The 72,089-nt window shown below is 36.0% G+C and overlaps 5 protein-coding genes, 1 long non-coding RNA gene and 1 other non-coding gene across 9 annotated transcripts; 1 reads left to right on the plus strand and 6 right to left on the minus strand.

Annotated features, from left to right (window-relative positions):
• Positions 1-5,630: 5,630 nt before the first annotated feature.
• LOC126708212 (uncharacterized) lies at positions 5,631-6,281 on the minus strand. Its single transcript, XM_050408013.1, has one exon. The coding sequence runs from the start codon at positions 6,279-6,281 to the stop codon at positions 5,631-5,633; it is 651 nt and encodes a 216-aa protein (XP_050263970.1).
• Positions 6,282-8,625: 2,344 nt separating this feature from the next.
• On the plus strand, positions 8,626-9,450 carry LOC126708213 (fasciclin-like arabinogalactan protein 3). The gene has a single exon (XM_050408014.1). It carries the CDS (start codon positions 8,626-8,628, stop codon positions 9,199-9,201), a length of 576 nt encoding a protein of 191 aa, XP_050263971.1. The 3' UTR covers positions 9,202-9,450.
• Positions 9,451-12,043: 2,593 nt separating this feature from the next.
• LOC126709145 (uncharacterized) lies at positions 12,044-16,595 on the minus strand. The gene is made up of 4 exons (XM_050409256.1): positions 16,221-16,595; positions 14,446-14,542; positions 13,592-13,651; positions 12,044-12,462 (listed from the first exon to the last, which is right to left on the minus strand). Exons 1-4 carry the CDS (start codon positions 16,469-16,471, stop codon positions 12,382-12,384), a joined length of 489 nt encoding a protein of 162 aa, XP_050265213.1. The 5' UTR covers positions 16,472-16,595; the 3' UTR covers positions 12,044-12,381.
• Positions 15,647-16,214, minus strand: LOC126709146 (uncharacterized). Its single transcript, XR_007649324.1, has 2 exons — positions 16,093-16,214; positions 15,647-15,976 (listed from the first exon to the last, which is right to left on the minus strand). It is a non-coding gene; the product is annotated as an uncharacterized LOC126709146 (long non-coding RNA).
• An 8,173-nt stretch (positions 16,596-24,768) lies between the features above and the next one.
• LOC126710428 (glycosyltransferase BC10-like) lies at positions 24,769-34,913 on the minus strand. 3 transcript variants are annotated; one of them, XM_050410879.1, is made up of 12 exons: positions 34,637-34,913; positions 33,573-33,604; positions 32,939-33,454; positions 31,792-31,890; positions 29,904-30,004; positions 29,728-29,799; positions 29,498-29,588; positions 28,363-28,443; positions 25,878-25,937; positions 25,678-25,800; positions 25,551-25,589; positions 24,769-25,272 (listed from the first exon to the last, which is right to left on the minus strand). In XM_050410879.1, exons 3-12 carry the CDS (start codon positions 33,317-33,319, stop codon positions 25,144-25,146), a joined length of 1,176 nt encoding a protein of 391 aa, XP_050266836.1. In that variant the 5' UTR covers positions 33,320-33,454; positions 33,573-33,604; positions 34,637-34,913; the 3' UTR covers positions 24,769-25,143. The 3 variants fall into 3 exon arrangements, with proteins under 3 accessions (XP_050266836.1, XP_050266835.1, XP_050266834.1); XM_050410878.1 differs by having other exon boundaries at positions 33,573-33,648; positions 34,637-34,912; XM_050410877.1 differs by lacking the exon at positions 34,637-34,913 and having other exon boundaries at positions 33,573-34,616.
• Positions 30,816-30,934, minus strand: LOC126710638 (5S ribosomal RNA). Its single transcript, XR_007649703.1, has one exon. It is a non-coding gene; the product is annotated as a 5S ribosomal RNA (ribosomal RNA).
• Positions 34,914-39,145: 4,232 nt separating the features above from the next.
• Positions 39,146-42,059, minus strand: LOC126710427 (pentatricopeptide repeat-containing protein At2g01390). The gene is made up of 2 exons (XM_050410876.1): positions 41,170-42,059; positions 39,146-40,259 (listed from the first exon to the last, which is right to left on the minus strand). Exons 1-2 carry the CDS (start codon positions 41,945-41,947, stop codon positions 39,259-39,261), a joined length of 1,779 nt encoding a protein of 592 aa, XP_050266833.1. The 5' UTR covers positions 41,948-42,059; the 3' UTR covers positions 39,146-39,258.
• Positions 42,060-72,089: the final 30,030 nt, after the last annotated feature.

Raw genomic sequence — 72,089 nt, forward strand, 5'->3', positions numbered from 1 at the left:
GCTACTAATTCCAAGAAAGACCCTCTCCAAAACAAGGCCTAAACTCCCAGATGTAGGATTTTCTTTCGTAGCCCTTTTTTTTTTAACTTTTGTAATGGTATTATGCCCTCAGATAATGTATTCCGTTTTTGTTGAATGAAAAGTGTTTTTCTTTTTATCTTTCGTACCTTTATTGTTGTATGTTTCGAAGCTTATTACTGTCATAAATAGTATTGAATTGTTGCTACTCTAACTTTAATAAAAACTGGAAACAATTATGTATCAGTAAGAAAGAGATTTACCCCATGCTTGCACTATGAAATGACTCATTCAAAGTCATCAGTCTGAGGAGTTGTGCATAATCCTGGATCTATTCTAACGTTTAGTAAGAGATGCCAATGAGTGTTAATTTCACCTAAGATTGTGTTCCGAGAGACCTGGCATGCCTTGGGATCTGTTTAACACTTATAAAGATGCCAATGAAAGTTAATTTCACCCAAGTATGTGGTCCGAGAGACCTGATATGCCTTGGGATCTGTTTAACACTCATAAAGACTGAATAATAGGAAGTATAATGCCTTTAATAAACGAACATGTTGACAAAAAGGGACTTTCATTAATAATAATACATTTTCAGGTTGTTTACATTCCACGGGCGTGGTATTACATGTTCATCTAGATTTTCAAGAAAGTCTGCTCTTATACCAGCCACCGAGGTGATGCGATATGGTCCTTCCCAATTGAGCCCTAGCTTTCCCCATGCTGGGTTCTTTGCAGTGCCTAGAACTTTCCTCAATACCAAGTCACCAGGCACTAATGGCCTCAGCTTAACATTTAACCTTACTTGAGTTTGTGTTGGTAGTATGCCAATTGGACCATTGCACTTTCTCTTCTTTCTTCAATATAGTCTACGCTCTTTTCTAGCAACTCATTGTTACTGCTCGGACTGAGAGCTGGTCTTTAATGTTGGGAAGTCTGTTTCTAAAGGAATAATAGCCTCGGCTCCATAAGTCATTGAAAAGGGAGTTTCCCCTATTGATCTGCGAGGTGTGGTTCAATACGTCCATAGGACATGTGGCAGTTCTTCCACCCACTTTCCCTTCGCATCATCAATCTCTTCTTGAGTCCATTCACTATGACCTTGTTAATAACCTCAGCTTGTTTATTCCCCTGAGGACAAGCTAGAGTAGAATATCTATTCGTAATTCCCAATTCACGGCAGTAACTCTTAAAGGATTTACTATCAAACTGAAGGCCATTGTCCGAAATGAGGGTATGAAGGACCCTGAACCAGGTGACAATATTTTTCCAAACAAACTTCTTGGCGTCCACATCTCTGATGTTTGCCAAGGGCTCAGCTTCAACCCATTTAGTAAAGTAGTCAGTGCCGACTAGCAAATACCTCTTGTTCCCTATTACTTTGGGGAAAATGCCAACTATATCTAAGCCCCATTGAGCAAATGGCCAAGGGCTGGATACGGGGTTAAGAACTCCTCCTAGTTGGTGTATGTTTGGTGCAAATTTCTGGCATTTATCACACTTCTTCACATACTCTTGTGCTTCTTTCTGCATATTTGGCCACCAGTAGCCCTGAGTGATGGCTCTTTGAGACAAAGATCTGCCTCCTATGTGGCTTCCACAAATCCCTTCATATAACTCCTTGAGGAGTAGTTTTGATACCTCTGGGTGGATGCAGAGTAGATATGGCCCAGAAAAAGAGCATTTGTACAATTTTTGGTCCTTGGACAGCTAGAAACAAAGCGCCTTTCTCCTTACCTTATTAGCTTCTAATTTATCTTCCGACAAGATGTCCTCTCTCAGGTATAGTACTATGGGATCCATCCAATTGGGCCCTACTCTGACTTGGTGAACATGAACCACTTTTCCTTTTACCTCTGTGGGTTTGCACAAGTCTTCTATAAGGATAACCCGAGGTAAGCTCTGCGCCGAGGAGGTTGCAATCGTGGCTAGGGAATTAGCGTGTGTGTTTCCACTCCTGGGTACATGCGATAGGCTGAAGGATTCAAATCCTAATTGCAAATGCCTAACCTAACTTAAATACCCTTGCATTCTCCCATCTCTTACTTCTAGTTCGCTCTTCACCTGGCCGATGACTAGCCTCGAGTCCAAGAACATCTTTACTGCCTTTCCTCCCATTCTTTGAACCATGGACATTCCCTCCAACAAAGTTTCATATTCAGTTTCATTATTTGTGGCCGAAAAGCCTAATCTTAATGATTTCTTGATGATGAGCTTTTCAGGTGAGACCAGAACTAGTCCCACTCCAGAACCCCTTTGATTTGCCACACCATCAACGTATACCTTCCAGAATAAAGGTTCTTGCAGGGAGATTGTGCCAACCGATTTTCCATCCATGTTCTGTGTCGTTGCTACTTCTTCTAATGGGGGTTCAGCGAACTCGGCCACTAGGTCTACAAGGACTTGGCCCTTGACCGAGGTACGAGGCATGTATTTGATGTCAAAAGCCCCTAAAACTGTGCCCCATTTAGCAATCCTCCCTGTGTAATCAGCACTTATAAGTATGGCCTTGAGTGGAAGTTGAGTTAAGACGACAACTGTATATGCTTGGAAGTAATGGGGAAGCTTTTGCGTACCATGCACTACTGCCAGGATGGCTTTCTCCAGTGGTAGGTAACGAACCTCGACCTCGTGTAGTGACTTGCTCACGTAGTAAACTGGCCGTTGTATGCCATTGTCAACTCGTATCAACACTAAACTCACGGCATGAGGGGCCACAGCAATGTAAGCAAATAGAATTTCATTAACCTTAGGGCTGGACATGATAGGTGGATGAGAGAGATATTCCTTAAGTTGTTGGAAAGCTAAAGCGCATTCCTAGGTTCACTCAAATCCCTTCCATTTATTCATCAACAGGAAGAAGGGTCTGCATCTATCCGCGGACCGGGAGATAATCCGATTCAAGGCAGCAGTCATTCAGGTCAGTTTCTGAACTTCCTTTAGATTCCGAGGTGGTTGTAGATTGTTTATTACCTTAATCTAGTCGGAATTAACCTCAATCCCCTGGTGAGTCACCATATAGCCTAGAAACTTGCCTGATCACACACTAAAAGAGCACTTGGAAGCGTTAAGGTGTAGCTTGTGTTTCCTCAAAATTTCAAAAATGTTTCCGAGGTCTCCCACGTGCTCAGACACCACCTTGCTTTTCACCACAATGTCATTTATATAGACCTCAATACTCTTGCCCAACTGTGGCTCAAACATCTTAGTCATCATCCTTTGATAGGTAGATCCCACATTTTCCAAGCCAAAGGGCATTACTTTGTAATGGTAGTTTCCAGTGGGAGTAACAAAGGCTGTCTTCTCCTGATCATCCAGGACTAGTGGTATTTGATGGTATCCTTGGAAGGCATTTAAGAAACTCATCTGAGGATGGCCAATAGTGGCATCCACCAGCTGGTCTATTCGCGGCATAGAGAAGGGATCTTTTGGGCAAGCCTTGTTTAAATTCGTGAAATCCACACATACTCTCCATTTCCCATTCTTTTTCTTCACTACCACAGTATTGGCCAGCCATTTAGGGTAGAAAACTTCCTTGATAGCCCCTACCTACTTAAGCTTTGTCGCCTCATCTTTGACAGCATCAAAATGATCTCTAAATGAGTGCCGAGGAGGTTGTTTTTTGGGGGTAATAGATGGATTGACATTCAAATGGTGGCAAATGAAATTTGGGTCCACCTCTGGAGCTTCATAAGCACTCCACGCGAATACATCCACATTTTTTCTAAGGAACTCAATTAGCTCTTCTTTCTCTTGGGGAGGTAATTGGGAGCTGACCTGGAAGAACTTCTCCAGATCATCGCCAACAATGACCTTTTCTAAATTTTCGCACTTCGCTTCCTCGGTTGATCCATTATTGGGCAATACCGGAGTTTTTGATTGCTTTAAGTCCCTCTCAGCAGAGGCCGAGGACTCAGCATTGGGCCTATGTAAGATGGCAGCCACCTGTGAGAGACCGTGCCCCCAACCCGTTTTACAGGATGTTGGGCCAAACCCACGTGAATGGGTGGAGTTGCGTTATTGCCTCTCAAAATGAAGGTTCGACTAGTTATATTTTCCCCTTTAGTGCTTTAAATGTGGAGATTGATGAGAGTGGGGAGCAAGCAAAGTTCGGTTTTCCCGTAGCTGTTGTAACAACCTGTAAAGCCAACTTCGAAAAATCATATCTGACTCAATTTTAATCGAAATTGTCTCATTCTTATGCTCAAATTGAAGCCCCGGATATCTAGTTTCTAGGAAAATTAACCTCATTTACAGATTCAAAATATTCTGAGAGATATTGATGAAATAGTGAGCAGAGGTCATTTGTTAGAAAATGGTTTCAGCATAATTAACATTAATAGGTCCCAAATTAGCTCCCAATTAACATTAAATGGCTCCAATCACTCCCATTTCAGACTTAACTGGTTTCAAATTTACTCTAATTAAAAGATAATTACACAAATTACTGATTAAATAATTAATGTTTAACTATCTAGTTAATTAGGTGTGTGCAACCCTACCATATAATGTAGTCCTAACCAATCAAATTATGACACATCATTGATCTCAAATTGATTATACTTATAACCAATTAAATCAATTATTCATAATCACATATAGTCGGACTCAATTTGTGATGGTGCATTTCAGCCATTAAAACTTGATTTGATGATAACTTTCAATCTGGTGGTTTGATTTGGGCTTATGACCAGTCGATTTAATCGTTACAACATCAAGATTATTTTGGTGAAATGAGATTAAGGATCTAATAACTAGAATCAAGATGCATATTTTCAAGGTAAAATTACCCTTTTACCCTCCATGTGAGGTTAAATGTGGATTGCAAAATAGGGTGTCAACACCATCATGCACTGCCTAGCCATGGACTGGTTCCCCACAATCTCTTTAACCTAGCCATCGGATGGATACTTCACCTTTTGGTGTAGGGTAGAAGAGACGGCTTCTAAGGCATGAAGCCAAGGTCTAGCCACAATAGTCGTGTAAGGTGAATAAGCGTCCACCACAATGAAGTCCACTTCCACCACGTCCGAACCAGTCTGTATGGGCAGTCTAATCTGACCTCTTGGAGTAACAGTCTTCCTCTCGAAACTTACTAGAGGGGAATCGTACGCCGTTAGGTTCTCGGATTTCAAATTCAGCCCCCTACACAAGTCGGGGTACATTATCTCGACAGCACTTCCCTGGTCTACCAACACTCTCTTCACATCATACGCCCCTATCCTGAGTGTGACCACCAAAGCATCATCATAGGGTTGGATAGTTCTGATCTTATTGTCGGCCGAAAAGCCCAGAACTAGCAGGGCCTCTATTCTAGCTCTTTTTGGCTCTGAATTGCTATCTTCAATGGATAGTCGAGCCACAGACATCACTCTGGAAGGACAAGAACCGGTCCTACCAGGGGCAATGAAGATGACATTGATCGTTCCCAGAGGAGGCCTTAAAGAAGCATCTCTTCGAGGATCTGAACCTGCCTGCCCCGCTTGGCCACTGGAATGGTGCAGCAGCTGCTTCAACTTCCCTTCTCGGACCAATTGGTCCAGATGGTCCCACAAATTTCTGTAGTCTTCTATATTGTGCCCCTAGTCTTGATGATATTGGCAATAAAGGCTCTAGTTGCGTCTCATAGGGTTTCCAGCCATCTTGTTCGGCCATTTGAAGAATGGCTCATTATTAATCTTCTCTAGATCCTGATGCACCGATTCTCGAAATACTGCATTAACAGTCTGGGTGTTGGTAGATCCCGATTGTCCAGCAAAATCTCTCCGAGGTCGGTTGTTATTGAATCGGTCCGACCTGAAATCCCTCCTCTCTTGAGGGATAACCTTAGTCTTTCCTTTACCCAATTGTTGGTCTTCCTCAACCATTTTATACTTGTCAATACGGTCTATGAGTTGGCGTAGGCTGGTGACAGGCTTTCCTATTAGGGACTTCCTTAAACCATGTTCGGTTGGGAGGCCACTCTTGAAGGTACTGATGGTGACGTCATCAAATTCACCATCTATCTCATTATACGTCTCCCAGTACCTGTCCGAATATGCTTTTAGGGTCTTCCCTTCTCGCATGGACAAAGACAGTAAGGAGTCCAAGGGCCAAGGGACCCTAGTACATGTAATAAAATGAGAGCCAAATGCCTGAGTAAGTTCCTTGAAGGAACCTATGGAATCTGTCCTCAGGTCGTTGAACCATCTCATCGCCATGGGTCCTAAACTAGATGGGAATACCTTGCACATCAGGGTTTCGTCCTTAGAATAGACAGCCATTCTCTGACTGAAATGGCTCACATGCTCCACCGGGTCTGTTCGCCCATTGTAGATGGTGAATGTTGGCTAATGGAAACACCGAGCAAGAGTTTCCCTTTCAATCCTTTACGTGAAGGGCGACTTGGAAATCTGGTTCAAGGCTTTGCTCATCGCATCATTTCCCAGCCCTCTGTGAGTTGGGCTCTTGCATCTGCATTCATGGTGGTGCTCCTCTTCATATGAGAAGGATTCACTAGGAGGAGTCCTTGATCTACGTCGATAACCGCTATCCTTCTCATCGTCGGAAAAGGAATCAAACGGGGTGGGAGTTTGTCTTCGTTGCGCATGGCGTAACTTCTTCTTTAGATGGTCGATTTCCCTTTGCATGACTTTATTATGTTGCTCTTAAGAGTGTGACTCCCAACTCGAGAGTGGTTTTTGCTGCGTAGCATGCACGCTGCCCTTTTGATTTCTCCTACGCTCAAGGTTGGCGAAAGGATTTTCACGTTAAGATGCTATGGATTCTGCCTAGTGTGGACATGAACCTACCATAGTTGGCCGTTATTTTTCACTATCACACAAGTTCTCCCCACAGACAGCGCCAATTGTAGGGACATGGTTTACAACCCAAGCCCAAAATGTTTGGGATCTTGGCCCAATAAGCCCAATACAATAAATTTGATGAGAGTGGGTCGAAGAACTAAGCCCTAATGAATTTGACAACGGCTAGTATGGATTTGGAAGATGATCAAGCGAAAACAAAGAAGGTAAAGCTGAACGACTTCACCGTCCGAAGAGATAAAACTTATATAAATTGGTTACAATTGAATACAAGAACAATTTAGATGGATATATTGTTTTCTCTATCTCTTTCTTGATCCATTCCTCATGGAGGGTCTTTCACATTATATATCTCCCTTTGGACCATCTTCATCCTACACTTGTTGATCATCCGAGCCCTTACTTAAGTACATGTCCCATCAAACACCCTCTCTGGTTTTCTGTGAGTTGTGGTAGCCAAGGAAGTACTGTTCAAAGGTTTTCTCCACATAAATGCGGTCAGAAAAGTAGCTGCAGTACATTTAATGTGGTGGTGGCAGCTTTTCCTTAGATATTTTTGGGTTTCCTTCCTTCTCGTATGTTCATGAGGTATGTCCCTATCATTGGAGTTTCCTGGAGGGTCACTCTAATTGCTGGAGTACATACTTGAACTGCATTCATCATATCCGAGGAGGAGTCCCTCTTCAGACCACCTTCCATTTGTTCCTTAATCATGAGATTTTAAATTGGAATTTCTAATAACTATTTGTTCCTCTTCAGATCATCCAATGTCCTCGAACAAAGCCCAAGACCCAATGCTTGATTTTGGGCCCTTAACCCTACAATATATATCTCTGGTTACTTCATAAGGGGTAAAAATAATTAGACACGTGATAATGATTTTCTTAAAGAAATAGAGAACACTATGATTTCCTTATAAATTGGAGCACTTAATGGCATTAAAATTACAAAACTTTTAACAAAAGTTTAACAATTTATTTTTTCTAGGTAAATAGAGGGAAGAGGGCTTTGAAATCTTAAAGCAATGCCATGATATATTGCAAATTATGGTCGACACCTATTTTTCAAGAAACATGGTCAACACACTTGATAATTAAGATCACTCTCAAATTGTCTAAATTTAATCCAACAAACCATATTAGTGAAGGAAAATTATTTGTCTCACTCTAGATGCTCCACTAAATACTCTACCATTAATAAATAAAAAAAAATCTCTAGTTACTTCATAAGGGGGCAAAAATAATTAGACGCATGATAATGATTTCCTTAAAGAAATAGAGAACACTATAATTTCCTTATAAATTGGAGCACTTAATGGCATTAAAATTACAAAACTTTTAACAAAAGTTTAACAAATTATTTTTACTAAATAGAGGGAAGAGGGCTTTGAAATCTTAAAGCAATGCCATGATGTATTGCAAATTATGGTCAACACTTTTTTTTTTTTTAGACACATGGTCAACACACTTGACAATTAAGATCGTTCTCAAATTGTCTAAATTTAATCCAACAAACCATATTAGTGAAGGAAAATTATTTGTCTTACTCTAGATGCTCCACTAAATGCTTCACCAATAATAAAAAAAATCTCTAGTTACTTCATTAGGGAACAAAAATAATTAAACGCGTAATGATGATTGGTAAAATATAAAGTGAATCAGTCAAAACAACAATTTTTTTGGCCAAGAAAATAGCTTTTCAGTTGAATCTGATGGTCCAAATTTAGAGAAATGCTCTTAATATTATGTAGGCCCCATCAAACCTAACTCCTCTAAGCAAGAATTTGGTTGCAAGTAAAGCAAAAATGATGAGTTCCAGAACCACTTCCCTCCTCATTTTTGCTTTCTTCTTCCTCATATCCTCCTCAGTTACCACAGCCTTCCACATTACCAGAATCCTACGAAAATACCCTGAGTTCAGCGCATACAGTCACTACCTCATTAAGACCAATCTCCAAAGCCAAATCGACCGACAACCGAACATCACAATCCTCGCAGTTGACAACCAGGCCATTTCCTCTATATCTAAAAAACCAATGAAAGTGATCAAAAATATATTGAGCTTGCATGTGTTGCATGACTACTATGACGTTGAAAAGCTGGTGAGGATATTGACATCCAAGCCTGCTATCTTTACCACATTGTATCAGACCAATAATAATGAATCTGTCAGCCTAAAAGGGTTCTTGGAGGCAAGCATGGTGAATGAGGGAGAGATTGCCTTTGGCTCCGCCGCACTGGATTCCGGTCTAACTGTTAAACTCGTTAAGCCGGTTTTGTCTCATCTCGATATTATTTCAGTGCTTCAAATCACTGCTCCTATTATAGCCCCAGGCATTGGTGCAAGCTCGCCTGTTAAGGTTCCAGCCTCAGATAATTAAGGTAAAATGCATGAGGAAACAGGGAAAGCTTTATGTATGTGATGGGCAATAAATAAATTAATGGAAAATTTATTTATGATCTCTGGTCACATTGAAGTCTGATTCCTGTAAACCTTGTATGAAATTGGTCTTACCAGCCAATTAATTAGACAGTTGTAATTTTGCGTCCTTTTTTACTGTTTTACATAACAATAAGCAATGGCTCCTATGACAGAAACTGTAGGCACGGAGCAAATGGTTATTGATTAACTTATACGGAAGTTAGCAAAACAAGATACAATTTTGTTTCCTTTTGTTTTCCTTCATGAGGAGGCATACTGTGATTGATCTATAATGGAAATAGTGTTAGCAGCAGACATATATGAAAGCGATATTCTAAATTTTTAATGACAATTTGTCACAATTACAAGTTGTGAAAAATGAACGATATAAAAAGATTATATCTCTTAGTCTCTACCAATTCTAATCCTCTTGAATAAAAATAATGTGCATTTTATTTTATATTCCATCAATTATAATGCCTTGTCTATAAAATGAAACACAAAGTCAGACAATATTATTATGCTACTACATAGTACAAACATGTCTATCTTTCTTTTCTTTTTTCTCTAATCCTAGAATATTGTAGAATTTTAAAAAATAATTAGGGATTTTTCTTCATGATAGAGTTACCTTGAATTGAAAACTCTAGAAAATCTTGTATGTCTATGTGATAATTTTGTTGATTCAGTTCAAAAACAAGAGAATTATTAAAAATTTAAAACCCTAAAGGATTGGTCTAGTGATTCTCAAAATCTCATGAGATCCGTAAGTCGTAGATTCAAAATGCCTAACCACCATCTTGGGACCACATCCAACGAATTCTTCCCGGTAATTACTTGGTTGTTTGCGTAGAAAATGAGTGCTCTAGATCCAAGGAATAATCAGGTGCTCAAAAGCTCAGAACACACAAGTTCGCCAGTACGTGTTTTGCAGTTTCATATGAATAAACATTACCTTTTCCAATTTGGGCCAAGCCCAATATTATCAGTGATGACACCAGTCATAACCCATACCTAGCGATTTGAACATGCATTTTGAGCTTTTGGTGTAGTCCAAATGTCCAATACCCAAAACCTAGCCTTTTATTCAACTAATATTTATTCTGGTTCCAGATGTGACACTTGAAACGGAAATCATTTCTTTTTCTTTTTCTTTTTTTTCTTTATTTTAATGAGAAAAAAGGGGGGGGGGGGGGGACCATGTGTGACTCATCTCCTTGGGTGTGACCATAAGAGCACCCCTGTTAGAGAATGTTGGATTGAGCCATAATTAAGGGTGACAATTTTTATCCAAATCCATGAATCCACCCATTACCCACTTTATTTGGATAAGTCTTAACCCAGCACATTTAATATTTGGGTTAAACGGGCAAAGACCCATTAGGTTATTTAATTATATGGGTCTTAATGGATAAACCCACTAAATCCCATCTAAAATTTAAATAAACAACAAAAAGTCTAAAATTCTAGAAAAGCTAAACTAAAGATTACAAAATTACTTTCACCAACAACAAAAAAGTCCAAATCTCTCTCTCTGTTTGGTTACTAAGAAAGTAGCGAAAAACAATAGAAATAGGAATTTTGAATCTAATAAGATTGTTCAAACAAAATCGGAAACTTTACCACTCAACTAAGCCCAAAAATAACTGATTTTTCATTTTTCTGATAATATAAGCAAAGAAAAAGAAAGGATCCCAAAAAAGCATCACTTTATTTTCTTTTCCTCCATTTTTCGAGCAACCAAACAAAAATTTCACTTCCTTATTTTCCCTTAAATTAAAATTGGAAAAGTAGAACAAGAATGCAAGAAAGTACCTCAAAGAGAGAGCTAGAGAGATAGAGAGTTCGAATTTTGAGAGCGATCGGTTTTCAGTGAAGCTTTCTTTCTCCACTAGACCTCCAAAAATTTGAGCTAAGCTAGAGAGAAAGAAAGAGAGAGGCTAAATTGGAGCTGAGTATTAGAGATTGGGATCTAATCCAACGATTAGGATCTTCTCTCTATCGCTTTGTAACTCTCTCTCTTTTCTCTTCGTGTCCTTTTTGTGTGTTGTACTATACGAACTTTCTTCAACAACAATAGCAAACCATTAATTTTTGACACCACAACACAGAGCTCTCTCTCTCTTAACTCAGTCTCTCTTTTAACTTGATCTCAACCAACTTAGATCTCTCTCTCTCTCTCTTGTAATTTTTCTTCCACCCATTGGATTAAATAGGTGGGTTACTAATTAAATGGGTTAAGTTAGTAATGGATAATTTATTTATAATATAAACGGGTCATAAATAGATAAATGAGTAATTACACACCCAACCCATTTATGACCCAACTTGCCCATTTGCCACCCCTAGCCATAACTACTATGACTAGGGTGCCACTGACTTCACCCTAGCACCCCAAGGGAGCTAGCAGTAAGGCACAACGCATGAGTGCTCTCACCTCCCATTCCCAGTACTCGCTAGGGTTCGAACGAGGGATCATTACGCATGCGCGCAAGATCCTTACAACTAGGCCACCCCTCCTAGGGCGAAATCATTTCTTAGTAACACTGATCTCTATCAACCAGATACAGATTAATTTTAATTAGAAATTATTAAAAAATTATATCAAAGGTTGAGTAACAAATATACAATTTAACCGAATCAAAATTATGTGATTATTCATTGTTGCCTGCCATATCATCTTTATTTGAGTGAAAAGGGAGTGTACACAACTGAAAGACAAAGCAGCAAGAAAAAAATCATCCATAGAACAAAGCTGTAAACAATGACTATCAAACCAATCAGGAGAGAATACACAAAAGTTATGGAAGATTTCAATTTTTTTTTTTTTTTTTTATATAAACTAACAATGAAACCTTGCCTCTTTAAACAGGGGGAAAAGGCTGCTACAACAGTAACCTAAATGCATCTGTATTCATCAACTCGTCCTATCAACAATATCTAGAATGACTGTTCAATGTCAAGTACCCCAATCTTAAACAGTATTAGTACTGACAATTCAAAAGCAACAGATACCAGAGCAGAATATCCAGACATTAGAAGTTTCTACCATGAAAGAAAGTTAGCAAGGCCAACTTCATGCACTACGACAAAATGACTTTCACGGTATATCCAAAATCCACTTGCAAGCAGTTGGTCTTCATTTGATCTTGTCAATAATGCCAGAGATAACTTCACCCATGTCCAGATTCTTCATTGGTGTAAATGGTCGCTTCATATCCTGCAACAACCCAAAAAGAAAAAAGTAATTGGCAACTGAGAGAATGGCCAAAGGTTTTCCACAACGCTTTTCCACTTAAGTTCACTAAAAAATTTGATAGATGTTGGTATTAAGTTAACCGCTAAATAGACCTGCACCTGCCTCTGGTAAAAGAATGATCAGGCCACAAAATTTTTGTCATAGCCAAACAACTTTATTATCATTATCAAGTAATCTTTGTGAAAAGAGATTGATTCTGGTAGGAGAGGTTGTGTAATCCGTGGTTTAATCCCTAGGGTTGGGTCCAATGGGGCCTGTCTTGGTGTTCCATGTCATCAAAAAAAAAAAAATCTTTGTGAAAAGACAAAAGAAATGTACAACAAATATACAGATTTTAGGGTCTGGAAACTGATTGAAAGCTAAATGCAACATACCTAAGTTTCTCAGGCATCTAACACCAATTGCAATTAGTTTTCAAATACTTCATCTGAATGTTTTGTGATAACTGGACTGCCATTTATTTTGCCAATAACTCCATATTTCAAATCAGGATCCTCGCCATTTCAAGGTCAAGATTTAGTTTCCAAGGATCTGAGGGTATATATGGTGCCACATCATTTAAAATTTATCAATAACAACACATTTTAAATGACATGACACCATGTACACCCATAGATTCTTGAAAACTAATCTTCATCATGACACAGACTCATTTCATTTCAAAGAGAAACATAGAGTCCTCCCCATATTTCGCAGGAAGACAAAAATATTGAAGCTCATTCTTCATTTTCATTAGAAAAAATATATAATAATACTTCATAATCAGAATTCCATTTATATTGCCAGTACCTCCACATGCCATCAAAGACAAAACACAGTGAAGCTAATTCCCTATACTCATGATCACCTAATATTCTCATGAGAACAATCCCTAGCAGCCTTTTCAACAACAAAACTGTAATTCATTACCGCAGTCAAAGGTGTGTAGAATACAAAAAACCCATTCAATTTCCAAGGGGCAGAAAATTCAAGTTAATTACATCAACAGCCATCATAAGAACAACATACTGGGGAAAACCAGATTTGACAAATCTAAAGGTCAACACAATGGAAAAAAAAAAACACACACAAATAAATTTGTATTGTTTACCAGAAGACTGATGAACGTCTCGCCGCCTTTTTCTCGTATTTCAAAGCACCCCCTTCTTGGCTGTTGAAAAGAGGAAAAATAAAAATGAACCACATCACTAAGCCTATAATGAAATGGCAATTAACCTTTAAAAAGTAAGTCAAAAGGGACACTTTTGAGGTACAAGATGACCCTTTTGTTTCTATTGCATTTAAGTGGAGTGTATTTTTAAGATATCTGATTAGGGAAAAGTCAATCTGACCAAAGAGTGTACTCATACTTAACTACATAATTCACTTACTCGTACATCATCAAAAAATTTCCTATTCCGTTATTACAATCAAAAATAAAAATGAAATATCAATCAAAATTTCAAAACTTAATTGCAGCATAATACAACAAAGTATAAAAATGGAGCAAATAAATGAAAATTTAAAAAATAAAAAATAAAATCTTTAGAAAGATGAAGAATCAACCTATACACTGAAGTAATGAACCCTCCTGCTACATGACTTAAATGGTTTCAGTGAATCAAATCAAATAAATAAACCTTTAAATGAAAATTAAAAACTTGTAATATTACTTAAAACAGTTTTTGACACTTTTTCCCCTGCATCAAATAAACCATAAATTGAATCCATCAGATCAACATCAGTATGGATAACTTGTGCAATGGCTTTGCAAAGGTGCTCTCATAGTTTGAACCAATACTCATTTTTTCCTGACAGGAGAATGGAAGACAAAGAAACTATTTTTCATAATTATCACATTCGTAGTCAATCTCATGTTATCTAGTGGCTTTGCTGTTAAGAGATGTCAAGTTCAATGCAACTCCTGAAATCATCAACAAAGTTAATAACATTCACCGAGCATACCTTATCAGGATTGACCAGCACTGTGATACCAGTAACACCTTCCTCCAAACCTTCTTTCACCTGAATAGCCCTCGTCTTGAATGAATTGCATTGCTTGCTAGAGTAAAGCAACAAATAAATTAAAAAGAACACCATAATATGGGAAGCTTATTTCTCCTAAAAATACAGGCTGTTGTCAGGGGCAAAAGACATCAAGGAACAACATCTGAGGAAATATTCCCCATAAGCATCAAGGAAAATGAATATATTGCAGATAACAAGACTTCAACTGACAATTGCAAGAGAAGGAGACAATTCCAAACATAATATCTCCCCTGTATGCTAAAAGCTGCTAATGAGATCAGATTCATTCAAGATATTCTACAAAGCCGGCAATATTGTATTTCCTAATTTTATACATGCTATCCAAATATGAACTGAATCCATTAATTACTTTCTTCCAGCAAATAAATATAGCAAAATTTGAATAAAAAATATCACACCCTAAAGTAGTCAGATTCAATCATCAACCTTCTTAATATCCAGTCCCCTGAGAGTCACACCAAACACCAAAATTGAAAAACAGGGGAACCATTCAAAACCTATACACATACAAGAAGTCAAAATTGAGTTGATCTACTCTTTCTTATTTTGGATCCCCATGACAGTAATACAACACTTAACATCATTTTTGCTACCTTTCTACCAATTCTGTAGCAAACAATCTGACAGAATTACCATAAATGTTTGTGTGTCTGTACGCTAATCAAAAGATAACAAAATCTTACGAAATGAACAAAACCACAGAAAACCAAAAGAACAACCAGCCAACTACTAAATTAACAGTCTTCAAGCAGCAAACTGTGTGGGTCTTTGGGAAGTGACAGGCAGAGTACTACTTATCAAAAAAAAGGTGACAAGCAGAGTACCTTTCAAAAGTCAAAATGCTACCCACCCATTTTCAGAACAAGGAATTTTATCAATGTTGTGTTTTCTCTGCTACCAATAATGAATCTTCACAACCTGTAAACCTCCATAATATATTGACTCTAATCTTTCATCATGTAAACCCAAGTTAACCTAGAACCCAAGAACCAAGCATATTATAATAGAAAACCCTAATCAACTTACTAATAACAAGAAAAGGAAAACAATATCTAACCCAGCTTATACAACAGTTTTGCTCACGTGAACAAAAAACCAAAATTCAAAACACCTCAAATCTTATTAAATTTCTCTTCTTTTTGTAGAGAGAGCGCCTCAAAATTTCAGTTTGCTTTGATTTCCTCCATTTTCAACGCAACCAAACAATAAATAAAGCTTTTTTTCCAAACTAAAAAACCAAACAACAAATAATAAACGACTAAATTTTTATCACTTTCTTGGCAACCAAACAACAAATATAAGATAAGGTATAAGCAAGCACTTGATGTACCTTCTATTCCAAACCAAAAGAACAATAAAAACCATAATACAAACAAGACTAATTTTCTTTCACCTTCTCTGAAACCAAACAAGAAACATTAGATATAATAAGCAAAGCACTAAAAACCTAACCTTTCAAACGAAAACAGCAACAAAACCACAACAAGAGACTAATTTTCTTCTTGCACTTTTCTCGGCAACCAAACAAGAAACATTAGACATGATAAGCAAAGCACTAAAAACCTAAACTTTCAAACGAAAACAGCAAGAAAACCATATCAAGACACTAATTTTCTGTTTCACTTTTCTCTGCAACCAAACAGAGACAAAGTACCCAAAAAAAAAACCAGAAAACCTAAAGAAAAACTCACCAGTGCTCAATCACAATGGTTTTCGTCCCTTCCTCGACTTCTTCCTCCACCACCTTGAGCTCTACGTCCTTCACAGCCTTCTTGGCCTTCTTCGCCTTCGGTAACTCGGTCTTCTGCAACTCAGCCACCGAGTTATCTGAGTTAATACTGGCATCTCTCCGAGTCGCGCTCCGAGTCACCCGCGTTGCCAACTCGGGCTTCAGTTTCTCTTTCTCTTCTTCCTCAACAACGCGTCGTTTCCTGGGCGCCATTGAAGAAAAGCTTTTTGCTTTCTCTCTTCCTCAGACTCTCTCTCTCTCTCTCTCTCTCTCTCTCTAAAAACTTGTATACAACGCGCACTCTGCTTCAGTGAGTGTGTGCGTGATAGTTAGACGCTGTGTGAGTATTTATTTTCATTTTCCCGCTCCAAATTTATGTACTACTACTACTATTTGGTGATTTTGAACGGACGGTATTGATTAATCTTTATCTTTTTTTCTTTTTTTTTACATGGATATAGATGACTGATAGGATCTGCAAATTAAAGTCTCTTCGTTAATATTGTTCTAATAATGTGGTTTGTATTTTTTGAAATGCGTATAAGTAAAAAATATATATATAAAAATGTATATAATATTATTTAAACATTGAAAACCGTTATTCAAAATAAATTACCAAACAGTCTCTTAATTATGCGCCTTCCTAATATGGGGGCAACATCAAGATCAAAAGAAAAAAAAATTGTAAGACCACACATTTTATGCCACTAGCTTCTAAGAACGCACTTACACGTGCTTAGAAACTCTTCTATTTTTTAAAAAAGTTCATAATTATAAGTTGAAAAATGCTAACAAGTGTCTTTAGGACATTTGTTAACAATTCATTTTAGGAAAGTTTTGACATCACTTTTATGGAAAATGAAAAAAAACTATCAAAACATTAATGTTTGGTAACTGTTTTTCCTCTTATTTTCTGTTTCCAAAAACAATTTTCTATTTTTGAGACTAAAAATCTTGTTTGACAATCCAAAATGGACAGAAAACAAAAACTGTTCTCAAAATTTAATTTGTGAAGGAAACTGAAAACATGCAAAAGGCTATTTTCAATTTCTAATTTTCAAAAATCAATAAAAATACGCATTTATCTTATTTAATAAATTAGCATTAGAGTTCAAATTATAATAACAACATATTTTAGTATTTTCTTTTTTTTCAACATTTTTTTTTCAATTAACTAAACATGTTTTTTGTTTCAAAAATACAAAAAATTTGTTTTTTATTTATATCCTCAAAAACAAATTTTTGAAAATAGAAAACAAAAACGATTACCAATACCTTAGAGACACTCGTTAGCATGAAATTTTAACAAATAAGAGATTTATTCAATAATGCACATAAGGTTCTTCTAATTTTTTTTTTTTTTTTTAAGATTCATAATTACAGCAAATGAGAGATATATTCAATAACTCATAATTTTAAATTTGAGTACCACCTTCAAATGTATGTATGTCATACACGCATATATATGATTTTACTCGTTGGGGTGGGGATATCACTTTTAATGTAGCCTATTGAATCACAACATTGGTTTCTCAAAAAAAAAAAAAAAAAAAAAAAGAATCACAACATCGAACTAATACACATGCAAAAAAATCATATAAATCTTTCACATTTCAATCTAATCAATTATTTACAGATTATCATATATATATATATATATATATATATAAATTTACAATGTGAAAGCCTTGCAATTAATGTTTTCAACAATACTTCACATATAACAACATCAACCCATCAAGGAAGAAGAATGACATGTCATTGATAAGCCAGTGAAGCACAACCAAAATTACTCTTTTTAGTGTGCATTTGGTATTACTTAAAAAACTATTTTTTTTATTATTCAGCTTATTTTTTTCTATTATTCATGGGTCACATTGTACTTTTTGGTATTATTTATGGGTCTCACTATACTATTTCAGTTATCTTTTAATTTTATCTACAATACTTTTAAGAAAAAAATTTCAATTTCAACTAAATAAATTATTCCCAAAAAGACACTTAATCCACTTGGTCAACCTGCAAATACGTCAAATAGTGGGTCACTAATGGTAATCTCGGTTGCTGATGAAAAAAAAAATTACATAAGATAAAAGATTTAAAATAGAATTATGGAAAGACATAACTAACCCATAGTTGGCACAAAATTAATTTCACACAAGTTAATTCAAAAAAATGACATAAAATGAAAATTATTCTCGCACTTCATCTAAAATGTGACCAACACCACCCAATGCAACGGACTCAAGCATCAATTAGAACCAATGGGTCGTTCCTCGTAGAGAGAGAAATAGATGTCCATAAAAAATAAAAGTAAAAATAGAAAAAGAGAGAGAGAGATGAATGCGTGCAGCAAGTGACTTTTTAATGGAATAAGTCTTCAATTTGTGGAAGTTATCTTTGAGTAGTTGTAGTTAGGTCAAAATGGTCAAATACCACTATTTTTTGAAAATATTTTGCAATCTACCACCGTTTATGAAATATATAAGGATCTACCATTAATTAGAAACTCGAGTTTTTCATGGTATTTGAGTTCCATGGAAAATTTTTGAAATTTTTTTATGTAACTCGAGTTCCATAAAAAATAGCATGGCAATTTGAAGGCTATTTTTTCAAAGTACTCGAGTTTCAAAAATGTGGTAGATTACTAAATATTTCGCAAACAGTGATAGATCTATACATATTTTTCAAACAATGGTATATGGTCATTTTGGCAACTGTGGTTAATATTAAATTTTAAATAAAAGTGGTAAGACATGTTATGATAGAGGAAAATTAATAAGTAGATTAGTGGGAGGGAAGAGAGGAAAACAGAAGGAGTTGGTTTTTTATTTTTTATTTTTCTGAATCCTCTTTAAGTTGTAACTGCACCAGATGTTTTGTCCCAAAAAAAAAAAAATGCTCCAAATTATAATTTATTTTTTTACTTAACATGACAAAGTGGGGACGAACTTTCTAACCTTTTTTTTTAAAGAAAGAATAAAAAATAAACTTGGATTTATTTTTGATAGAATTGTACGTGCAAAAAAAAAAGTGAGAACGAGAGAAAAAGAAAAAAAAGAAAAAGGAGAGATTTTATAAGTAATTTAAAATTTAGGATTTTTAAACTTTATAATTTTATATTAGATAAGTGAAAAAGAGTGGTGGATAACTGAATATTATTTTAACTACATGAGATATGATAATTACATTAAAATTAAAATAAAAAATAAAAACTACAAGGGATGACGGGATAAGGATGAAGGGTTTTTTATTTTAAAAACTAACTTGTCGTGGTCTAATTTTTTTTTAACTATAGAATAACATTTTTTTTTGTTTTGAAGGTGAGGACAAAAAAAAAAAAAAAAACAAACAAATAGAAGGGAGTAACTAGTTTTGATTGGACTTAGAGTAATGTTAGCAAATTTGAATTTTTGTAATTAGTTGGAGTGGGAAGTTATTCTATAGGGGTATTTTTGAACCATGAAAATGAAGATCCCAATAAAGGGAAAATCGTTAAATAATAGTATAGATATAAAACTACAAATGGTGGGGAAAAAAAATATGATGGGTTATATGGAAGTGTCTCATAGCCTGATATAGTCTGTGCCATATAGAATAGTTATTAGAGAAATGCTACGTCTACAATATTTTTACAACAAATCACAGGTGGTTAGTTGTTATTGGTTCAAATTTGAAACTAACACTAAGATTACTTTTTTGCTCTAACAATAACAACCAGTAACAACCTGCCACTTAGGATTTGTTGTAAAAATGTTGTAAACATATCATTTCTCTAGTTATTATGAATGGTGGAGAAAAAGTAACCAATTTATATAAAAGTGACTGGTAGCCTGTCATAGTATGTGTTATATAGAATAATTGTGAACAATGATGTGATAATGAATGTAAACATGTAATCATATAATTACTATAAAAAAAAAAAAAAAAAAAAAAAGTCAGTCTTATCAAAGAAAGTAAAAAACAAGAGAAATACTATGTTTACAACAAATCAGAAGTGATATGTTGTTATCCATATCTATACTATTATTTAAGGGGTTTATCCTGTTTGGAATCCTCAATTTAGATGTCAAAAACACCATCAAATTCATCCATTAATAAGACTTAAATCATATGATTAGACATGTAAAATTAGTAATTTAAAAACTCCTAATTTTTAGCTAAATTTTTTTAAAAAAAAGTTTTTTCTCCCATCTCTACATTTCTCTCTCATGTTAGTTGTCAAATATTAATACAACTTGTTATTATTATTTTTAAATAAAAAATAAAACAGTTTTTTTTTTCCACAAACATACTTTTTTTTTTTTTTATCACTAAACTGTTTTTGTCCCACCTCCACATTTATCTCTCACATTAGCAGTCAAGTAATAATACAACTTTTTCTTAAAATAAAAAATTAAACAAAACTATTATAAATAAAACATATAAACTAAAAAAAAAAAAAAAAAGCCTCATCACACGCTCAAAGTGAGTGTGACGAGGCTAGTTGGTTGTTACTGATGTGCAAAAAAGTAACTTCAATTATGAATCTAAATTAGAATTAATAATAATTTTTCACTTATAATTTGTTGTAAAAATATTACAGAGGTGTCATTTGTTGAAAAGTTATGAACTTAAAAGTTACTCTTTTTATTGTATCCGCATGTGTTGCATACTTGCATCCCAGGCAAGCTAAACAGCCATAATTTGTTGAGAGATGTTACGTCTACAACATTTTTACAACAGATCACAAGTGGTTAATTGTTATTGGTTTAAATTTGAAACTAACATTAAGATTACTTTTTTGCCCCAATCTATAACAACCAGTAACAACCTACCACTTAAGATTTGTTGTAAAAATATTGTAGACATATCATTTCTCTAATTTGTTTGCTTTGGAATAATTTATCATTAATTATTCAAATGAATGTATTTATTTCACATTAAATTATAATTTTGATAATTTAATTTTTTACTTATTACTTTCAATCATTTACGAGACTACAAACCACCCAATTTCTCACCCTTTATTGAATTGTCAATTTATAATAGAAATAACATTGCTTTTGTATGGGTTCATCATTGACACTCAACTAATTATGTACTCATCACAACTTGACACATTTGTTGAGAGTAAAATTTGGTTTTGCCTCTAAACTTTATATTTTTATTTTTTAAGGGGGAATTTAATAAATAACACAGCATAATTAATGCCAATGAGCTTTAAAGATAGTGCCATCATATTTATCTTTAAATCTATACAAATTTTGGATAGAATTTTCATCCCAACCTGTATTAAATAAAACATGGTGGTTCAAACAAGTTTTATATACATTTTTAGTCAGATTTATTTAATGGAAAATATTAATAAATATTCTAAGGACATTAGTTTAGAAATATTTTATGAAAAAAATGATAATTATTTTTTTTAGAAGCCGATAAAAAAATTAATTTTATTAATAATTTGTTATACTTTTTATAAAAATTGTGTCAAATTTTTATTATTATTTATTAATAATTATTTTAAAGACACCTCTTAATTATATATACGTGTCTAAGAGCATTCTCATTAAGGGTTTTAAATGCTAAAAGATACTTTTTTTTAGCATTTTTGACCCAAAAGCTTGCTCCATCAAGCCAAGTAAATGCTATAATTTTTGGCATTGATGAATAGTGCGGTCTCAAATATGAGACCGCACTGTTCACCCATTGTAAAATTTATATTATTTTTTTATTCAAGTGGGACCCGCTCTCTTTTCTTCTTTGTCATTGTCTTTCTCATTTCCCGTTTCTTCCCATTCACCATTTCTCTGCTCTTTCTCTCCCTCTGCTCGACGCCTCCCTCTCCAACGAAACCCAGGCCGGAGTATCAAGCCAAGCTGATTTTTTTTTTATTCACTCAACGCTCTCTCTCTGCTCTATCTTTCTCTTTCCTCTCTCACTTCTTTCTTCTCTCTTCTCTCTCTGTGCTTCACCGATGTGGTTCGCCGATGAATGGGCTCCGCCGATGATTGTGCTTCGGCGATTGTGGGATGCTGATGGCTGTGGTCCAGTGATTGTGGTCATGGATCATGGGTTCGATGGCTGTGGTCCGGTTGCAGCGATGGAGGTTTCTTCTTTTTTTTTTTTTTTTTTTTTTTTTTTTTTTTTTTTTTTTTTGTTCTGCGTGGTTCTTCTTGGGTCCGATTGGGCTTCGATCGTGCGACAGAGCTTGGTGGTCAACCATGGAGCACAGGTCGGAGTGTGGATCGAAGGAGTCGTGGTCCGATTTGGTTGATTTGGTTTGTGGGTTTTTTTTGGCTGTGGGGTGTGGTCCGATTTGGGCGTGGTTTGTGGGTTTTTTTTCCTTTTTTTCTTGCTGTGGTTGGTGATGATTTGGTCCGATTGCTGTTGATTTTTTTTTGGTCCTACGGTGGATGTGGATGTGGTGGGTGGATGTGGAGGTTTTTCTTCTTCTTTTTTCTCTGCTGTTGTTTGTGGTTGCGGTGGATCTGGCTGGTGGCTGTTGGCGGCGATGGTGGGTGGATGTGGTGGTTGTGGTATGCGTGGGTGGATGCGGTGGCCGGTGGTGCTGAGAATAATTGGGTTGAGAAAGAGAGAGACAGAGGAGAGAGAAGGAAAAATAAAAAATGATAAAAAAAGAATATTTAAATGGAATGTTAAAAAAAATAGAAGTTTTGATGGAACGAATGTTGTAAAGTGGTGTGTTATATGTTATAAATTTGGGTTTTGAGAGGGTAAATGCTAAATTTTTTGCAATCCTTGATAAGAATGCTCTAATAAGTGGTGGGTGACAATTACGAAGCCGTTGAGCAGTGACAAACTTTTTGGAAATGGCGGCAGCAAGACAAAGGCTCCAAGAGCAGTTTCCCAAGATGTGGCAGTAAACATATGGAAAGTTATTTTTCCAAAGTAACTGCTATGATTTCCTATAAACCTATATTGTTTGTGGGTGTCAATAGCTTGTGTGAGCTATTGACAGGAAAACGAAAGATACACTGAGAAAACATTATAAGAGCATCATTATTGAAGAATATTATTCTATTCTATCTTACCATTTTAAAAAGTTACTTTATTAATTATATCATACCATTTTACAATACATCTTATATGGCTATATTCAAAAACTCTATTATTTTACTTTTTTATTAAAATATTATTTTTTTAATATTTCTTTATTATTTCTTTCACATCATCACTTTTTTTCAGCTAAGGATCTGATTCCAATGGAAAAGGGGTGGAATAAAAAAAAAATATATATATATATATATATATATTTTTTTACCAAGTTTAGAATTGTACTGTAGCACTATTGCAAAAAATTTTGCAATAGTGAGGTCTACTATTTTTTGATGCAAAGGTTTTTGAGTTATGAAATACCAAAAAGGCCTTAGATGTAGCATTAGTATTCTTCAATGCTAATGCTCTAACTACGTGGGTTTTAACTTTTAAGTCTTTGGTGGCTGTGTGTTTAGAGCAGAGACAGGTTTTGGTGGAAACGCTTTCCTATTCCTTTGTACGTTGAGACAAAGTGGCAAACTAATAAAATGTTGGAAGTTTATGTGCTTGTTGTGTGTGCTTTACATTGTGTTGTGTATTGGTTCACACAAAATAACTAGAGTCTCCCTTTATGCATGAGTGTTGATGTTGGCTAAAGACTAAATGGACAACTTAGGGTCGTCTCTAGACCTAGGCTTAGGGCCCCTATTATAAAAAATGACAAATTTTAGATACAGTACTTTATGTACAGTACTTAAGATACCCCTTTTAAAATTAAAACACTTATCCACGGCTTTGGGATGAGTACATAATTTTAAACGGAGAAGCAAACAACATTATCACTGTTAAGTAAGTAGACAGATGTTTTAATTTTAAAAGGGGTACTTGAAGTACTGTATCTAAGTTTTGACCTATAAAAATATTCTCCTTAGTGTAATTTTTATTTTGTAATTAGAATTAATAAATATTATTAAAATTGACTATGTCACGAGAAAAGTAAATAGATCAACTACTATCAATTAAAACAGAGATGAAAGCAAAACGTAAAAATAAAAATTGATTAATTGCCTTATATATAAAAAAAAAAAGCAGGACAAATGGTTTTTAAATTAAAAAAACTATATTTTAGAAAATTAAATAAATATTATTTAATTAGTATTTAAATATTGAAAGAAATTTCACTTAAACTTATTGTCATATACCTCAAACTGTATCGAGCTAACACACAGAAGATTCTGCCCTATACATCAAGAGATCAAGAATTCTTTTTGCCTAACATAAATATTCTTTCATCGGCCAAGGGATCTAGGGAGGAGAAGGATTCAGACTGCGAGATTAGTAGCATAGTATAATTATTTCTCAAGAAAAAGTATTCTTTCATTCAATAACAAAAGACTTTATTCTTATTTTATTTTTGTTGAAAAATCAAGGGCTTAAATAAAACCCAAGGCTTCGATCCATGTAGATATTATTTGGTATGGTAGTAGTACAATGTGCATGGCTGCTGATCATTTTTCATGAAACAACTAGAATCGAAAATCAAAATTATTGAGTCCATATATATATTCTTTTACAGCCAAATAAAAAAAAAAATCCATTAATTAAATTAAAAATAAAAATTTTATGTTCAGAATATATATAACCCCAAAAAAATAGGCAGAAAACTATGAATCAGCGACAAATGGAAAAATCAATGACAAGCTGGCAGCCTCCTCAAAATCTTGACCGTTCAGCTTCTTGCCTCCTTTCAGCTAAAACTTTTTATATATAGTGAAGCACCCAGATTATCTGGAAAGTGAACCTCACAATCTTTATCCAAACATTATCTGGGGTAACAAAGGTGAGGGCTAGAATCAAATGATGTGATTGTTGATTCCAGCAAAGAATAATGCTGATAGAGAAAAGGCTTAAATTGTTGTATAATTGGAGAAAAAGTGCAGCAATTTATCCAGACTTTCAGGATAGAACTTTCTGCCAAATAAAAAACATGGCTTTTTCATCCCATTCCACAAACAAGGTGTGACCAATACAGTTTTCTGCAAACAGAAATCAAAAACAAACATTTTTTTAGATCTTCATTCTCCCAAATGGAAAAAAAATTATTAGGTACGCCAAGAGTACAACAGCTTTGTACTTCCTCTTGATAGATTCTATTATGAATTTAATTAGTGGAATTTACATAAGAAAAGGGAATATGTTGCCGTAATTTCAGAGTACTGAATAATTACTTTTCACAAGAACACAGGAAAACAAAAAGCAAAACAAAAAACTAAGCAACGCCTTTAAACCATCATTCAAGTAATAAAATCAATACCTTTCCATCACTAGTGACATGTATGCTCTCGTCAATGGACTGAAATGGTTAACACGGTGTCATTAATGTTGCATGTAATACCAAGGAAATCAACTAAAAGCAAAAGACTAAGATTTTTCTCACGTACTGTAATGTTCTTTAGGAGCTCATAAGTAATATCTCGAGCCCTATATGCTTTGGGATGCCATTTTCCTTCGGACCAATCGACATGTGTTACAGACCAATTTGCAATTCCATTGGGATCAATCATCTGAAGAACAGAGACTGAATAAAGTGGCACCAATAGGAGAGATTAAACTGAGTTATACTTCACAAAAGATGACTCACATTAAAAAGAGTTGGCAAATAATGCTCATCAGAATAGCAGTTGCGCCCATCCATATTTGGCTGAGAAAGTTGAAAGCACCAACATCAAGATGTTTGTCAATGAAACTGGGTTTACAGTTCACACGTTTTCCATTGACTTCCATAACACAATATTGGCAGCACAGAAGAAAAGATATTGAATCCAAAGTAGCAAACCATTCAAACTACGATCTTTTTTTTTTTTTAACAGTTTATATGGCAAAATAATTTGTTGTGTTCAACATTGTTGTTTATGGCATGCATAAAAATATCAGACCATAATAACTTTGGAGAAACTTAAACCTTGTCCAACATTAGCTTTTGCTTAGATCCTCGTCCTCTTCCAACAGTAATATGAGATATCAACATTAATATATATTTTTTTAAATGCAGCATATAAAAATGTAATACTAAGGGTAGAGCTTCCAAAAAGCAGTCTAAGAACATCAATAAAATAATGTCTTTATTCTAGGTTATGATATTTGCTTACTAGAAAGCAGCCAATTGCAGGTAAAAACCACGATAGACATTCCAAATTTACATAAAAATAATGAATGATGCATGCAGCCTAAAAGGAAAAGATCTGGCTAAAAGCACTTGGATGAAATGAAGAAGAAGAAGATCCTCAAAAAAAAAAAAAAAAACTAAGAAGAAGAAGTTAGGGTTCAACACTCTAGAATCCACACTAACTTTTCTGAGTTATTTTTCAAAGAAAGAGAAATTCAACAGAATAACTTACAGAAAAAAGAAAAACAACAGAATTTTAGCATTTAAGAGGAGAAAGAAGGCAAAGAGTGAGGCAGGGGAAAGTAATGCAGTTTAGTAATTCTTAAATGCTCATTCATACTGGGTTCTAATCGTATTTTCAATTGATAGACCCTTTTTCATAGACATTCCAAAATATAAAAAACATTAAAATTTTTTTTTTACTAAACCTAAGTATTTTTAAAGTTGGTGTATTATATTGGTATCTCATTTCCAACTAAGATTACAAATCCCCTCCCCCTCCCAAGACCTCATCCCCCCCAAAAAAGGGAGAGATTGCAGAATCTATACAAATAGAGTGCTTTTGGAATGCCTTGGAAACACCTCTACAAAACCCGCATAGGCGCATACATAACAATATGTGAAAATTCAGATAAATGCGCATGTAATTATAGGTATTTGTTGGTAAATTATCCAATCATTTGTCCTACCTGCCCCTTAAAAGGTGAAAAAAAGAAAGAAAGAAAAGAGAGGATAAGATATCCTCATACTCGCTCCCTCCCAAGTCCCAATCCCAACAGCCCCCCCTCTATCTTGAGCTCTATATGTGGTCACTGCTAAGGATGCATGCATCTCTGAGGTTTTGTGGACTCCAGAAGGAGGTACTTTTAGAGTGAGGGACTTAAAGTTTTATAGAGCTTTTGAAGATTGGGAGCTACTTGCGTCTTACTCTCTTCTTCAGCTTATCCATCCTTGTATTCCTTGGGGGGTGAGGAGGGATACTCTTTGTTGGCGGCTCAAAGGGGATGGTAAGTTTGATACCCAATCTTTTTACCAAGCAATTCAGGGTACTCCGAATGTTTTGTTTCCTTGGAAGGGTGTGTGGAAACCTAAGATTCCTAAGCGAGTGGCCTTCTTCTTGTGGGCAGCTACTCATGATCGGATTCTCACTTTGGATAATCTCATGCTTAGGGGTCGCCCTTTGGTAAATCGGCGTTGTATGTGTTATGGTGATGGGGAGTCGATAGACCATCTTCTGCTTCATTGTCCTATTACACAAACCTTATTTTCCTTCATGCTTCAAGCTTTTGGTATTCTTTGGGTTATGCCAAAATCGGTGGCGGGATTGTTATCTTGTTGGTATCAGTGGCTTGGGAAGCATAACTCGGATATTTGGAATTTGATTCCAGGGTGCTTAATGTGGATTGTTTGGTTGGAAAGAAATCGTCACTCCTTCGAGAATATGGAGAAGACGTTGGATAAGTTAAAGGTTTTATGCCAGCGAAGTCTTTTTGAGTGGGCTTGTTGTTGGGGCTTTACTAATTCTTCGTCTCTTTCAGAGTTTTTGTTTTCCCTTAGTTTATCTTTCTGATTTCCTTTTCTTTTGTTTTGCTGTTTTTTATTTATTTATTTTTTCATCATCATGAACAACTTGTACTTTTCATTTTTTCTCATTAATATTAGTTTCTCAGATTACCTATCAAAAAAAAAAAAGGAGCAAAATAATATCAAAATTCTGCAGCTGAGATGTAGCTATCCCTGGCAAAAGCAAGATTCCTTGCATCAACCATGTCAAGATCTCCATGCTCTTAATTTACACTATATTTTAATCTTAATGAATCAAGACCTGCCAACCTAGATCAAGACAGACATTGAGATATGTGAGGAAAACACAAATGCATGCCCTGCAGAATAGACCAGATTCTTCATCTAACAAGCAATAACAAAAGCAAGGACAAGATCATGACTGAAAATGGATTACCTTGCAGTAAAGCCTGAATTTCCTATAGTAAAGATTGTCTGCCGTAACCATGATAGCATGCTGCCGCTTCATGGAAAACCACTGCAATACAAACAACATTCACAAATAGCAACACTTGAGAAATATTTCAATCTTCTATGCTACAAATTTATATATCTGTCGGAAGAAAAAGAAATTAAGCCACAACCTATCTGTGACCAAAAATTCTACAAACAGTAGAATTTTCTGATCGATGTGATTTAAAAAAATTGAAGGCTAGGTCCTGATCTTTTTGCTGTTGAGCAGCCTAACTAATTCTACAAACAGAGAACAGCATGATATGCCATCAAGTTGCTTAATTATTCCGGAACTAACCAAAGAATGTGGCGCATGATCTCAAATGACTCTTCGAGTGTAGAGTGTCACAAAGTTTTAAAAAGAATACCAAAAACTGAAAAAGCTGAAAGAGACTGTTAGAATAATGGTTAAATGATTAAATTTAAGCTTTTAGAATAAACAATAGTTTATCATGTTATCCGAGCTGGTGGTTTAGGGTTTGAATCCAATCTCCAATCTTCCTCCCATTTAAGAAGTTTAAAATCCCACATGTTGGACCCACCATTTAAGGTGAGTTTGGGTCCACATGTGAGGGGAAGTATTAAAATAGTGGTTAAATGATTAAGTTCACCCTTTCCTATCAGTTCGATATAGGTCATTCTGCACAATGCAGTGGAAAAAGTCAGTAAGCCTAAATTTGAATGCTAGTGTGAAATTCCTCAAAGGCTTCCACAAGTTCACACACATTAGTAATTGTTTTCCATGAGGAAAGGTTGCCCAGTCCAGTGAGAGAAGGTGGTCCTCATTTTTGTGCATGAAAAAGCTAATATTCAAAAACTTCAATTATGGTGGGAACAACAATATGAAGCTTGGTGAGTAGATGCATTGCAAAGGAATTCATAAAACCAATCAAAAAGGGGAACCAATATTAATTTTGGCCATCAAATACCTTAATGTGAAAGATAAGGGACCACAAGAATGTGTTTTGTTTAACATTAAGAGAACTTGTTTCCAATAATAAGAATCTCTCTTTACAAATAAATGAATAAGATTGAAGTTTCTATGTCAACTACAGTTCAATATGTTATAAAGACTATACCTGTGAAGCCTTCCGAAAATCTTTCTTTTCAACTTCAGGCAACATGTGCTCTGAATACCTCCCAGTTCCATGTGGACCAGGATCAATGAAACTGGAGAGAGAGAGAGAGAGCAAAAAATAAATCATATATCAACTCAGCAGAAAAATTAGCATTGATATAAGATTGGAAAAGGTTTCAAAATTTTATCAACCAACTAAGGCATTCCTTTCACAAATTAAAGCTAGCATACCAGTCAATAAAGCTGACATTTGTATACATTAGATAGTGATACACATACTCGAAGTTATGCAGGGGTACACAACTGAAACAAAATTATAAAAGAAAAAAGAAATTAGACAAATACCATATGCTAACAAGAAGCACAATTTCACAACTGTAGTAAGAGAAATCTGATAATTAAATCACCTATCAGACAGTAACACAAACTGTTGGTTATCAGGGTCTGTAAGTGCATTTGCCAAAAGCCTCCTCTCTGCATCAACCATGGAAATCTTCCCCCAGCTCACCTGCAACAGCTTTGCTCATTCCATCAACTTACTGATCTGGTTTCATATCAAATGTTTATATTACAAATCTGATATTTATAAATCTTGTATGAGCACTAACTTTTTGGTTTTTTTTTTTAGTAGTTTCAAGCTTTTGAGAAATGGTGAGTTGATTCAAGTTGAGGGAACGCAAAGAGGTAGAGGAAGACCAAAAATAGCATTAGTAGAATTAATAAAAAATGATATGTCAATTAAGGAAGTAACAAAGAGTATGACTTTGCATAGAATAGAATGGTGGAAAAGATTTTATGTGGCTGATCCTAACTAATCTGTTAAGGATCCAGACTCCAAAACATTTGGGACTAAGGATTGGTTGTTGTTCTTGTTGTTGTTGCAAGCTTTTATTTTTAAATAATGTAATTATCCTTTCCAAGTATATGGCAAAATGCTGAAACCTCCTAGGGTGAATCTTACAACTCCTCCAAAATTTAACACATAATAAAAGCCTCCATGAGGTTTGGTTGGAGAATCGATTTCCATCCAAAAAGTCTCTCCAAATTTTCAATGTTGAAAATAGAGGATGTCAACTAGTTTCTGGTTTACTGGACTCTTACTATAGATGTATATTTAATATAAAGTGTATAATGTATTTATGTATATTATATATCTATATATATATAACAGGAAAAAAAATAGCAATCCCATATTTATCCAAATTTTGGCACTAGAAAGGACATATCCTAATGTATGGGAGCTTCAAACCTACACAGGCTGCAAAATCCTGAAATCCTTAGAAAGCCTTCACATATTTTTTTTTGATAGGTAAAAGAAAGGGGTGCAACACATGGACTTCCCAGGAGGTCACCCATCCTAGTTCTACTCTCGCCCAAACACGCTTAACTGCAGAGTTTTGATGGGATCCGGTGCATTAGTGTTGGTATGATCACACCCTAGAAAGCCTTCACATATGATGCATACCTATTATTCTTCACGCACATTTATGAAATAAATATATAAATACATAAATTTAGTTTTTAAAATAAAATTCTAGATAATTGATCGCAACAGCATGCAAAGGACGGACAGCACAGGTATCTGTCTCCAATTGGATGTGGATATAAGGCTTTCCAAAATCAAGAAGGTGAGCATCAGAGTCAAAGTCCTTCAGCATTTGGGAAATGAAGGAAATAAAAGGCTTTGCTAACATAATGAACTGATATTAGTTCAAAGATTGAACTCTTTGGCATGTGTGTAAAAAATACATCTTTTTTTTTATAATTATTGGTAAGTAATGCATGCACCTAATGGGTCTTAATCCCATTAACCCTCAGACATGTCTTAAGGGGGGAGGATATGCTGTTATAAAAATTACAAAATAGCTGTAGTCTCGGACCAGAATAAGAAGGATGATGCTGTAACCTCAATTGACTGAAAGTAAAACTAATTACTTGCACAATCTAAGCATGCGCATTGTTCCTCATTTAAAATGCTTAAGCAAGTACAAGAGTATCACAGACTAAAGCTAGATACAAAATAATTCCAAAGATCCCGAGCTCCCAAGATCCATCAATATATATGCTTTGAGATATAAATTACTGAAGGGAGATTAATATGAAAATGTTTCCAATTTTTGACAGGTCAGTAGTAAGAACACATCTCTCCAGCTTCAATCATAAATCTTGTCTTCTTTTTAGTATAATTCAAAGTCACTAATAAGGAAAGGAAGATTAAGAACCCACTGAGCCCACTTCATAGTTTGTGATTTTGTGATAATAATATAAAGTATATTTGTATATATGATAACTTACCTTCTCACTCCGAATGTCTTTACCAACAAAGTAGGGGCTTACATGTACTGGTTTTTGCTTAGATGAATGTACATAAACAGTGAATCTGTCCTCGTGGCCCTGCAGAAAGAGAATAAAACATATATTTTTTTCTTAACTAACAGAGTTTGTACCATCTAAGGAAATCGTATCATATTGAGAAGAAAATTTAGTAGCATTTTGGTACACTGCAGCTAGAGTTAAAAATTCCTAAATTAAATCTTCAATGAATGAATGGTCTGCAATGCAAATATCATCCTCTTCTCAATATTCCATCTCTACATCTCACACTATGCATAACCCAGCCCTCAATAAACAAGTGTAACAAGTGAAAATTCAGAATTTGCAGATACATCTTGACCTTCTGATTAAGTTGTTGTTGTTGTTGGTTTTTTTTTTTTTGTGTGTGTGTGTGTGTGTGTGTGTGGTTAGTACACATGCATCCAGTGGGTCTTGAACCCATTACTTGATCCTCCACCCTGCCCTTACAAAAGGGAAGAGGTGATATTTGACCCTGGAGTTCATTGGCAACTTTCTAATCAACTAGTTAACTTTAACTACTTAATATTCTAAAATTAATACAGCTCCAGGGCATTCCACTGTTCAATCTTCCATACTTAGTTCATTCTCCTTACCCAAAAGACAATCTATTATAGATAAAGCCTTCACATTTATACCTGAAAAACTACACATCAAGGTAAAGTATATATGTATGATTGCACACTTTGTAACTCAATTGTCTAAATTACCATCTCAACAAAAATCTGTTGTGTATATCCACTATTTTTATCTGCACTTAATATAAACTAAAATTAATGTGCATACACATTTTTGTGCAACCAAAAATGGAAGTTCAGGCCTTTTCCCATGGCTTAATGAATAATCCAATGTTTAAACTAAAGGACTTGTCACATTCGATCTTCTCAAAGCTTGCATACAGCGAGATTTGAAGATTTTAACATGAGAAGCGAAACTGAAACTCCACACAACAACTAGAGTAGAACCAAAGACAGAGAGATAAAGTATAATCAATAGAATTTGAAAACACCAATTCAGGAACTATATGCATAAATAGTACAAGAAGTAAAACAAACAAAAGAGAAATGATGAGAAGGGAATAAAGCCTTACATGGAAAAACTTATCCCAGAGCTTCTCAAAAGGTAATGAACCAGGAGTCAGAAACATGAAAGCAATTTTTGGGGTTTTTGATTGAACAGGAGGTGTCTTCAAAATTTCTCTAAAAACAACTCGAGCTGCAGTCTCATCATCAGTTAATTCCCGTGATGGAACATATGGTTGCTCTCTAATCATTGCACAACCACTTGAAGAAAAGAGAGAGCATGCCGCAGATCTTCTTGGTGGGTAAACTAAGGCAGCAATTAAAAAAATGCTCACCAAAGAAACCAATACAATAATCCATGTAGGCCTCTTTAAATTTGGTCTCTGTCGTGATCCAAACATGATTATAATATCTTTTATGCCTGGGTGAAATGCATGAGCTGTCTTCATTTAAGATGAAGGTATCATAACAGAATCCCAAAGCATCTTTCAAATTCTTTATTTTGCCAATGAACTAGTCTTGTCCTAAATATAGAACGAATAGTATCTGCCAACCAGCAACTTCTACCACTGATACACCAGAATCTGAAAACATACAGGTATTTAAAGCTTCAAAACCATGTTTAAGCTCACAAAACATGCTTAGGCAAAGTAGTGCTACCGTGGTTATTTACAATCAAGATAAACAGAATTTGGCACTTACATATTTCAACCACAGGCCTCTATTCTTCATTTCTATGAAGCACGCAGCAGAGAAAGAGAGAGAGATCACAATTTTGCTACAAAATAATAATGCATACATGCACAATTTTTAGGTGGAAACTAGCAATGTACTCTAAGCATGGATCATATTGTTTAATGCTATCCCATACAACCAAAACAGTCATAGAACCCTAACATATCAATGTAGCACATGAACACATACCATTCTTGAGGTATTTACTCAACTTCCTTCTTATAATTCTAGTCTATTTCTTCAAACATAAGCATATCCTTCTTATATGAGTAATCAATAAAAAAAAAATTAATGCAGAATCCCAGCTTTGCCCTCAACTTATTTTCATTTTCCCTGAATGCTGGTATGGTAGTGAACTCCGATTATTATAAGATACAAATTAATTATAGCCCTATTGTTAACCGAATAACGCTAGCAATCAATCATCTTTCTTTTTTGGATTGATGAGTTACACATGCACCCCGTGAGTCTTGAACCTTGACCTCGCCCTCCAATCCATCCCATTAGGAAGTACTAGTTGAGCTATAACTCATTGATAATGGTAATCATATATAAATATATTAAAGTCGAAACACAATAAGAATCCAAATCAGTTCTAATTGTAGTCTAAATTTTGCGTTTTCATGCGTAAGCACAGGTTATTGTAATTGCCATTCATTGACAGAGATACATTACATAGTACATATATGCTAACAAATCAACCCAAGACAAATTAATTATAGATAGAGAGAATCAGATATTTTCCAATCTCAATCTACACAATGCAGGTCCATATATATGTAAATACATTAACCAATCTTATTGCTAAGCAAAAAAACAAAAAACAAAAACAGAGCTGATCATAAAGCTAAGTCTGAATCTTAATCAAAAAGAACAAAATAAACAAACCCAGCAGATCCACATCTCCGTTTATAGCCTTGATCATCACGCGTTTCAAACAACAATCAGAGTATTGAAATCCAATTCTCAAAATAGAAAGAAACAACACACACAAATCACAGTAATGAGAATATTGTGAAAGTAATATGTACCTGTGATTTAGAACACGAAAGATCCAAAAAAAAAAAAAAAAAAACCAGAGAACTTTCAGTCACTATTGGATCGTGTAAATATTATATTGCTATACAAAAATGAAAAATGTGTGTATGTGTGTGTATATATATATAATGCGTGTAATATATATGGTTATAGAAATCTAAATCTAATATTACAAAGAAAGAAACAGAAATGGTGAAATGCTCTCAAATCAGTGGTGACCATTTTGTGGTGGTGGTCGTAACTATTTACATATATATATATTTTTGTGAGTGGGATCATCCTTATACTGTTATAGATTATCGCCACCATTCAATGAGGTTACAAATCACTGCTATGTGACAATTTTATCCAATCAGAATACGCCACGTCGGGTTTAAATTGCAAACGCGGCAATGTGATGTTCCGCCGTTAACTTTTCCGTTCATCTTCTTCTTCCCTTTTTTGGTTGAGCACTTGAGCAGAGCACAGAGAAGGTAAGTTTAACGGGGAGATTCAAAAATTTTCCGTTAGTTTTTGCCTGGTGTGGAGCTTAGTTGGGTTTTGCACATGTGGGCCACTTGGCTAGTTTTTATTGTACGGTTTGGTCATTGTCGCGAGAAATTAGTCCGCAGGTTTGGAGGCAACATTCGACATCACGCTGGCGAATACGACACAAACTCAATACGATTTTTTGTGGGTTTAATGTCAATAATTGGCTAACACACTTAAAATGATCGATTTTGTTTTGATCTGCTTAATTCTGCGATGAAACCGAAATGACCGAATTAATTTAAATAAATGTGAACCTTAAATATAATTATTAAGTAATTAAAAGAATTTTAATTAATGGTTATATTGATGAATTATAAATAAATAATAAAATTATAGGTTACAACCTTACTCAATAAAATAAATATTACTATGTACTTTGAAAATCTAACTCTTGAATTGCATTTTCTTTACACTCTTAATATATATGTCAAATTTTGTGTCAATCATATATTATTTATTATATGATTTATAAGCTTATATTTTATACATAATTTTGAACTACAAAAACTTGCAATTTAAACAATTTATTGATGACATAGCTATTAATCTTTAATTTTCTATAAATTTTGCAATCATGAAGGATATAAAAAGAATATGTAATCCAACGGTGAATTTGTCAGAATTTACCTCCAATAAATATATATTTAGTAAGATTGTAGCCTAAGACTATAACCAATTTTGTAACTAAATTTTGCCATTTATTTTATTGTTCCTAGATTGTGTATTGAATCATGGGTTGAAATGGATTGTGTGATGTCAACCACTTAATTAATTGGTTATAATAGAGTTGTTAAGGCTTGATACAATTATTAAATGGATTAAGTTAGGGTTGAGTCACATCTTCGAATATTCATATCTCAGCACGGCAAGAACATGATCCACTAATTTGAATTATCATCATTAGACAAGACAATGTATAAAATCATCCATGTATATATTATGCAAACAAGTCACATAACTCATTAAATCGATTATCTGACTAAAAATAAATAGTATTTAGGGGAATTTTCCTCTAGACGATCATGAAGTAAACTTTTTTCTTACAAGATTGTGCTCCATTTTTATTTCCAAGTAATGATAAATCATCCAAAATGAAAACTGTTCAATATTTTAGAAATAATACTATTTTTATAGTATGTGAGTAGCCAATTTTATCTTGAATTTAATTAATGAGATCAACTATCATTCAAGTTGGAGTAACATTATTTTAAAAAAATAAGTAAATAATTGTCAAACATACTATGCATATTATTATTACTATTTTGTAACTCGTGTTTACGCACGAGAATAATGAATTGTAGTGGTGCTATTGATATTAGCTTGAATTATAAAACATATAAGATACTAGTTCAACCAGGACATTTGGAGGTACTAAAATAGTTTTTTCTTGCAATTTTCATGATATTAGTTATACTAAGTTTCTCATTACACTATTATATATTTAATTTTGAAAATTACTATTGGATATTACATATACAATATCAATTCACAATCGTTATTTGTGAAATGCTACTAAATAAAATTAAAAAAAAGGGTCTCCTAAATTGAATGGAGATAGGTGCATATATGGAATTGTTTAGCTCAATTGCAATTTGTTATGTTCAAGATCCTAGTATACAAAATATTTGAATAGAAATAATATAAAAAATATGCTCATTAGTTTAGAAGAAAAATAGTAACAAAAATCTAAACAATTTAATTTGTATGGAAAGCTAACAAAAACAAAATTCAATTTTGAATCTAATTAAATTTTCTATAAGCATTGCTTTTATATATATATATATATATATATATATATATATAATTTTTTTTTTTTAGTTTATTTATATTGAACTCCTCATTTTCTACATAGAATTTAACTCACTTGGCACAAAAATAAAAAATAAAAAACTTACATTAAATGAGACACGTGGCGTAAAATTAAATTCTATTTGAATTCCAATTTTTACACTGAATTAAATAACTTGGTACAAAAATTTAGATTAGATGGAACACATGACGCAAAATTAGACTCTAATTGAATTTCAATTTCAAATCTAATTGGACTCTCTCTCTCTCTCTCTCTCTCTCTCTCTCTCTCTCTCTCTCTCTCTCTCTCTCTCTCTCTCTCTCTCTCTCTCTCTCTATATATATATATATATATATATATATTATTTGGTTTTTTATGGTTTATTTATATTGAGCTCCTCGTTTTCTACATAGAATTAAAATCACTTGACACAAAAATTAAAAATCTTACGTTAGATGAGACACTTAGCATAAAATTAAATTCTAATTGAATTCCAATTTTTGCACTGAATTAAATAACTTTGCACAAAAATTTAAAATTTTAGATTAGATGGGACACGTGGCATACAATTAGATTCTAATTGAATTCAATTTGAAATTTAATTGAATTTTCTCTAGATTTTTTATGGTTTATTTATATTAAACTTCTCATTTTCTACATGGAATTAAACTCACTTGGCATAATTTTTAAAAAAAAAAAAAAAACTTACATTAGATGAGACACGTGGTGTAAAATTAAACTCTAATTGAATTCCAATTTTTACATTGAATTAAATAACTTGGCAGAAAAATTTAAAAACTTAGATTAGATGGGACACATAGCGCAAAATTAGACTCTAATTGAATTTCAATTTGAAATCTAATTGAATTTTCTCTCTACTTTGCCTATTAATATATATATATATATATATATATATATATATAGATAGATAGATAGATTATTGAAAAGCTCTATTTTCTTCAATTTAACTCTCTTCTTAAGGGTGTATGTCAAAATATAGAATTGTTTTATTTTTGAACCTTTTGATACAAGTTTAATTTAATTTAATTTGTTTGGAATCAAATGAGAATCCCTTCAAAAACTAAAAGGCCAATTTTAATCAATATGCAATTTTTGAAAATAAGATCATTAGGTAATTATGGTGACCTTTTATTTCATATACCCTTGCATGAATGATGAATCTTACTATTAATTTATTAAAATGGCTTACTATTATGTAAAAATAATAAGCATGCCATTGTTGTATTCTTGGAATAGTGAATAAATATTCGCTTATAAAAAAATTTTAAACTTAAAACTAATTTCTAATAAGAATTTGTGAAAACACAAACTTTTTAATTTTACATTTTGAAGAGGAATGTGAATCAAATCTAAACCTACTTTTTATATGTAAACATGTCTAATCCAACTTTGAACCAAAAAGTTGTCACAAAAAGCAACTAAAATCAATAATGTTATTATTGGCTGACTTCAAAGGTCAAACATCCATAATGTTTTTTTTTTTTTTTTGCTTGGCAACTTGGACAAATCGGCATTCCTTTTTGGAATATTACAGATAGTAATAAAGAGACCGATTTGGGGGCATCTGGGGGAGGGTTCCATTCGCCAAATTGCCTTTTTTTGTTTTTTGAGGAGATGTCAAATTGCATCTGATCTCAAATTGTATCCTTTGGCTCCCACTATTTTCTAGTTCCAACAATTTATATATATATACATATATACATATTTTAAAGTCTTGATAGTTGTTTTAGGGAAGGAATCAAGGGTCAAGCAAAATGAGGGAGTGTTGACTTGCTAAGTTTTCTAATTGGAAAAGACAAACGGAAAAATGAATGATGAGATAGAAAAAGTAAAATAAAGAAAATCAAAATTGATGTAATAATTCTTATTTGTTTAGTTGAGAAGTAGGATAAGATGAAAAAATTTGGTAATTTGTTTGAACTTATTTATATTTACAATGCTTGACGTTTTATTTTTTAATAACAAAAATGGGAAGATGAATTTTAACACTAAAATGTCTTTGTTAGAAGTATTAAGAAGTGTCAGTCGAGTTAAGTGACTCTTGGCTAGTGCTTAAAATTTTATTACAATTCCTTGAAATATAAAATAGCATAGAATAGATAATTGCTACTTCAACTATAATGAATTATTTCACCTTGCCCTTTTATCCTTTTTCATGATGTTGAAAGAAGCATTGGATGTCATTTGCACTGAATGGCATATACTCAATTAATAGTACAAAATTTTCTTAGCAAGCTATCAATGTGGTGACTTTTATGGTCCCAAATCAGTGTTTCAAGTTACATCTACAGCAAATACAAGGTCACATATCTTTTCCTCTAGGGAGACATCCTGAGAACGACTGTTTAATTGCAGGCTCTTCTTTTCCTTCCTATAGAAACCTGCTTCACTTATTCTACCACAATTTTCAAGTCCAGCCAATACCACATTGTATGTGCCTAATGCAGGATAAATTCCTTTCTCTAGCATGGTTTTATAAATTTGAAGTCCCTTGTCAGGATTGCCTGCTGTGAAGTAAACACCAATTAAAGCAGTGAAAGCAGCTGTGCTCTTCTGATCATCAGGCAATAGATAAAATATTTTTGCAGCGCAAGCAGCCCTTCTTGCACAACCAAGCCTATAGATCAAAAGCACACTTAGATATGTTCCAAGAGAATGTCCAGCCCCAATCATGGCCTCAACAACCTTCACCACCTTTGCATATGAATTTGATCTGATTAAAATGCCTATCAAGGAAAGATATGCAGTTCTCTCAATTATTATTCCCATTCTTAAACTATATTTGAAGGCCAATAAAGCACCACTGCGTCTTCCATGACCACAATTTTCTTTGATGATTGCTGAGATAATTGCAGAATCCAATTGCATATTCTTATCCATAATCCCAGTAAGTAGGCGGTCAATGGCTACAAGATTTCGCTTTTTCAAGAAAATCAGTAAAAGCCCTCTGTCTATGCCATAAGAAGTGTCAGAAGCCCTTGGTCTAATCTCAAATGCCTCCTCCTTGCTGATACACTCTATAGAAAAATGAGGATTAACTTCCCTGAGAAGCACTGTACTCTTGCCAGAACTTTTTAAGGCTTCCAGTGCTTCCAGAAATACAGGATAACGCAGAACAAGGCGGCTTTCTTTCATATACTGAAGGATTAGAGTTAAAGCCCTTGTCTCCCCAGCTTTGGAACATTTCTCAACCAATATATTGCATGCAGCTTTATCAGGTTGTATCCCAGCTTCTTGCATTTTGCTAAAAATCTCAAGGGCTTCTTCATATTTTCCTGGAACCCATTACAAAAAGGAATAATTAGCCCCAGCATTTTTAGTACACAATCAGAGAGGTTTTGGGTGTTTTGTATCTGATCCTTCTGGTCAAAGCTATAGGAAGTTTTGCTAAAAAGAGAAAAAAAAAGAAATTAATTATCCATTCAGGATCTTCATAATCTAGTAAAGACATCCCAAAGTGCTAAAAGCAGGAGCACCCTAAGTGAATATGCAAAGAATATATATTAAAGAAAAGTTTTTTTGCCTACGATAATTTATCATGTAACCATGATATTCCTTGCCACTTATTAATTTAAGCAAATAAATTATCTAAACCTTGATTTCACCATTACTTTCATATCATTGTGAATTTCAAAACTGAAAAGTTCAGAATTAATTCATAAGGACAAAATATTGACAGCATTGACTGGTATCATTGTGATGAACAGGAACTGAAAACTACTAAATGAAATTAGAAAGGGTGAGATGATAAAAATGACTCACAATAACAAACTACAATGCTCAAGTAATCTTAAACAAAACATAATAAAATTAGTTTGAATTACAGGTTCATGGAAGAAGTCTTTAATTGAACCGATGCCACGTAGCTGAAATGTTGCATACTAAACCCATGCATTTCAAAACAATGAAGACTATATCTGATTTGAATAAATGGGATGTCAACAAGTAGCCAAGTACTCTATAAAATCATCTGCATATAATATCACAAAGGCAGAGCTAAGTGGGTAAATGATTCCTAGAAAGTAGAAATCAATTAAATATAAATAAGTAGAGTGCATAGTTTTAGATTTTATTTTAGTAAAGTATATTATTAAAGTTATTTGCTCCAAGCAAAGTAAGCACCCAGGTAGACAATTTAACAAACAATTGAAGTGCACCAAGGATACAAAGAAGTATAGCACTCACCAGAACCCACAAGGTACTCCATTAAGATAGTGTAAGTATGACAAGTTGGAGAAAACCCAGATCGAAGCATCTCCTTGTAAACCTCAGTAGCCTCTTTAGCTCTGTTATTATCAAACAGAAGCTTCATATAAGCAGTATAGGAAACAACAGTGGGAAAACAACCATTACCCTTCATTTCTTCCCACACTTTGATTGCCCCATCAACATCACCACAACTAGAAAGCCAATGCATCAACGAAGTGTAAGTCACAGCATCAATCTTCAACCCCTTCTCTTGCATTTGTTCAAAAACATGCTTCATTGAAGCAACCCTCCCAGCTTCTCCAAAAATGTCAAGCATGGTTGTGTAAGTAAACTGGTCGTGCTTAAACCCTTTTAGCTTTGAAGCCCAGTTGAAAAAAAGCCAGGCTTTTTCCATTGGTGGATGGGTTTTGAGAACTTGATTGACTGTGTAAGAGTCCCATCTTATAGAAGAGAGATTGTCTAGCTCTTGTTTAGCAGAATCCCATGTTGAATACTTCAAAAGTTTGTATATTTTTCCCACTGTGTCTCTCATATATTCTTTGGGGTTGTCAGTTTCTTCGTTGTTAACTGATTTGAAAGGTTTCTTAGTCTTTCTGTTATAGAAATTGGTAATGGGTTTGTTTTGTTTGTGTTGGCGAAGGGAATGTAGGAGTTTAATCGAACTGTTTCGATAACGAAGAGGCTGAACACCACGGATAGAGAAATAGAAGGCAATTTTTTTGAGAAATCCATGGGAATCGTTTGTGTTGCGCATGAATTACAATTTTACGAGGTGGAACACGTAAGAAGGTGACAACAATGGCAGATGTGAAGATGAAAATGCTGCGCAAACCAAAAGACCAAAAATGCAAACGTCACCGTTAATGGACTGAGAACTGTTAAAGAGTGTTGGAATGAAACGACTCGTTTTGGCAGACCAAGTTATACTAAAACGACGTCATTTTAAAAGACCTGCTGAGCTTTAAAAAAAAAAAAAAATTAAAAATCTATAGTTTTTCCCCCTTGTTGAGATTGGTTTAAAATATTTACTTTAAGAAAATGATGCCAAAGGCTGTTTGGTTTGGGTGGAAACTGAATTATAAAACTCGGTTTCCATCACATATAATCCAAAAAACATGGGACTCACAAAAAAGTTTGTTTGAGAAAATTTTTGAATAATGGAAGCAACACTCATAACTCAAAAAATTGAGTTTGAGTGATGAAATTGAAAACACAATTTTTGGGTTTTCACATTATGGAATATGATTCCTATCCAATTTGTGACATACATGGTTCTCGGCTTTGAAAGTTGGCTCTCCCAATTTCCTTCATTGTAGCCTTTGAGAATTTGTTCTCCTTGTAGTAAATTATTGGCTCCAAGGCTTGGGTTTTCTTTGTAAGGTCTAGATAATTCTTGTGATTGTAGTATTAGGTTCTCTGTTGTGGAATTTCATTCTCCTTATAGCAAATTAAGTGCTTCAAGGCTTGGGTTTCCTTTGTGGGGTCTGGGAAACACTTGAGGTTGTGGTATTAGATCCCTCTATGGAATTTCATTCTCCTTGAAGTAAATAAACTGCTTTAAGACTTCGGTTTTCTTTGTGGGATCTGGGAAACACTTGTGTTTGTAGTATTAGGTTCCCTTATGTGTAATTTCTTGTTTTCCTCATAGCAAATTAAGTGCTTCAAGACTTGGGTTTTCATTGTGGTGTATGGGAAACACTTGTTATGTAGGTAATGGATGATCTTGCAAGTAAGTGGAAAATGATTTCCCTTTCTCATAGGGAGGGTAAGAGCATGGTTCTATCTACAAGTAAACAGTACTAAGAGTATGTTTTAGCAGCGAAATTTCTAACTAAGAGGAGTGTTAACATTGATGTAGTGGCAAAAACTTTTAGGCCTTTATGGCGTACCACTCAAAAATTTAATGTTAGAGATGCTGGTGAAAATCATCCCCTGTTTGCTTATGAAGTTGAGTCGGACGTTGATAAGGTTTTAATAGGAGAACCGTAGTTTTTTAATAGACATCTTGTTCTACTTCAGCGTTATGATGGAACAAATGCTATGAAGGATTTGCACTTCACTACTTCTTTCTTTTGGGTACAAATTCACGGTTTGCCATTTTGTTTTTTTATCTCCTGATGTTGCTATTTCTATTGGTGAAACATTAGGAGATGTTCAGCGAATGGATGAGCAATCTGAAATGACTGGAGGTAATTTCTTAAGGGTTAGGGTGGCCATAGATATCTCTCAACCTTTATTGTAGAGGAAGGAAAATTTCAATTGAGGATGGTTCGGAGGAGTGGATTTCATTTAAGTATGAACGCCTCCCAAATTTATGCTATTAGTGTGGGAGGATTACTCATGATGATAAGGATTGTGTTCTCTGGCTACGAAGTAAAGGCACTTTGAAATTGGAGGACCAGTAATTTGGACCTTGGATTAGAGCAACCCAATTAAATCCTTCACATAAGTCTGTGGTGGAAGTGTCTGGTTTTGGTGATGATTAAATCAAAAGAACACAATATTATCCTAGAGTTATTAGTGGTAAAAATTCCCTGGCTGGGCTGACTGTGGTTAAGAATGTGATGAAGAGTGGTTGTGATACCTCTAAGTCGAGGTTGCCAGGAAGTTCTACGGTGGTAGTTGCTAGTGATGTTGAGTGGTTAGATGTGCCAATTGTGGAAGTTATTGAAATTTCAAATAGGAGTATGACAGTTACAGAGTTTGAGGAGACATTAAAGGAAATTGATAGGAGCCTTTCTATGGATAGTGAGACTTTGTTAACTAATGGCAAAATCTAGGGGTTACGGTTTCTGAAAATAGTAAAAAAGCATATCTTTTGGTGGCTCCTAATTTAGTGCTAAATAAGCCTCTATCTGTGAAAGAGTTTTGACTCCAGCAAGGATGTGCAAAGACTTGATAAAAATTTGAGTAAACCTACTCCTAAAAATAAGGAAGTTTCTGATTTATCCATCTCATCTTTGGAGAAGGGCAGTACGAGTAGGAAAGGAAAACGTAGTTGGACAAGAATCGCCACAAAGTTTACTCAAGTTGGGGGTGGAGAAAAACTGGATGACTCAGGGTTAAAAAGGACAAATTTTGGAAATGTTCGAGTTACAGACCATGAAAAGAAAGTGAAGTTTAAAGAGTAGACTTCAAAGCTGAGTGTTCTCTTGGCTACTCACCTTAGATCTATAACATCCCAACCTAATTACATTATTAATTTTATGGGTTTATATACTTAGTATTATCTTAATTATTTTAAGTGAATAAAGCTTTGATATTGTGATATTATAAAAGATATGTTGAGGTACAAATTTTTGGGCCTTAATTTCATTAGCCCACTCACAAAAATACCCACACAAGCCCATAAATTATTTTGAGCCCACAAAAATATCTCTTACATATTACTCAAATATTCTCCATATTATTGGGCTCTCACAAATATTTCCTATATAAAACCCCACAAATTGCCTTGGGCCCTCTTATAAATATTACCCATTATATCCCACATATTATCCAACTTGGGTTTCCCACAAAAAATACTCACCATGTTCCTACCAAAGTTGGGCCACAAAATTATGCTATCTCCACAAAAAACCCAAAATCATTCAACTTGTGGGCAAAGCCCAAAGGCCCAACAAAACCTTCTTACAAAGCCCACTACGATTTGACATCTCTAAAGCCCGCTACGATGCGGCATCTTCAAAACCCGCTACGATGCGGCATCTCTAAAGCTCGCTACGATGCAGCATCTCTAAAGCTCGCTACGATGCAGCATCTCTAGAGCCCATTACGATACGACAATGTTTTACAAAATTTTACAAAGCCCAAGCATTAATATTTGGGACCTATTTTACAATGCCCAAATATTAATTTGGCACTATTCTACAGAGTCCAAGTATTAATTTGGCAACTATTTCATAAAGCCCAAATGCTATTTTGGCACATATTTACAAAATCAAGTATTATTTCAACACTTGCTTTACATATACTAAGTCTCTAACTCATGGGAAATATAAATTACTCATCTCTCAAAAAAATATTTCTTTCACAAGATTTATGAGAACTATGTCTATTTTTTCCATAATCAACTAACTACAAAAGCCCATGAATATCACCCATGGCAAAACTCTTCATTTTTTAGTGATAACCAAGCCCAAAGGAGCTCAACTACAAAACCTAGCTGAGCCGACCCAGCCCACACACAAATCCTAGCAGCTGGAGGACACGTGAGCTAACCAACCAAATTTCAGCAACAACTGAACAGCTAGAGCCCCTTCCCACCAGGTCCCAACTTGTCTAATCGGATAAGAAAAGGACACGTGTCCCTCAGGGGTTGAACCATTTCTTCACAAGCTGAAATTCCATCATTTCTCATGTGACATAAAGCTGAGAGGGATGTAACAGAAAGCTGGGAAGCTACAGCCAGCTGTCCCTTCTTTCTTCTCCAACCCAACTGATCAAAAACCAAGAGCAACCATAACCAGGCCATTAAAGCTCCTAAAACAACATGAAATCAGTTCATTTTTATACTAAAAATATGTATTCTCTAGTTTATGGACCAAGCACATGAACCCCAAATGGGAAAACTTAGGGAAATGTGGTTTGGAGGGCACTAAGGGGATCCCAGCAGAGTTCCCAGCAAGGGCTCCAAGATTGACACCTGGCTTGGGGTGATCTAATCTGCCATAGGGAGCTCTGATTCTAGTTGCAGCATAACCAAGATCATTAGTCTAAAGCATGCTCTAATCCCATCAGTCAAGGCCAATCAACATTCAATACTAAGTCAGAATACCAGCTATTATTACCCAAAACAGCAACAACCTTCTAAAAGTTGAGCTTACCACTATTAGCTAAAATCTCAGGAACGATTGTCTAAGGATTTTCTGAGGACTGGGAAAGATTTAGCAGAGATTATTTGCTAATCACCCCCTAAAAACCTAAATATAAATGGAATTCTCCATTAATGCTTAACCAACACACTAAGGAGACCAAGATAGACTAAGACATACACAAGGAAAGACTTTTTCCTTAACCTCTCTGTTTAAGCCTCCTCTAAGCCCTAAAAAAGTTACTGAGTTCTTAGTTCAAGCTTAGAAACTAAGTTCCCCAGCTCCTAGCTCACAAACACTCCTCATAGTTCTACTCATAAACACTTACTTACCCCCAGCAGAAAGCCCAGTAGTTTTACTGTACATGTTCTCTCTTACTACTCATGCGACCTGAAATATCCCTCATTACTCACTATATTAATGAGCATGTCATGGCACCATAATGATCTTGTTGCACTAGCTGGGATCTCTCTCTCTCCCTTCATCTCACACTAAGTCTTCCTTATTATTTATTATAATAGAATCCACAATATTTACTTATTCTTTTACTATTAATGGTTATGATGCAACTGTTATTATAGAATTTTTCCCTCACATTGTTGTATTAGAAGACTCTTCTCCAGAGCTAACGGATGATGAATCTGAAATGTAGATATTTCCCTTAGTCTGTGAAATAACTAACAACTGGAGATTTATCTTGTTTTGTCTTACTTTACCGCTAGGCTATGTTCTGTAGAAACACCTTACCACTGGGCTATTTTCTACAAAAACACCTTACCGCTAAGCTATTTTTTGCAGAAACACTTTATCGTTGGGCTATTTTCTATAGAAACACCTTACCGTTGGGCTGTTTTCTGCAGAAACACTTTACTGCTGGGTTATTTCTTATAGTATGTTTTTTAACCGTGCTGACGTGTCCGCTGTAAGGATTGTTTATGGCCCACTCTTGTCAGTCTCAATCTAAGCCCAAGGCATAAAATATAGTGGATTTCTTGGATTTTCACCGATAGCCTTTAGGCAGTGCATCAAGCTCATCGTCGAGTTTCAGTTTAGACTTCCCAACCCAACATAAATCTCATTTGTCGGAAAGGAAATTTTTTCGCCCCTGACATTTTGGCTACTCTACTGGGGACTCTACTAAAGCCAAGAGTTCACCATGCCTCCTAGGTTGCGGAACAGCTGGCAAGAGGAGACTAGAAACACCAATCTGCTAGCAGCACAAAGCCATCATAGTCAAGCTCCATAAGGAGAACAAGCTGACCAACATGAGGTCAACCAAGAAGATTCTGACCGTCGATTCTCTTTCCTCTTGGAGATATTACAAGGAATGCAGCAAGCTTAGTTCGAATTTGCTGAATCTTTAAGGGTCTTGAGAGAGACTCAAGGGCCAACGCCCCAACCGTTACATGAAGGACTAGATCTTAGAACACAATAGGAGAGGGGATCAACTGCTAGGAACCCTCAATCTGGTAAGTAAAATGCCTCTCTTCCTCAGTTTGTTACATTACCTAATCTCACTACTTTGCTGGAAAGGGAAAGGCTTAGTTAGCCAAAAGAACCAAAGCACTTTGTTCGTAGGCCACCCTACCTAGCTAAGTTACTAAGCAAGCCATATCCGGAGAAATATGAAACTCCCACCTTCTCTCTTTATGATAAGAGGAAAGGGAATGTAATTAAGCATGTCAACAAATTTCTTGATTCTATGGGTCCTTTTGTTGGAAATAGTGATCTTTGCCTAAGGGAATTCTTAAAATCCCTTACCGATCGTGCCTACACATGGTATTCCACTTTTCAACCAGGTTCCATTGTCACATGGGATGACATGGTTGAAAGTTTCTGCTCAAAGTGTTTTCATTGAAAGGAAAAGGTTACCATCCTCGCTCTTCACAACACTAAGCAAAAGTCCTCTGAAGGACTCCTTGATTTCATCCGGCGGTTTAGAGATGCTGCTCTTGATTGGTATGGGCAGTTCAAAGAGTAAGAGCTGGTTGAGATTTGCATTGACAACATGTCTCAAGAGTACCGAGCCCATTTGGAGAATCTTGATATTATGTAGTTTGCCCAGTTGCTCCAGAAGGCTCGTAAGACAACCGTATCAGTCAAGCCTTTCGTAGCTAAAAAGCCTAAGTCAGAAAAGAAAAATGCTCCTCAAGCTTTTGCAGTCTCCACCAATGAACTAATAGTTGGGGAAAAGTGGAAAATGGAAGAGGGGGAGAAGTATCCTCCCATACCATGCACCGATGAAGAAATGAATGCCGTCATTAACAAATGGATGGTTGATGGAGTGTTTAGGCCCTTTAAGCCTTTCTAGGAGCCTACTCCGGAAAATATGTGAAAACCCCTTTATTGTCGGTATCATCGATATGTGGGTCACGGAACTAGAAATTGTAGAGCGGTTAGGGGAACATTTCACAAGAAAATTTCAGATGGCACTTTGAAACTCACTCGTGAGCAAGAGGTCCAGTGGAACCCACTGCCTCAGCATCACAGAGGGAAAGCCACAGCTGCTGTACTTTTTCATAATGGGGCTGACGAGAATGAGATTGCCAACGGTACAAGCATGCCCCCAGTAGCTATCTCTGCTTTTCAAAGAAGCCCTACCTTTCAGACTTTGTTCAATCAATTGGGGCTTAAGGAAGAGTCAAGGAGACCAGCAACCGAAGCTCTTGTATCCATCGCTGCTAGCTCTAGAACACACTACCTCACAACTGAAGCTCATGCCAGCCGTGCCTTCCTAGAACGTGGAGGTACACCACCCTGATCATAGTAAACCATTATATATTGCTACTCAGATTAATGATGTTCACATAAGAAGAGCACTAGTCGACACTGGTGCATCGCTTAATCTTATTCCAACCAGCACACTCAAAGCAGCTGGGATCCCGCTCAGCAGAATAGCTAGGGCTCCTATTAAGGTTTTTGTCTTTGCTGGAATTCATGAGTGCACTATTGGGAGTATGCAGTTAGTTCTTAGAGTGGGGCCCATTGTTGCTGTTAAGACATGTGTTTCACTTGTTAAGAACATATGTCATTCTTTTATGTAATTGGCTAATCCTTTGACAAAACTCACTTTACTTGTATTTGGGTAGATCTAGGATGTGTTTAATACTTCAAGAAACATGTTGTTCAAGTCTAGTATTAAAGCCATGAAGATTGAACCAAGAAACAAGTGAAGAAAAGCTGTTCATTAAAGCTGGACAGATAGCTCGACACCTGCTCGACACCTCTTGATAGCTAGGCTATCTATCGAGCTCTTTAGTTGATTATTATCGCAATTTCAACACCTCTCAATAGTTGGTGGATTGATCAAGAAAGCTCCTGTCTCCTTGACAGCTCCTCGATAACTTCTCGATAGCTGTATTTGTTGAAGTTTAGAGCTTGACACCTCCCAGTCGATCAAGGTTACGGGAATTCAGATTTCCAGATCTGATTTTCGGCCCAAGCTTATGTATTTGTGTTAGGTTTCTTTTCTCACAACCCTAGACATATATAAAGCTTATTTTAGAGGCCATCACATATGAGAATACAAGGAGATCATATGCAAAAGGTGACCGATGCCTTATTCTCTCTGAAAGAAGCTACTGCGTCTTTGCGCCTTAGGGTTTTGTAATCAAGTGCTTTTTGATTTTCATTGTTGATGAAGTGAAGAACTTTGCAGCCAACAATCTTCTTCTAGTTGGTGATTAAGTCACGTACTGGGATCTGCGTAATTGGTTAGTCACGTACTGGGATTTGTGCATCAAAGGGTGGCGTTCATATATTGAAGAATTCAGAGGTTCTGAAGTAGTAGAAGGTTTCTGCTATGAGTTCATCTACGGGGATTGTAGAGTCTAAGGACAAAAGTTTTGTATTAGATCTGAAACTTCTCTTTACTATAGTGAATTGCTTTTCGGGAAGGTTTCTCCCCAGGTTTTTTACTGTGAAACTAGTTTGTTTCATTGGTTTTCCTGAGTCATCATATCTTGTCTTATTTATTTTTTTCGCTGCATGATTTTGACATGATATTGATGTTTGTTTGTTTTAACAAGTTTTATTCATAATAAATATAATTAACAAACTTGGATTTAAAACTTGTTAATTCTATCAACCGGGGTCTAAATTTCCCAACAGTTGCTCTCACTAGATTTCATGTTATTGATTCACCCATTTCTTATCATGCTCTACTTGGGAGGCGATGGCTCTACAAACACAAGCTTGTGTCGTCCACTTACCACCAATGTGTCAAGGGAAGGTTCAATGGTAAGCCTATACGCATCCCTGCTAATCCTACACCATTTGATCTATCCAAAGCACACTACTTTGAAGCTACTTTCTATGATGAGTTCACCCCAAGTGGGGAAGATTCTACTTCAAGGCCCGTTGGGATCCCTTTACCTAGCTGGCAAGACATTGAGAATAATCCAGAAATAAACATGAGGTTTTTCCTTGATCAAAAGAAAAAGAAAAGAGAACATGGGGAAACCCCCAGCGGTATCTCACAGCCACGTTGTGTACAAGTCCAACTGCCGGATGGTTGTTTGGGGTATCATTTATGAGGGTACGCGGGGCCTAGCTGTCTCAAACAGAAGAGTCCCGGATTGAATGAAGCAAGCACTACACCAACATGCTGTTATACTCAAGAAACAGAAGCACCAGCGGTAGAAGAAAATCTGCCCAGTAGTCTGGCAGAACTATCTAAAGAGCCCTAAGTGGTAACCAATTTCTCTCCTGATGTGGGGTTAGAAACCATTAATCTCAGTGATGATCATAATGTCCAGCGACCAACTTCAGCGAATGCAACCTTGCCACCGCTGGAAAAGGCTCAGCTCATTTCACTATTAAAAGAGTATATTGATGTCTTCGCTTGGGAGTACCATGAGATGCCCGGTTTGGATCCTAACCTAATAGCACATGCACTCAACGTGGAACTAGGGGCAAAGCCAGTAGTACAGCCCATGCGAACCTTCCATCTTGATGTTGAAGCTTAAATCATTCAAGAAATCCAGAAACTCCTCATAGCTGGGTTCATCAAGCCTATCATGCATCCAAAGTGGCTTTCGAACATTGTACTAGTCAAGAAAAAGAACAGACAAATACGATGTTGTGTTGACTTCTGAAATCTTAATAAAGCATGTTTCAAAGATGAATTTCCACTTCTGAACATGGTTATGCTCATTGATTCAGCTGTTGGGCATGCTATGTTTTCATTCATGGATGGCTTTAGCGGCTTTAATTAGATCAAAATGTCATCCAAAGATGCAGCCAAAACAGCTTTTCGAACTCCTGTTGGTAACTTTTACTACACCGTCATGCCTTTCGGTCTCAAAAATGCCAGAGCCACATATCAAAAGTCTATGACCGCAATCTTTCATGATATGATGCATAAAGAGATTGAGGATTATGTGGATGACATTGTTGTGAAGTCAAACACAAGAGGAGATCATCTTACTATCTTATGAAAGGTCTTTGAAAGGTGTCAACTCTACAAGCTTCGCATGAATCCACTCAAATGTGCCTTTGGAGTTATGGTTAGGAAATTTTTGGGATTTCTTGTCCACCAGAGGCATAGATGTTGATCCTAGCAAAGTGCAAGCCATTACTACTATGAAGCCACCTGCAACACTCACACGGCTCAAAAGTTTCATTGGTAAGCTCTCATACATCCGGCGGTTTATTCCAGATCTTGCTGCCTTTACACCACTACTGAAGAAAGGAAAACCCTTTCGCTGGGATTCCAGATGCTAGCAGACATTCCTCCAGCTGCAGCAACTCATGACTAAGCTATTAATTGTATGTGCACCCATACCAGAGAAACCACTCAAGCTGTATTTGGCTACTAATAATGAGGCAATAGGGGCACTCATAACCCAAGATGATCAAGAAGGGATTAAACAACCAGTTTATTATGTTAGCAGAAAGTTAAAGGATGTTGAAACCCGCTATCCAAGGGCTGAAAGGGCTTGTCTTGCTCTGATATATGTTGCCCAGCGGCTGCGTCATTATTTGCTAGCTCACACGGTGCAGCTCTTAACAAAATCTCATCTAATCCACTCACTCTTGAGGCGACTGACTCTTTTCGGAAGGCTAGCACAATGGCTTTTGCAATTATCTGAGTTTGAGATCATAGCAATCACCCCAACGGCTGTAAGAGGTCAAGCCATCGCTGATTTGTTGTCAAATTTTCCTGGTGAAGACAGCTGGGACATTACTGATGATGTACTTGGAGAGCTGCCAATAGTTGCATTGATGGAAACAGCTGGGGCTATCTGGACTTTACATTTTGATGGATCCTCTACCACTTCTGAAGGAGGGGTTGGAATAGTCCTATCCAAAAGTACCGGAGAAATAATGGGTATGTCATTCAAGCTTGATTTTCCATGCACTAACAATATGGCTAAATATGAAGCATATCTTACGGGCCTAGCGGTAGCTCGTGAAATGGATATCAAACATCTTCGAGTAATCAGAGATTCAAATTTGGTTGTTTGCCAAGCTAGAGGAGATTTTGCACTCAAGGAACCATCTTTAGCTCCATATAGAGCTATGGCTCAAAGGTTGGAGGATTCTTTTGAAGAATTCAATATTGAACACTCCCTAAGGTCTGACAATCGCTTTGCTGATGCTCTAGCCACATTGGGATCAAAAATCAGATTTGAAGGTGCAACTACAGATGTTACTATTGTGAAAAGGCCAATCCCAGTGGTACAAATGTTGAAGGAAGAGTTCTCTGATCAACCTCTGGGACATACAAATTGGCGGTCTTCCATTAAAGAAGCACTATTATCACCGAACGAGAAGGATCATTTGAAGGTACAAAAAGATTATGCTCTAATAGCAGGGGAATTGTACAAAAAAACTTCCTGGAGGAGTTCTAGCTAGATGCTTAAGCCCTGGTGAGTCCATTAAACGATTAAAAGAAGTTCATGAAAAATCTTGTGGCCCCAGCAGTTCTGTCAGTCTCTACAGATGCCTCCAGCAGTTAGGCTATTACTGGCCAGAAATGAGCAAGCAAGTTGTCACTGTCCAAGAGCAATGCACCAACTGCCAAAATGTTTTTGATCGGATGGAATCATGTGCAGTCCTTACCACTAGCGATTGGCGTGTACCCTTCCTTGAGTATCTCATAGAAGGCATCTTGCCCGACAATCATGAAGACGCCTACTGCTTGAAAAGGTTGGTTACTCGTTATTTCGTGGAAGGAGGTATTCTTTTTAGGAAAGGATTTAATGGGGAGCATTTGAGATGCCTAGGGACCCCCGAAGCACAATTGGTTATGCAAGAGGTACAAGCGGGAGAGTGTGGTGACCATCAAGGCAAAAGGTGACTTCTCCAGCAGCTGCTCAATCTTGGGTATTTTTGGCCCACAATGAAACAAGATGCAGCTAAATGTGTGAAGACATGCCATACTTGCCAAGTCTATGGGAATCTCATACATACTCACCCCACCAACCTCCAAAACATGATGACTCCTTGGCCATTCCATACTTGGGGGCTTGATTTAATAGGCCCAATCAATCCACCATCCAAGGGTCATATTTGGATACTAGTGGCTACTAAATACTTTACAAAATGGGTTGAGGCCATTTCCCTAAAGAAGGCCACAAGCCCAGCTATTGCCAATTTCATCCGAGAGCACATAATTTACAGGTTTGGTATTCGTCACAAGATTGTTACTGATAATGGCACTCCTTTTGTCAACAAGGATGTTCGAAAATTACTCAACCATCGCCACATCAAGCACCGCAAGTCCACTTCTTATTATCTACAAGGCAATGGTCAAGCGGAAGCTACCAATTGAGTGCTATTAAGAATTCTTAGCAAGATGGTGCATGAATATGAGAGTGGCTGGATAGAACACCTACTGGAAACCCTGTGGACATATCGAAACTCAAGCAAAACAGCCATTGGATTGTTACCATTCTCTCTTGTATATGGTACCAAGGCTATATCTCCAGTTAAGCTATTGGTTCCTACACCAAGGGTCGTTCATGGACAAGAAACAGATGTAGATGCTGCCATTTGTGCAGAAATCAGAACTACAGACCTTGAAACCTTGGAAGAGACGCGAAACCTTGCCTAGAATCGCACCCAGCGGTACCAGCAGCAGATGGCCAATGCTTACAACAAGGCCACGAAATCTAGGGTCTTTGTCAAGGGACAAATGGTTTTAAAGGCATCTGATCATATCAAGAGGAATCTCTCAGCACCCTCTAAGTTTGCCCTAAGTTGGGAGGGGCCCTATCTCATAAGGGAAGTCAATGCTAGCGGTTATTATCGTCTAGCTACAACAGAAGGTGAAAGTCTCACGGAGCCTATCAATGGCAAATGGCTTAAGTTGTACTATGCTTAACTCAACTTTCAAGTATGTACCAAGTAACTCTCTTTTGTATGGTTTTAAACCGCTACTATGTGAATAAGAATTAAGCATAGCCTTTTGCCTCAAACATGAATTTCTTAATATTTACAATTACTCTAATATAATTTTCCTTATATAAATATGCTTACTTTAAACTATGAATAAGGTTACAACCCTAACAGCTAGGTATTCTGAACCAAAATAGTCATGAGCACAATGAATATTTGCAAAACTATGTATATGATTTCCATGACTATATTTTAGCTTGAATATACTATTCTTTGATAAATGAAGTATTTTTCACAAAATAAATTCATGTACTTGTGCATAAACAAAAACACAGCTTGTACAGCTGGGGAAATATCAAACTACCACATAAGGTTCACATGGCTGGTGCACCTCTGCACAAAACACAGCCTACATAGCTAAATAAACCCAAAGTACATAATTGGTTTCATTACATCACCATGTAAAAACAACTGTCCAAAATACCAACCTAACGATGAAAAAAAAAAAAGGAAAAAAAAAAAAAGAGCTAGTCAAATAAGCCATCGCCAAAGGTCTCCGTTGAGGAAGAAGCACCTCCAGCTGACGATGACTGCATCAATGCATCTCTCTAACTCAACAAAAGCTCAGCTTAGCTCTCTTTGCTGCAATTTCTCTCTCAAGATCAGCTATTTTCCTTGTGAACTCATCATCTTGGGTAATAAAAGCCTCAACAACAGCCCGAATCTTATCAAGGATGAATTGGACTCCAAACTTCATGAATAACCACTCAAGTGCTTTCTCCAAGTTTGAGCTCTCAAGCTTTGTACGTTGCATATCCAGCAGCACTGCAACAAGCAATTGTAGTCCGGATTTCCTCAATGAAGCATCCAGCTTGCATCCAGCCATGAAATGTGGGTGTTTCCTTATAATTGCTGCCAGCAGTGGCTAACCTTCAGCAGGAATTTCAGACTGCTGGAACATCACGGTATCACTTGAAAGGGGATAGAAATCAATTGCCACTTTTTCATTCTCTTCGTCTTTTTCGAATTTCTCCAAGAATTCTTCAAGGCTCATTCCCTAAGTAGCACCACCAGAAGACTCAACCCGTGACTTTACAAAAGAAAAGAGGCATGGTTATGTCCCCAGCAATAACAGAAAAGCATTCACACAACCAAGTGTTGTTGAACAAAAAGTTTACTTTACTATTTACATGAACGATTCAAAGTTATCATACCTAGAGGTTTTTTGCTGTGATGTGCATCATGAATGGTCGGAGAAGTGACATGTCCTTGGTTGGGCACACCAGCAGCAGCTTCTCCAGCAGTAATAGTAACATCAGGGTCCTTGCTAGCAGACTCCTCGCTAGATTCCCCAGCAGCAGCTCCTCCAGCAGTGAGAGCAGCAGTAGGACTATCACCAGCCATCTCTATATCTTCATTAGTTGGACCTAGAGAACAAAGGACGTCAGCAGAGGAAATGCGAGAAGAAACCGAAGCGAGGAACAGTAGTTTACCAAAGTCGGTAGCTGTACCTTCAAAATCATGCCCCTTTGATTGCATCTCTTCACACTTGCCAGACTATTGCAACCATGAAAACACATGGTTAGCACCAAAAATTGAAGGCAAAGAAGAAAAGAAAAAGCAAAGAAAGATAGAAAGGGTGTGAGGAGATAAGGGTTTTGTAAGGATACCTTTTATGAAGTCTCAAGTATCTGTACTCTGCCAGCACCAGTCTTCCTTCTATATTGCTTCAACGGTGAGGATGAACTGGCAGATGCAGCAGCTGGGACATTGGACTTAGTGGCTGGAGCTGTACCAGAACCAAACTGGGCAACAGTTGAAGGCTCGGGGCTCCCAGCCTTAGACTTCTCTGCACCTACTCTTTGTCGTCTTACCTTCTTGGGCTTGTCTTCAGATGAGGGTGATTTGCCACGAGACCTTTTAGGCGCACCAGTGGCTGGGTTAGACTCAGGAGCTTTTGCTATGACATTCTTTTCACTCCATTCCATGGGAACATCACCCCCACGAACCACCTAGCCATTAAGATCAGCCCTCCACTCAGCAAACCCCAAGTTCTGTCTGGTAGCCTAAGCTGAAGCTGCCCTTGTGTTAGGAATAAGTCAAGTATTTGAAGAAAGCTCCCTCGAGGGGGGGACCGACTACCACTTTCTCAACTTCTCGGCTGTTCACATAATCTTCAAAGGTACTCATCAATCTTTTCCAATACAACTTCATGTTTGGGGTAGCATATCCTTCACGGTGTCTGCTTGGAACCAAAACTCTCTCTACCTTGTTAGCCCAATACTCTAGGGCTGTACCATGCACTAATGGTTGCATTGCATCACTCAAAGCACAAATTGTGGTGTTAATATCTGGAACATCTTGGTCAAATCCAAACTGTCTCATAACTTTATGCGGATTATATTGTGTTAAACCGAAACCATTACCTCTTGGATACGGAATGAATGAAGGCGATGTGATAAGCAGGAAATTGGGAATCTTCTCATGTTCATTCAACCTAAACTCTTGGGATTTAGGTCTGGCATTCGGGAAAGGATTTGGGTAGCAAAACCTAGCTGTAACATATGAATAAGGCTTCCAAGCAAAATGCATTCCATCATCCAACAGTGTAATGGAAGGGAGATTCCACACTTTCAATCCCATCCATTTCATTAGCAAGGGTAGGCCGTCTTCAAAGCCAAAGAGTTGGAGCTCACCATTGGGACCAACAAGTCCGACCACCCAATTGGTCGCTTTCACATCACCAACATCTTTACCAACATCAACGTAATCTTTCGAATGCTCCCACATAAAGGTTTACAACAATACTACATTAATACTAGACTCAATAATGTGATAGGGTGATCCCTCAAGCTCATCACCACGTAACCTATCAAGCTCAGAATATAGAGTGCCTAAACACAAGGTACCTAAAGGCAATGACACGCCTTTGCATAATACTACAGCTAAAGGAAAAGTAAAAGGCTTCATGAATTGCACCGGGTCAGAACTGAACACATACTTACTCATCCACAAGGCTAAAAAGGCAGCTCTTCTTACATCAACATCCTTAGACTCCCTAATCTCAGAAATCCAGAAAGAAAATCGGGCTCTATTATCTCCCCAAGATGCAGAGGTACCTTTAAAAGTCTCCAACAGCTTTCCAGCAATCAGAGACTCCACATGAGACAATCCTAGCTCCAACAGGTTCACCTCCGCCATGCTAGGCAGCAAACATATCCTTTATACATTTTCAAGGGTGACCGTAGTCTCACCCCAAGGAAAAAAGAAGGTGTGGGTATCGGTATTCCAGCAGTGCACCAGAAAGCGGAGTGCTCTCACATCTCTGTACATATTCCACCCATGGGAGAGGACCATAGCTTTAAATATTTTGGCATCCCTCAAAATCTAACAAAACCCTTTGTCGGCAACTTCTTGCTCCATCCAGTCAGACCAATCAACAGTTGTGCCACAAGGACACAAAAACTGAATAGGGGCTAGCAGAAGCTCCTTTCATTGAAATCGTAGGTCAAGTATGCTAGCAGCAGCTGGGACCCACATGGCCTCAAGACTGGGGGCTTCACCTTTCAAAATCCACTTCTTTGGCGTCCCGGGTGGGTTGACCTCAAGAGCCTCAACCGTTGGGAACAGAGAAGATAAACAGTACCAAGGGTCCTGCAGTGGCAGCAAGGGCTCCCCTAGCCTAACCTCAACATTGTCAACCCCAGCAGCTGCCTCAGCTACGCCCCTAGCCATAGCCTCTCTTTCTAGCACAGCCACCCCAGTAGTGCTGACATCACTAGAACCCAACGGTTCTTCTCCTTCAGCCATGACTCACAGAACCAGAGATATTGTTGCTCAAAAAAAGAGAGAAAAAGAGCAGAAGAATATCTACAGCCACCACAGGAAGCTAAAAAAATTGTGGGTCTTTCTCTCACTTGGCCGAAATCAACAAGGGAAGAGAAGAATAATGCAGTTTCTCACTAAACCCTGGCCGCCACCCTTTGTCTCTCTCACTCTTGGTTGAAGACAATGGAAAGGAATAAGAAAAGGCTCTATTTCTTTCTTTATTTTGCTGAAAATCTCAATCACTCTCTCTCTACCTTGGTTGAAGCTGGTGTTACTCTCTCACCTTTGGTCGAAAATAGGAAAAGGAAGAAGAAAAGATGCTCTCTTTACCTTTCCCCCTTTGTTTTTCAGTCCAAGCAAAACATAAAAGAAGAAACAGCCAACGCCAGCCCTTTACTGGTAAACGTTAAGGGTGTAGATGACAAGAAATGGGGAAGAGACCAGCATTTAATGCAATAAACTTGGGAAGTAACTGAAGACCCACTATGTGCTGAACGTGGGAAAGTGTTGAAACATGGAAGGAAGTTGCAGAAGCCCACTATTCATAACTGCCACCAAAATTTCAAACTCGCACGTGTGACCAAGCAGAAACTGCTCACATGTGACTCGGGGGGCTAAATGTTAAGGTACAAATTTTCGGACCTTAATTTTATTAACCCACTCACAAAAATACCCATATAAGCCTATAAATTATTTTGAGCCTACAAAAATATCTCCCACATATTACTCAAATATTCTCCATATTATTGGGCTCCCACAAATATTTCCTATACAAAACCCCACAAATTGCCTTGGGCCCTTTTACAAATATTACCCATTATATTCCACATATTATCCAACTTGGGTTTTTCACAAAAAATACTCACCATGTTACTACCAAAGTTGGGCCACAAAATTATGCTATCTCCGCAAAAAACCCAAAATCATTCAACTTGTGGGTAAAGCCCAAAGGCCCAACAAAACCTTCTTACAAAGCCTGCTACGATGTGGCATCTCTTAAGCTCGCTATGATACGGCATCTTTAAAGCCTGCTATGATGCGGCAACTCTAAAGCCCGCTACGATGTGGCATCTCTAAAGCCCGCTACGATGCGACATCTTCAAATCCCGCTACAATGTGGCATCTCTAAAGCCTGTTACGATGCGGCATCTCTAAAGGCATCTCTAAAGCCCGCTACGATGCGGCGTCTCTAAAGCTCGCTACGATGCGGCATCTCTAGAGCCCATTATGATAGAGCAATGTTTTACAAAATTTTACAAAGCCCAAGCATTAATATTTGGGACCTATTTTACAATGCCCAAATATTAATTTGGCACTATTCTACAAAGCCTAAGTATTAATTTGGCAACTATTTCATAAAACCCAAATCCTATTTTGGCACATATTTACAAAATCAAGTATTATTTCAACACTTGCTTTACATATACTAAGTTCCTAACTCATGGGAAATATAAATTACTCATCTCTCAAAAAAATATTTCTTTCACAAGATTTATGAGAATTATTCCTATTTTTTCCATAATCAACTAACTACAAAAGCCCGTGAATATCACCCATGGAAAAACTCTTCATTTTGTAATGATAACCAAGCCCAAAGGAGCTCAACTACAAAACTCAGCTAAGTCGGCCCAGCCCACACACAAATCCCAACAGCTGGAGGACATGTGAGCTGACTAGCCAAATTTCAACAACAACTGAACAGCTGGAGCCCCTTCCCATTAGGTCCCAACTTGTCCAATTAGATTAGAAGAGGACACGTGTCCCTCAAGGGTTGAACCCTTCCTTTACAAGCTAAAATCCCATCATTTCTCATGTGACATAAAGCTGAAAGGGATGTGACAGAAAACTGGGAAGTTTCAGCCAGCTGTCCCTTCTTTCTTCTTCAACCCAGCCGGTCAAAAACCAAGAGCAGCCATGACCAGGCCATTAAAGCTCCTGAAACAACATGAAATCAGCTCATTTTCATACCAAAAACATGTATTCTTTGGTTCATGAACCAAGCACATGAATCCCAAATGGGGAAACTTAGGGAAATGTGGTTTGAAAGGGCACCAATGGGATCCCAGCAAGGGATCCAAGGTTGACACCTGGCTTGGGGTGATCTAATCTGTCCTAGGGAGCTCTGATTCTAGTTGTAGCATAACCAAGATCATTAGCCTAAAGCATGCTCTAATCCCATTAGCCAAGGCCAATCAACATTCAATACTAAGTTAGAATTCCAGCTGTTATTACCCAAAACAGCAACAACCTTCTAAAAGTTGAGCTTACCACTATTAGCTAAATTCCCAAAAACGATTCTCTAAGGATTTTCTGAGGACTGGAAAGATTTAGCAGAGATTATTTGCTAATCACCCCCTAAAAACCCGGATATAAATGGAACTCTCTATTAATGCTTAACCAACACACTAAGGAGACCAAGATACACTAAGACATACACAAGGAAAGACTTTTTCCTTAACCTTTCTGTTTAAGCCTCCTCTAAGCCTTGAAAAAGTTACTGAGTTCTTAGTTCAAGCCTAGAAACTAAGTTTCCCAGCTCCTAGCTCACAAACACTCCTCATAGTTCTACTCATAAACACTTACTTACCCCCAATAGAAAGCCCTAGTAGTTTTACTGTACACGTTCTCTCTCACTACTCATGCGACTTGAAATATCCCTCATTACTCACTATATTAATGAGCATGTCATGGCACCATAATGATCTTGCTGCGCTAGCTGGAATCTCTCTCTCTCCCTTCATCTCACACTAAGTCTTCCTCATTATTTATTATAATGGAACCCACAATATTTACTTATTCTTTTACTATTAATGGTTATGATGTAACTGTTACTATAGAATTTTTTCCTCATATTGTTGTATTAGAAGACTCTTCTTCAGAGCTAATGGATGATGAGTCTGAAATGTAGATATTTACCTTAGTTTGTGAAATAACTAACAACTGGAGATTTATCCTGTTTTGTCTTACTTTACCACTGGGCTATTTTCTGCAGAAACACTTTACCGCTGAGCTATTTTTTGTAAAAACACCTTACTGCTGGATTGTTTTCTGCAGAAACACTTTACTGTTTGGTTATTTCTTATAGTATGTTTTTTAACCGTGCTGACGTGTCCTCTGTAAGGATTGTTCATGGCCCACTCTTGTCAGTTTTAATCTAAGCCCAAGGCATAAAATATAGTGGATTTCTTGGATTTTCACCGATAGCTTTTAGGCCGTGCATCAAGCCCATCGTTGAGTTTCGGTTTAGACTTCCTAACCCAACATAAATCTCATTTGTCGGAAAGAAAATTTTTTTCGCCCCCGACAAGATATATGCTCTTTTAATGATTGAAAGAAGTTTATAAAGGTAAGGGTTTATATGTAAAGTTATATTGTTGTTCGGGCCTTTCTAAAATATAAGCTTGTGAAGGGGGTGGTAAGTAAAATTTAAAAGTTGCAAAGGTGAGTTATCAACTCACTTTTCCTTAGCAAAACACGTGCCCCACCCAAAATCCTATTCCCTTGTCTTCTTTGCTGCACTAGAACATTTTCTTATTCTTCTTTCTTTGCTCTTTTCTGTTCATTTTCCTTTGTTGTTTGGGCCTTTCTAAAATATAAGCTTGTGAAGAGGGTGGTAAGTAAAATTTAAAAGTTGTAAAGGTGAGTCATCAACTCACTTTTCCTTAGCAAAACACGTGCCCCACCCAAAATCCTATTCCCTTGTCTTCTTTGCTGCACTAGAATATTTTCTTGTTCTTCTTTCTTTGCTCTTTTCTATTCATTTTCCTTTGTTCTTACACGACCGCACCATCTCACACACCAACAGCCCTCCCTCTCTCACTGAAACCATATAGCAGCAGTGGTTTTTGCTCTTAAAATTTGGAGACACCATTTGTATGGTGAACCTTGTATGATATACACTGATCACAAGAGTCTCAAATATTTGTTTACACAAAAAGATTTGAATCTTAGGCAAAGAAGATGGCTAGAATTGATAAATGACTATGATTGCTACATTGAATATCATCCTGGCAAAGCAAATGTGGTGGCAAATGCTTTGAGTAGAAAGTCTTCAAGAAAATTAGCTTGCATGCTAACTACTCAAAAAGAAATTTTGGCAGATTTACAACGAATGAGGATTGAGTTTATAATCAAGGGTTCAAGTACATGTTTTTCCACTCTAGTTGTGAAGCCCACCTTATTGGAGAAAATTAAGGCCTCTCAATTTAATGATCTAGAATTAGCTAATATTCGTGATAGAGCAATGACAACATACTTGGTTTTCTCATTAGTAAGGATGGTGTTTTAATGCATGGTTCTAGATTATGTGTTCCAATAGATAATGAGTTGAAAAGACAGATTATGGAAGAAGCTCATTGTACTCCCTATACTGTACATCCAGGTAATACCAAAATGTATCGTGACTTGAGAGGAAATTTCTGGTGGAGTTGTATGAAGAGAGATATTGCTGAATTTGTAAGTCGTTGCTTAACTTGTCAACAAATAAAAGCTGAACATCAACGACCTGGAGGACTATTGTAGCCCCTACCTATCCCTAAGTGGAAGTGGGAGCATATTACTATGGATTTTGTTGATGGACTCTCAAAATCACTTCAAGGTTATGATTCAGTCTGGGTGATTGTAGATCGAGTAACTAAGTTAGCCCATTTTCTTCGTGTTAAGGTTAATTATTCTTTAAATAAACTTGCTGAGTTATATATACAAGAAATTGTGAGGTTACATGGGGTTCCTACATCTATTGCGTCTTATAGGGATCCTAAGTTTACTTCACATTTTTGGGAGAGTTTACAAGTAGCTATGGGTACTAATCTGACATTCAGCATAGCCTACCATCCTCAGATAGATGGACAATCTAAACGTACTATTTAGACCTTTGAAGACATGTTGCGGGCTTGTATTTTGGATTTAGGAGGCAGGTGGGATAGTCATTTACCGTTAATTGAGTTTGCCTACAACATTAGCTATCATCTTAGCATTGAGATGGCTCAATTTGAGTCTTTAAATGGACGACGATGTCGATCACCAATCTGCTGGGATGAAATTGGAGAAAGGAAGTTGATGGGACCTGAGATTGTGCAGATTACAGTTGATAAAATCTGGCTGATTCAAGAACGACTAAAGGCTACTCAGAGTAGGTAGAAAAGCCATGCTGATAAGAAACGACGAGACATTGAATTTGATGTGGGAGACCATGTATTTATCAAAGTTTCACCATTGAAAGGAGTGTTGAGATGTGGGAAAACAAATAAGTTAAGTCCTAGATTTGTTGGACCATTTAAGATACTTGAAAGAATTGGATTAGCTACATATGGAGTTGCCTTACCTCCTGCATTATCTAAGATACATAATGTATTTCATATCTCTAATCTTAGAAAGTATGTTCCGGATTAAAAGCATGTGATAGAGTATGAACCACTTCAAATTCAAGAGAACTTGTCATATAAAGAGATTCTGATTAAGATTTTAGATCGTAAGGAACAATTTCTTCGCACCAAGACCATTCCTATATTCAAGGTGCTGTGGAGAAACCACTCTACAGAAGATGCAACTTGGGAGGTAGAGGAAGAAATGAGACAAAAGTATCCAAATTTCTTTGTTAAGGGTATGTGTACAATTTTCGAGGACGAGAATTTTTTAAGGAGGGAAGGATGTAACATCTCAACCTAATTGCATTATTAATTTTATGGGTTTATATACTTAGTATTATCTTAATTATTTTAAGTGAATAAAACTTTGATATTGTGATATTATAAAAGATATATGCTCTTTTAATGATAGAAAGAAGTTTATAAAGGTAAGGGTTTATATGTAAAGTTATATTGTTATTTAGGCCTTTCTAGAATATAAGCTTGCGAGGGGGGTGGTAAGTAAATTTTAAAAGTTTCAAAGGTGAGTCATCAACTCACTTTTCCTTAGCAAAACACGTGCCCCACCCAAAATCCTATTCCCTTGTCTTCTTTGCTGCACCGTAACATTTTCTTGTTCTTCTTTCTTTGCTCTTTTCTGTTCATTTTCCTTTGTTCTTACATGGCAGCACCATCTCACACACCAACAACCCTCCCTCTCTCACCGAAACCATATATCTCTCTCTAAAAAAGAAACTAAAAGATTAACACTAAAGTTTTAGTTTCAAAGTTTGTGGGTAAATAAATAAAACATTATCTTATTTTGGGTATTTTGATAGTATAATTATTTTGTTTATTTTCCCTTCTTTATTCTCTAATCTAATTGTAGAAGTTGAAATTGTGATTCTGTGTTAGTAATTTGAAAGATTGATGATATTATAGTCAATTGGATGCTTATTAACATATTTTAATATGTATAGTATAGGTATAAAAATACCCAAATGAAATGAAGGCCAATTGCATTTATTTGATAATTTTGTAAGAAAACATGTTAAAGCTGTCATTGTGACAGATTTGGTGTTTACAACAAGAAAAATCTGGATTCAATCAATTTCTATGAATTAGGATGCGAGGAATAGTTTTTATGAATTTCTAAGATACATATGGTTGTAATGGAAGTGGTCTCACAGCATTTGGATTAATATGCTTATCTTTTGGTATGTCTAGATCATGGATGAATTTTTATGCCTTGGTTTCTCTATGTTTTGGTACATAATGTGCTTGATGAATGTATCTTGTTTTTGGGGAACCTTGTGTAATGGGAATTAAAATTTTCTTGAGTTTGAGAGTTAGATTGTGATTGATGTATAAGTTTATATATTTAGGAAGAGTTGTTAGTAATAAGCTTTGGTCTTTCATTTAGGTGACGAGAACGAGAATGTGGACACTTGAGCTCATCTTATACAAATCTCTTGCGTCTTCTTTAGGTAAGGGATGTGTGACATATGCATTTGATAAGTATAATGATTGTTTAAAAAAATTACTATGCATCAAAACCTTTTAATTAGAGATATTACATATAAGCATAATTTAAGTAAAGATATATGTTCGTGAGTTGTTTAATCTTATATATGTGATAATTTTAGCATATTGATGCTATTACTTATATCACGAACATAATATTTAAAGAATGAAATGGATATGCTACTGTTATGAAATATTTATGTAAAAGCATAGTTATCTGAAAAATGTAGTTTTCGGTTATTCCATTGTTATGATCTGAACTCAGCCAATAGGGGTTGTATTACTGGTATTTCCATAGAGATTTTGATTGGCCATTTTAAGTGGTGAGGACTATGTTGTACTCACCCTTGTTGGGAACGACCAACTTGTGGAGGATGTCAACCGATCCCCATGGTTGATGATATGGTCACACCGAAAAGGGTGATACTTTTGATATGATCTTGGGATTTCCTAGCATTGTGAGGAATGCTGGATGCTTAGCACTATGTGTTGGAAGCCTCCTAAAGTTGTGACAGACTTACAATTGGATTGACTAATATGTATCATAAATGAGCTATTAAGCTATTTGGAATTTATAAGAAAAGTATGATGATAAGAAAGATATGTTGAATGTGTTATAAGTCTGATGGAAAGTTTATGATAAAGCATTTTATAGTCTATTTAAAGATAAGGTTATTGAATTATTTTAAGTTCCTCATTATGTCCTTTTATTATTATGAGGAACTTAAAATAACTCATCTGAAAGTTCATAAATTATTTTAAGAATGGTATGAAGATTATTTATCAAAGCTGACATATCCATAAAATATTTGATTTACATGCATTCTTATTAAATGCTCGTGGAGCTTAAAAACCTTACGTGACTTCGCAACTCACCCTATTATATTTTAGTGCGCAGGTTCTTTCTTGGAAGCAGGGAGAGTATTAGAGGTGGCAAGGAATCTGTGATTCTCGTTTGTTAGAATGTATAGTTTTTGTTGTATAGTAGTTTAACTCTTTTGTTGTATGGGAGAAATCAAGATATACTTGATCATTTTGAGCACTGATGTAATTTAGAACCTTAGTTTGTTTCGAACCCCAATTTTATGTCTTGGGGTTAGGTTTGTAAATAATAGTTTTGCTAAACGTTTAGCTATGTAATATTTACATGAATACCTTAAGTTTCAGCCAAGTTGTAATCTTGCAAAGTTCGAAATGAAATGAAGCTTCAAAATTTTACGAATTTTGTAAATTATGACTTTTATGCAAGGAAATAAAAAGGAATACAATAAACGAATTTTGATAAGCACCTTCAGCTTAAGTTGGTTTGTGTTAGTATTGAGGTAAACTTGATATTAACATGTCAGTCATGCTCTAAATTATGAAGTACATGTTTGGGTAGTGACAAGATTGATGGAGGTTGCTAGGCAACCCCACAGGAAACAATGAGTCTATTAAGTTGGAATTGTTGGGGGTCTAGGGAGGAAAGGGTTCGAGCTGCGGGGTTAGCAGCATGTTGTAATTATTTCTCAAAAAAAGAAAAAGAAAAGAAAAAAAAGAGGGCTTGGAAACCCTCGCACAATTAATGCCTTGAAGAAGGTAATTAGGGTAGATGATCCCAACATTATTTTCTTAATGGAAACAAAATCTGATAGAGATTGGATGGTGAAAATTCATGATGGTTATGGATTTAAAGATGGTCTAATTGTTCCTAGCAGAGGAAGTAGTGGAGGTTTGGCTTTATTTTGGAAGAATGAACTTCAAGTTAATGTCATTAAGTATTCAATGTCAAATATTGATGCTAAGATCAATAATGGTGATGGCTTTGGGTGGTGACATTTTACTGGGTTTTATGGGAATCCAAACTCTTCTAGTAGAGATGAATCTTGGTCTCGTTTAAAATATCTTAGTGGAATTTCCTAGTTGCCTTGGTTGGTAATTGGAGATTTTAATGAACTGACTGGACTATTAGAGAAGGAGGGTGGGGCTACTAGACCGGCTTAACAATTGTAGCGGTTTGTAGACACTTTGAATTGGTGTGGTCTTCGTGATCTGGGATTTTTGGGTTCTAAATTTACGTGGCTATATCAACAAGCTGATGGAACTCAAATTAAAGAGAGGTTGGATAGGGTGGTTGCAACATGTGATTGGTGTATCAAATTTCCACAAGCAAAACTTTCTCATAGAACTTCATCTGCTTCAGACCATAATCCATTACTTTTGCAATTGTTTAGTAGAACTCAAAGGAAAAAACATGGGAAATTTTTTCATTTTGAAGCTATGTGGTTAAAACAAGCCAATTGTGAAGAGATTGTGTCTTCTGCTTGGGAAGAGGGGTTATTTTTGAATGCTGATTTTTTGCTTATTTAATGTTTGAATAATTGTCGTGCAAAACTTGATGTCTAGAATGAGGATGTATTCGGACATGTAGGAAAAAATATTGCTAGGCTACGTAAACATTTAGAATGGTTGGAATTGTAGGCTGCATGTCCAGAAAACATTAATGCCATGAGGGAAACTCGAGTTGAATTAAATTGCTAGCTTGACAACGAGGATATGATGTGGAAGCAAAGGTCCATATTGAACTGGTTTCGAGATGGGGATAAGAATACAAGATATTTTCACTCCAAAGGTTCGACTAGATTCCAGAAAAATTGTATTAAAGACGTGTTTGATAATAGTGAGTACTAGCAGGTTGAAGAAAAGGAGATTAACAGGATAGTAGTTGATTATTATTCTGATTTGTTCAAAAGTCTTCATGTCCCACAGAATTTACAGAATTGCTAAATGCAATTGAGCCAAAGGTATCTCATGCTATGAATTCTATGCTAACTTGTGATTTTCAAGAGGTGGAAGTTTACAAAGCACTCAAGTAGGTGTATCCACTCAAATCTCCTAGTCTTGATGGTATTCCCCCTTTATTCTTTCAGCATTTTTGGCCTACTATTAGGAATGTTGTTACTAAAACAGTGTTGGATTTTCTTAATCTTGGTATCATTCTTCCTAAGTTTAATGAAACCCATAATGTTTAATTCCAAAGATTAAGGACCCTAAGAAAATTATTGAATTTTGGCCTATTAGTGTGTGTAATGTGGTGTATAAGTTAGCCTCAAATACCCTTGCCAATAGACTTAAGAAAGTGTTGCCAAAAATTATTGGTGACTCATAAAGTGCCTTTGTGCATGGAGGGTTAATAATGGATAATGTTTTGGTGGCTTTTGAGGCTATGCATCATATTAATCAGAAGAGAGGGGGCAAAATTAGAGAAATGACTTTGAAATTAGATATGAGTAAAGCATATGATAAGGTGGAATGGGTTTGTTTGGAAAAGATTATGGAGAAATTGGTTTTCAGCACTAGGTGGAGAGAATTGATGATGCAATGTATTTCTTCTATCACTTATGAGGATTAATGGGTCTCCTCGAGGTAATATTATCGCTTCTAGGGGTCCTCACCAAAGGGACCCTTTATCTCCATATTTATTTTTAATTTATGTTGAGGGTTTATCTGCTTTAATTAAAAAATTTGTTTAGTGTGGTGTTATGGAGGGTGTGACTATTTGTCGTGGTGCTCCTATTATTTCTTACATATTCTTTGCAAAAGATAGTCTTATTTTTTTGTAAGGCTAGTATGAATGATTGTAATTCTCTTTAACTGTTTGTTGTGGTGCCCTTTTAGCTTTGAAGCCCAGTTGAAAAAAATCCAGGCTTTTTCCATTGGTGAATAGATTTTTAGAACTTGATTGACTATGTAAGAGTCCCATCTTATAGAAGAGAGATTGTCTAGCTCTTGTTTAGCAGAATCCCATGTTGAATACTTCAAAAGTTGTATATTTTTCCCAAGGTGTCTCTGATATATTCTTTGGGGTTGCAGTTTCTTTGTTGTTAACTGATTTGAAAGGTTTCTTAGTCTTTTTGTTATAGAAATTGGTAATGGGTTTGATTTGTTTGTGTTGGCGAAGGGAATGTAGGAGTTTAATCGAACTGTTTTGATAACGAAGAGGTTGAGCACCATGGATAGAGAAAAAGAAGGAAAATTTTTTGAGAAATCCATGGGAATTGTTTGTGTTGCGCATGAATTACAATTTTACAAGGTAAATTCTTGAGAGTTTTGTCCCATGTAAGAGGTGGAACACCAAAACGAAGAAGGTGACAACAATGGCAGATGTGACGATGAAAATGCTACGCAAACCAAAAGGTGAAAGATGAAAATGTCACTGTTAATGGACTGAGAATTGTTGAATGTTAAAATGAAACAAGTTGTTTTGGCCGACCAAGTTATAACTTGGTCAGCCAAAACGTTGTCATTTTAACAGACCTACTGAGCTTCTTTCTTTCTTTCTTTTTTTTTTTAAATAAAATTTTTAAATCTATAGTTTTTCCCCTTTGTTGAGATTGGTTAAAAATATTTACTTTAAGAAATTATGCTAATTAGTTGAGTTACAAGATAAAAGACTTATTGATTTCATAATATTATTTTTAAGTGTAGTATAGTAGTTGATGGTTTTTAGACCCCTTAAAACACAATTGGATTAACCTAGGTAATTAGCCAAGTTGTTACTTAGTCCAAATTCCAAATCTAGGTTATCACAATCAAACAATCATATCATGCAAAGCAGCGGAAAAATAAATAACACAACGATATGATAACCCAGGAAAACCAAACCAGTAAAAAACCTGGGAAGGATTTGACTTAGCTATCCTCAAGGTAAAAAGCAAATCCACTAGAAAGAATCGAAGTTCATACAATAAGACTTACAAGCCCCCACGCTTAACTTCTTATTGCTACCCACCAGTAGAACTTACTGACACGACCACGTGCAAGCTCCAAATCCACGGACTCCTTCTTTCTTTGGCCTTTGCAAAACACAAACACCCCCGTTTGTGACTTTGAGATCCCACTCAAAGGTTTAGCAACACAAACTCTCCTGTTTGTGACTCCAAGACCACCCTTGAAGGTTTAGATCATCAACACCTTTGATGACAAGAGAAGACAGCAACTTCTACAATACCGGATCTTGAGATTCTTCAAGGAATAGTACTGGTAGAAGACATAAGAGAGCTTTTTAGGAACAAAACCCTAAATACAAAAGAGGCACACTCTTTTCTCTCTGAAAAGCCTCATAAAAACGTGCTTAGAGTTTCCTTTATATACTGGGAGAAGTAGATTAGAAACCCTAATCCTTAATGGGCTTGAACTGCTGTTTGGGCTTAATTAAAATTCTGCAGATACGACTTTCGATCGATCGAGCCTATCTTTCGATCGATCGAACCAGACAGATTATGAAATCTTCTTCCTGCAGCTTGTATGTTCTTGAATCTTGACTTGAATCACCTTGAGCATTGTCTAATAATACCTATAGACTCTAAGATCTATATTTAGACAAGTTTGTGTTCACAATTTGCCAATTGTTCTAAATATTTAGAACCTAACAGTAGTATATTAGATTTTTCAATTAAATTTAAACATTTTGCTGGATTGAATTTGATTGCCTTTGAAAAATACAACAATGTTTACATTTTATTGGTCAATATAACCAACTGTTTAAATTTAATTGGAGAACCTAATGTAGGTGGTCTATCTAAGTTTGACCCTTGTTTTGGAATTGTCAATAACCTTTGAGTCAAGTAGCACTTCATAAACTACTATTTCAAATGATTCTAGTAGTTATGTCTCTGAAATTGCACTAAGTGATCCAGATTTGATTTCCTCTCACTCAACCTCAATTCTCAAGTCTTTTTCACCAATTTTTCTCATCAAAGTAATCTCTATGCAAAATCTATAAATTTACACCTATATCACAATACTAAAAAAAAAAAAAAAAAAAAAATTTACCTACTATGTTTTGTTTTGATTGTATTTTGAAAACTATTAGTTGACCAAAAGAAGATGAAATAAAACAATTTAAAGGCTACTAACAAAGACAATTAATGTTAAGTAAAATGGTTTAGTAATTGATTATTAGGTATGTTGATCATTTTTTGTTGCATGCGCTATTAATTTTAGGTAAATCAACACATGTAATTGTTGTATACTTTGAGAAATTAACATGTGTTAACACATCTTCAAGTTTCAAAATCCAACTTTTATTAATTCTCATTTGAACTCTTTAGTCTTTACACACCAATGATAAAAACAACTCCTACCATTAAAAAAGAGAAAAAAAAAAAAAGATTAATTGAAACTCATGATCCGCCAATTGCAAGGCATAACCCAACCACTAACGCATTTATGAAACCCACCAATCACCCCCATGCAGTGGCGGAGTCAGAAATTTAGGTCGGAAGATTAAAAGACAAGATTGAAAGTAAAAAATTAATCAATATTAATAACAAAATAAATAAACAACTATATGCTAATATACTTGTCATATAGAATCTAACATAAATGTAAAATTTAATTTCTTTTTTCACACCAAGCTTAAAAGTAGTTTGTTTATATTATATATATACCCTTTTTTTTTCATAATTCTACTAGGCTTCTGACTCTTATTCGGTAAAGTAGTGGGTTTTTTTTTTCATTACTAGGTGGGACCCATTTTTTTATATAAAAGTTGTAGTAGGTGTGTAACTGTGTAAGTTTATTAGCATTAGGGGTAAGAAAAGCTGTCCTGATAATTGAAAAAAAGTCAGATAAGGTAGTACACAATAAATAGAAAAGTTTTTTACTCTTTATGTAGGGGGCAAATAAGACATTTTAGTTCAATATACTAGTATTATTAAAGAAAATTTTGATAGTTTAGGGGGGGCAAGTGCCCCCCCTCCCTTTGCCCCTGCCCCCATGATCCAAGATCCATGATAGGAAAAGTGTGTCAAGAGAGAGGCTAGAGGAGAGCGAAGCCAATTGAAACCCATAGCCACAACCACTAAGACTGAAACAACCATTGAAACAACCATCGCCCATAGCAACCACTGTAGCTCATAGCAACTACTAAAAGAAGAGAGAGGAGAGTATATGACTAACTTTTTTTAGATTTAACAAACCAAATGTAGCATATTTTTGGTTGTCCGGTGTGCTAAAATAGTATTTTGGATATTTTATAGCACATTTAATGTTAATGCTT

This window comes from Quercus robur, chromosome 12, assembly GCF_932294415.1.
Source record: "Quercus robur chromosome 12, dhQueRobu3.1, whole genome shotgun sequence".
NCBI lineage: Eukaryota > Viridiplantae > Streptophyta > Magnoliopsida > Fagales > Fagaceae > Quercus > Quercus robur.

Coding starts and splice junctions, on each gene's coding strand:
- LOC126708213 (XM_050408014.1), top strand. CDS start 8,626: ATGATGAGTTCCAGAACCACTTCCCTCCTCATTTTTGCTTTCTTCTTC.
- LOC126710428 (XM_050410879.1), bottom strand. CDS start 33,319: ATGAAGACAGCTCATGCATTTCACCCAGGCATAAAAGATATTATAATC. Junction 25,801..25,877: donor ATTTGCCAACTCTTTTTAAT/GTGAGTCATCTT, acceptor TCTGTTCTTCAG/ATGATTGATCCCAATGGAAT. Junction 25,273..25,550: donor ATGTCACTAGTGATGGAAAG/GTATTGATTTTA, acceptor TTCTGTTTGCAG/AAAACTGTATTGGTCACACC.
- LOC126708212 (XM_050408013.1), bottom strand. CDS start 6,281: ATGGCTGTCTATTCTAAGGACGAAACCCTGATGTGCAAGGTATTCCCA.
- LOC126709145 (XM_050409256.1), bottom strand. CDS start 16,471: ATGGCGCCCAGGAAACGACGCGTTGTTGAGGAAGAAGAGAAAGAGAAA. Junction 13,652..14,445: donor TGCTGGTCAATCCTGATAAG/GTATGCTCGGTG, acceptor TCTTTTCAACAG/CCAAGAAGGGGGTGCTTTGA. Junction 12,463..13,591: donor AGACGTTCATCAGTCTTCTG/GTAAACAATACA, acceptor GGGTTGTTGCAG/GATATGAAGCGACCATTTAC.
- LOC126710427 (XM_050410876.1), bottom strand. CDS start 41,947: ATGCGCAACACAAACGATTCCCATGGATTTCTCAAAAAAATTGCCTTC. Junction 40,260..41,169: donor GGAGTACCTTGTGGGTTCTG/GTGAGTGCTATA, acceptor AATGGGTTCCAG/GAAAATATGAAGAAGCCCTT.